This window comes from Primulina huaijiensis, chromosome 4, assembly GCF_012295235.1.
Source record: "Primulina huaijiensis isolate GDHJ02 chromosome 4, ASM1229523v2, whole genome shotgun sequence".
Lineage (NCBI taxonomy): Eukaryota > Viridiplantae > Streptophyta > Magnoliopsida > Lamiales > Gesneriaceae > Primulina > Primulina huaijiensis.
In genome coordinates, this window is record NC_133309.1 from 37,838 (window position 1) to 109,926 (window position 72,089).

The 72,089-nt window shown below is 36.6% G+C and overlaps 2 protein-coding genes across 2 annotated transcripts; both read left to right on the forward strand.

The window, feature by feature from the left end:
* Positions 1–14,680: 14,680 nt before the first annotated feature.
* On the forward strand, positions 14,681–24,401 carry LOC140975047 (uncharacterized). Its single transcript, XM_073438533.1, has 7 exons — positions 14,681–14,785; positions 15,475–15,726; positions 15,840–16,022; positions 16,104–16,185; positions 22,341–22,448; positions 23,600–23,658; positions 23,998–24,401. Exons 2-7 carry the CDS (start codon positions 15,475–15,477, stop codon positions 23,998–24,000), a joined length of 687 nt encoding a protein of 228 aa, XP_073294634.1. The 5' UTR covers positions 14,681–14,785; the 3' UTR covers positions 24,001–24,401.
* Positions 24,402–69,249: 44,848 nt separating this feature from the next.
* On the forward strand, positions 69,250–70,879 carry LOC140975048 (chlorophyll a-b binding protein CP26, chloroplastic). The gene is made up of 6 exons (XM_073438534.1): positions 69,250–69,507; positions 69,593–69,677; positions 69,765–69,815; positions 69,914–70,034; positions 70,224–70,358; positions 70,438–70,879. Exons 1-6 carry the CDS (start codon positions 69,300–69,302, stop codon positions 70,696–70,698), a joined length of 861 nt encoding a protein of 286 aa, XP_073294635.1. The 5' UTR covers positions 69,250–69,299; the 3' UTR covers positions 70,699–70,879.
* The last annotated feature ends 1,210 nt before the right edge of the window (positions 70,880–72,089 follow it).

Genomic DNA, 72,089 nt, shown 5'->3' on the forward strand with positions numbered 1-72,089 from the left:
ACAATAGTGATAGTAGCATGCATGATTTAATAAATAATCTTGAAACTTCTAACCTTGAAGCTAGCAGTGATGATGAGATAGATCTGAGAAGAACAGGTGAATTTATGCATGCTGCTTTTGTTTCCTAGCTAGAACCTAAGAAGATTGATGATGCTTTTCTCGACATAAATTGGATAGAAGCTATGCAAGAGGAACTCAATCAGTTTGAAAGAAATAAAGTTTGGCATTTAGTCCCTCGACCTTATAACACTTATGTGATTGGAACTAGATGGGTTTATAGAAACAAGATGAATGAAAACGGTTTAATCATTAGAAACAAGGCTCGACTAGTAGCTCAGGGTTATAGCCATGAGGAAGGAATAGACTTTGATGAATCATTGGCCCCTATTGCTAGGTTAGAAGCTATCAGAATATTTCTAGCCTTTGCAGCATATAAAGACTTCAAAGTATATCAAATGGATGTTAAATCAGCATTTTTAAATGGATTGTTAAATGAGTAAGTTCATGTAGAACAACCACCTGGTGTTGTTAATCACACTTTCCCTGATCATGTTTACAAACAGGATAAAGCTCTGTATGGCCTGAAGCAGGCCCTGAGAGCATGGTATGACACATTAACCAAATTCTTTCTTGAGCATGGTTTCTCTATTGGAACAGTCGACAAAACCTTGTTTAAATTCTCAAAAAATGATCACTCACTCTTTGTTCAAATATATGTGGGCGATATCATTTTCGGATCAACTAACCCTAAGCTATGTGAGAGATTCTCTAAGATGATGCAGGAACAATTTGAGATGAGCATGATGGGAGAATTAAATTACTTTCTGCGATTACAAGTCAAGCAGTCCGAAAATGGTATTTTTATCAATCAAGCCAAGTACACACGAGATACGCTAAAAAAATTCTGCATGGAAAATTTCTCTCAAGCCAGCACCCCAATGAGTTCATCAATCAAATTGGATAAAGATGAAGGGGAAATCTCTGTGGATGCAAAAATGTACAGAGGGTTAATTGGTTCTCTGCTATATTTGACCGCAAGTCGACCAGATATTATGTTTGCCGTATGTCTATGTGCACGGTTTCAAGCTAAACCTATGCAATCTCATTTTACTGCCTCTAAACGCATACTTAAATATTTGAAAGGTACTGCTAATGTGGGTCTTTGATATCCCAAAGATTTAAGTTTTAATCTTGTAGGATATTCAGACGCAGACTATGTTGGATGTAAAATCGACTAATAAAGCACAAGCGGTTCATGTCAATTTTTGGGTGATAGACTGATATCATGGGCCAGCAAGAAACTGACGTCAATTGCTACATCAACTGCTGAAGCTGAGTACTTAGCAGTTGGAAGCTGTTGTGCTCAAATGCTGTGGATACAACAACAGCTAAAAGACTTTGGAATCCAAGCTACTGAATCTCCTATATTATGTGATAACACCAGCGCAATAGTTATCACATACAACCCTGTTATGCACTCTCGGACAAAACATATCGATATCAGACACCACTTTATCCGAGAACACGTCATAAAGAAAGAGATACAGCATGAATATGTTCATACAGATCAACAAACGGCCGATATTTTCACAAAACCACTAACAGATGCTAAGTTTTCACATTTCCGAAATATGCTTGGATTAATTGATTTAACTTGATATGATTATTTCGTGTGAATATTCAGTTTTGTATTACAGGCAATAAACAGAAAGATACAGAGGCGGTCAGTAATACAAAATAAGAAATTTTATTAAAAGAGGCGGGGGAATACATTCATAATTTCTTTATCAACGTGCCTCCTCCAGGTTGCCAATCAGGCGGTCAGCCCTCCGGTGGAGGTACGTAAAAAGTCCTCTGAGATGGCAATCCTTCTCAGAGTACTCTGCTCTTTTAAGAGCATGAGGAGATAGACGTCATCATCAGAAAAGACGTCACCGTTATCAGCAACGCGAAGATGTTGCCGATATCTCCTCAGAGTTGCCACCCCTTTGGGGGTAGCAACTAGCCCGCCCTCAAGGACGGACTGGAGCTCCTGGAACTTAGTCCAAATGGCCAGCGTCTTCTCCACAACTTTGTCTTCCATAGCAGTCTTGCGGGTAGCTACCACCGCATCCATGAACTCCTTTGCCAAGTCTGGACTGACTTCTCTCTTCATTTTGCCTGTACCTGCTATGTATGTAAGTGATTGTTGCGTTAACACTTCTGCCTGTATTTATAGATAAGAGTCAAGTGAAGAATCTATGTAATCATGAATGCCGCAAGGGATGTGAAGCGTTCTATGTCACGCTACCGACGGTTCATTTCCCAAGAACTCAGTTATGCATCTATTTAGGGGGAACATTGGTTAAGTCAAAAATTTTCAAAATTCTCGAAAAACCCTCCACTAACAGTACTCCACGTGGACTGGCTAGTGTATCTTTGAACCGGACATACATACTTACATCATCATCCTCATTGTGCCATCTTTTTACGACATCTCGTCCAAGCTCATCCTGCAAGTGCAAAATTCAAACCTTCTCTAAGAATCAAGAAAATGGATGCCTCCATTGCTCAAAACACAGTTGCTGTTAATTTTGCGTCAATCTTTGCCATGCCCAACAAGTCTATGAAATCTATGTTCCGTACGATAGAACATTCTGGGCTTCGCACATTTCTGGGTTGCAGATACAGTTACTCTGATACACTATTAAAGGAATTCTTTGACTCTGCACAAATGCAGAATGGAGAAATTATTTGTTCTGTTCAAAACAAAAACTTCCACTTCACCCAGAAGATGTTTGCGGGCTTACCCACGGCTGAAATCACTGACTTCTCCACACTACCTGACGGGAATATCTACATTTGGCGAAGAGATTTCTCACTCACAGACTCTCCAATCTCTCATCCAACGTGTCAAAAGCGCGATTTGAAGATCGAATTCCGACTTTTGGCTGATATTGTGGCAAAAGGACTTCTTGCCAAGGCTGGTTCCTATGATAAGATAACTTTGGAAAAATTTCTTGTTATGGCCACCATCTCATCCAAACTGGGGATCAACTGGTCTGATGTTCTATTCAAGATATTGGTCACCATGATCAAAAAAGAAAACCAATCGCAAGGCTTCGCAGTTCAAATCTGCCATATGCTGATCAATGGAGGGGTTCAACCGGTTGACATGATTGAAGTTGGCAACACCAAGCTGTTTAACTGGGTATCGGTTGAAAAATTCATCAAGAAGAACAAACCGACCGATGAAGAGATAGTCTCCGTCAAAACTGAAACTGGAGTTGAGTTTGTAAAACAAAAGAAACAGACTGTCTCCACCCTTAAAGACACAAATAGGAAGCTGGTATTAAAATCCAGTTCTGATGAAGAATCCAAGGATGATATTCCTGTTTCTCAGGTCTTTAAGAAGAAACGAACTGAAACAACAAAAGCCGCAAAGATCAGACTGGTTAAACATCTCTCTACACCTCTCATTCCGGCTCCAATCCCTGCAATCTCTGTCACAAAGCTGAAAGGGATTAAAATTACTGAACCAGAGATTGAGTCTTCTTGCTCAGGATTTCCGATTATTCTTTCTACAGATAAAGGTAAACAAGCGATGATTGAAAATCCACCAAAAAGCAATTCGGTTCATACGGCGATTGTCCTCACCAGCGAACGTGTTAATGAGGCCGTACAAACGAAGATGGAGATGTTTGGTCAATGGGTTCAATATCAAACCGCAACAACATTTGATTCACTCATTCAAACCGAGAAAATAAAAGTAGCTGCAAATCTTGAACGGTCCATTTTGGAATGGAGAGAAACATCTGATATTCCAACCGCTCTACGACGTCGAGATTTCTTGGAACTTCAAATGAAAGAAAGTGCTCTTCGAGCCATCATTCAATTAAAAAGAAAAAATTTTGATCCTTTCTGCCTAACTGCCATAGATGATTCGGCTGTTATTTCTCAACTTGAGATGGATGCGTTATCACTTGCAACACATGTTGCTCTAAATGTGTCAGGATCTTCAACTTCCTGTGATTACAGAACAGAGTAAGCTCGACTCTATCATGGAAATTCATGAAGATCCATGTTCTGTACAACCCAAAGACACATCCACCATTAAAGATCATTTATCTGGTGCAAGTTCTAAGCCTTCATCACCTGAAGCTCCTACCGAAACCGATCACCTATCTATTGACAAGAACACTGAACCTCCCTCTGAAGAAATCCCGCCGGAGGACATTCTCAGTGCGGAACAACAGTGCCATCAGGATGCCTCAGCTCTCCTAGCTATTTCTCAACCAATATCTGACAATATTGCGTCTGCTCCACTGCCTCCGATTCACTCATCTGAAGACCCAACTCTCTCTGTTGTTGAGGCAGAGCAGTTTTTGTCTGACTTTGATGCATCTGTTGATTTAAACATTTGATTTAAATTTAAAAGTCTAATTTGTCAAATCTTAGCTCACTTCTTCTGGCACTTTCTGTCAGCCAACGTCTCACCAGATATAAAAGTCCAAGAATCACAACATAGACTATCCAAGAACCCACGACACAGCTTCCTACCTTGTATAGTAACAAGATACAAGAATCCACATCCTTGGAACTGCTCAAGATCATTTCAGTAACTGCTCAAGAAATTTGGCATGGAAACATGTTCAACTGCAAATAATCCCATGATATCATCAGTTAAACTAGACATTGATCAAGGGGGAATATCAGTTGAAACGACACTTTACAGAGGTTTAATAGGTTCATTATTGTACCTAACTGCTAGTCGTCCTGATATTGTATTTGTTGTCTGTATGTGTGCTAGATTTCAAGCAAATCCCAAACAATCACATTTTTCAGCTGCCAAACGTATTTTAAAATATCTTAAAGGCACGCAAAATGTTGGATTATGGTATTCAAAGAACTCATCTTTCAATTTAGTTGGATATTCAGATCCAGATTATGCAGGATGTAAGCTAAATCGTAAAAGTACAAGTGGATCATGTCAGTTTATAGGGGATAGACTGATTTCATGGTTCAGCAAGAAGCAAACATCCATAGCTACTTCCACAACTGAAACAGAATATCTTGCTGCTGGAAGCTGCTGTGCTCAACTGCTTTGGATCCAGCAACAACTGAAAGATTACGGAGTCATTGCAAAAGAATCGCCAATATTCTGTGATAATACAAGCACAATTACAATCACATACAATCCAGTTTTTCATTCAAGGACCAAGCATATCGATGTCAGGCATCACTTCATCAGAGATCACGCATTGAAGAAAGCAATCAGACTGGAATACATTTCAACTCAACAATAGGCTACTGATATTTTCACCAAACCGTTACCAGAAACTAAGTTTTCTCACTTTCGAAATATACTTGGTTTAATTGAATTATCTTGATTAATATCAATTACTTGATATTTTGTTAATTATTACTCACTTAATCCTTATTCATTATAAACTGGTCAGTTGAATTCTTTGCTGATTATTAACTGCTCAGTCAGTCTTTATCAGTTGCTGACAGTTCAGTCAGTTGTTTGTCAGTTTATATCTTTTAAGTTACTAATTATTCAGTTAGCATTTTACAACTGACATAAGATGCTTGCCATAATGAAAGAAAATCAAAGTAAACTGAATATCATGTTTTTTTATCTACTAAACACAATACAATAGCAAGTAAATTTTCGGTATAAAATAGGTTCACTGCGGCATAAATTAAAAAATTGGAGTATAATTTGTTTGCAATTTGTTACATAATGTGAGAATATAGGCATAAATTCCGAGGGAAATCGCCATCGTCTGGGCCCAAACTTATATGTCTTATCAACTAGTAAGATTTAAGAAAACTACTCCTTATCATGTTTTTTATCTACTAAAGACAAGACACTAGCAACTAAATCCTTGACGTAAAATATGTTAATTGCGGCACAAATTAAAACAATTGCAGTATAATTTTTTTGCAAATTTGTATATAACGTTTGAATATAAGCATAAATTTTGAGGGAAACCATTATCATAATTACCCAAAAACTCCAAGAAAAACCACCATCGTCTTGACCCAAACTTATATGTCTTTTCAATGAATAATGTTTAGGAAACTACTACTTAGTATGTTTTTTATCTACTAATTACCTCAAAACATTAGCACGTAAATTTTTGGCATAAAATATGTTAATTTCGACACAAATAAAAACAAGTGAAGTATATGTTGTTTGCAATTTGGTATATAACATACAAGATCAAAATTCACAATAACATACACAAGATCAAGATTCACAATAAACACAATTAGAATTAGGCACCAAAACATTTATACTAAAATATCCAAGTTATGTGTCAAATTTGGACATTATACTGAAGTTACGATATTTTATTCCTGAATTAGCATATTTTGTGTCAATAATAATATATGTAATGCTTTCTGTTTCATTGATAAAATTCATTGTACCATTCAAACACTACACTAAAGAGCAAAAAAAAAAGGACACTGTATTAGTCAACATTTTTGCAAATATCCAAATGTTGATAATAACAATTATTAGGGAAGAAAATTATCCAGAAAACACATTTATTGTTTATCAAGCTAAATATGAAACGGCTTAAACTAAAAAGCTAAATCGAATATGATCCAAAATTAGACGCGAAGATTTCATTTGGTTAAATCTAAATTTGTTGCCACCCCAACAACATCCAAATGAGATAAAATTTACTCAAAAAAGGATAAATTTAAATCTTCACAACCCCCTGTAGGAAAAACCATTATTGCTGACATAAGGTCGTAAAACAATACATGCTCTAATACTGTTCGTTTTGCAATCTTTCTCGTACATCAATGCTTTCATCATTGTCACAAGAACAGCACAAATATTACTCCTTATTGAACACTCTATTATGATCCTTGCCTGAAGCTTCTCCCCCTGTTTTGGTTCAAGTTTATTCATCACCTTTCTGAAGTAATTGGAAGAACATGATGACATTGCATCTTCGCTCCTTTGTCTATGAGACTCATACACATCAATATAATTTCTTTATAACGATTTCTGCATCAATACGTATAATATCATCATAACCAATTCAAATACAAAAATAAACTTCTAAGCTTTATCTAAACACCAGTAATCACCAAACTCGGTAACATAACAAACAATTTCCTTTTTCTATTTGTATAACAAAGATAAAGAAAACGTGGATGTATACTTAGATTCAATATTTACTGCTTACTATTTATTATTATAGGTTAGTTTTTCGCAAGATCTTTGGTTTTCTCTATTGACTGTACGTTTATGTTCATTAATGTATTATGAATAACTTAGTCAATGATCATCCCTCTTTCAATGAATTTCTATATTATCTTGTCAGGTGATTCATATTTTTTATGGGTAAGCCTGCTAGTAAGCTGATATGCATCCCGATTATTATGACATGCATCTGAATTTTTGGTGCTAGACTTTAAATTTTTTGGGGCTAACATGTGAAACCCCAACAAAACTACGGAAAATCAAGAAGAAAAAAGCCTACTTCAAATTGAAGAATGGAAAAGCAAAATTGAAGAAACTTAACTCTAAAAATCGTATATTGCTGAGGAGAGGAAAACTTACCATTTTTCCAAGGTGACTCAATTCATCATTTTTTTTGTTTCTTCTTCAGTAATTCACTAAAAATCGTGTCTCTGTCAATGGTTTCTAATGGTTAGTGGCTTCGGTGATTAGGGACTTGAGATTTGTTTCCCATTTAAGATGGAGAGATGGGCAGTAGGGCAAATGAGAGTGAAACCAAACGAGAGTAAATATGTGGACTGAAAAACCAAACCTTGCAAAGGAACAGCGTAAATTCATCGCTGATGGTTGTTCGTCACTCAAATTCATCTTCTCCGATATGTTGTTGAAACTTCTCTGCGATTTTTTGGATGAGTTTTTTTGTAAAGCCAAGACAAGTGGTGAAGAGAAGAAAAAGGAAGGAGAATGAAGGGAAAGATTGGGGAGGCGATAGTGTAGCAGCAGCGATTCAGTGCTTTGGGACTTTTCTATGGTGTTTTTGGTTAAGGTTGAGAAAATGGTGAAGAAGAAGAGAGAGGAAACATAATGAAGGTGGTTGAGGAAGGTGACGATAAAAAAGAATTTTTTTAAAAAAGATAATCTGTAAATAAATGATGTAAATCCTAGATCAGGGAGTGTAAAATAAAAATTTTGATGTGTCAAGGAGTTCAAATAAAAACACTCTGACCTAGGGACTGAATACCAATTTGAGTTTCTGAATGTGGATTTTTCTCCAATTGTCCTTTTATAAAATATAAAAATAAAATAATATTAAATATGTTGTGAAAAAGTAAAAATTTACGATAAAAAGTAAAAATCTCAAACTCTCAAAATTATCACACTACACAATTTATAATATTTTTCTCTCAACTCAATTGTGATTTTCTTCACAAATGAGAGATCTATTTATAGAAAATTTTTACAAATAATCCAAAAATAAAATACATCATTACCTACATCATCACACACTAATTTTCAATATTCAACACCTAATTTTACCTAATTTTCAACATTCAACATTCACATTTTCAACACAAATATTTAACACATTTTTAAATAATTTTTCAACACTCCCCCTTGTGATGATGATCATAATGATTGTATACATTACGTGTTTTTATACTGCCTCGTTAAAAACCTTACTAGGAAAAACCCATTGGGATAAAAACCATAGTAAGGGAAAAAGAGTGCAGTCACGTAAACTCCCCCTCATGTTGACACGAACAATTCTTCACAAATTTCGTAGATTGCGCATCCCAATATTATATATGTGCTTTCTGAATATTGTCGTAGGAAGTGCCTTTGTGAAGAGATCTGATGAGTTTTCACTTGATTGAATGTGACGAACATCAATACATTTATTCTTCTCAAGCTCCTTGGTGAATGCGAAGAACTTAGGAGGAATATGTTTAGTTCTGTCGCTTTTTATGTATCCTTCTTTCATTTGAGCAACACATGCAGCATTATCTTCATATAGTATCACAGGCTTCTCGTCGAATGATAATCCGCATGAGATTTGGATATGTTGAGTCATTGATTTTAACCACACACATTCACGGCTTGCTTCATGTAGTGCAATAATCTCGGCATGATTTGATGAAGTTGTTACAAGTGTTTGTTTCTGTGAACGCCAAGAAATTGCAGTGCCTCCACGAGTAAATACATATCCAGTTTGAGAACGTGCTTTGTGTGGATCAGATAAGTATCCAGCATCGGCATAACCAATTATACTTGGATTAGCATCTTTTGAATACAAAAGTCCCAAGTCTGTCGTTCCTCGTAGATAACGGAATATATGTTTAATTCCGTTCCAATGTCTCTTTGTTGGATATGTGCTAAATCTTGCCAATAAATTTACGGCAAAAGATATATCAGGCCTTGTACAATTTGTAAGATACATAAGGGCACCGATAGCACTTAGATATGGTACTTCTGGACCAAGAATATCTTCATCATCTTCACATGGACGGAATGGATCCTTTTCTATGTTTAATGATCTAACAACCATTGGAGTACTTAAAGGATTTGATTTGTCCATATTAAAACGTTTAAGGATCTTTTCTGTATAATTTGTCTGGTGAACAAATATTCCACATTCTTTTTGTTCAATTTGTAAACCCAGACAATACTTGGTTTTTCCAAGATCCTTCATTTCAAATTCTTCTTTCAAGTATGACACAACTTCTTGAATTTCCTTATTTGTTCCAATGATGTTTAAATCATCAACATATACAGCAATAATTACGCATCCGGATGTTGTTTTCTTAATGAAAACACAAGGGCATATTGAATTATTTACATATCCCTTTTTCATCAAGTGATCACTTAGCCTATTATACCACATTCTGCCGGATTGCTTCAACCCATATAATGATCTTAGTAATTTCACAGAATAACATTCTCTGGGTTTTGAACTTTGTGCTTCAGGCATCTTAAATCCTTCAGGGATTTTCATATATATATTACTATCAAGTGATCCATATAAGTAGGCTGTAACAACATCCATAAGACGCATTTCTAAATTTTCAGATACTGCCAAGCTAATCAAATACCGAAACGTAATTGCATCCATCACAGGAGAATACGTTTCTTCATAATCAATTCCAGGCCTTTGAGAAAAACCTTGTGCAACAAGTCGAGCTTTATATCTTACTATTTCATTTTTCTCATTTCGCTTTCGAATAAAAACCCATTTGTATCCAACAGGTTTTACACCTTCAGGTGTAAGGACTATAGGTCCAAAAACATTACGTTTATTTAGCGAATCCAATTCAACCTGGATGGCATCTTTCCATTTTATCCAATCCTGCCGATTTTTACATTCACCAAAAGATTTTGGTTCATGATCTTCATTATCATTTATGATGTCGATTGCCACATTATAAGAAAATATATCATCAATTTCTTCTATATCTTTTCGGTTCCATATTTTTCCAGTATTAATATAATTGATAGAGATTTCATGATTCTCGTCAGTTTGTGGTTCTGACAAAACATTTTCATCATCATGTGTTTCTTCAGGAACATCATTCTCTATTTTGTGATCATTATGTGTTTCTTCAGGAACATCATTCTCTATTTTGTGATCATTGTGTTTCTCTATGAATTTTCTTTTTCGAGGATTTTTATCCTTGGAACCAACTGGCCTTCCACGCTTCAGGCGTTTAATGACATCATGACTATCTTCAATTTGTTTCTTCGGAATTTCAATTCGAGCAGGGGCATTTGCAGCATGTATATATGATTTAGTTACCCCTTTTGTGTCTGCAAATGCATCTGGTATTTGATTTGCTATTCTTTGCAAGTGCACAATTTGCTGTACATCTTTTTCACATTGTTTTGTTCTTGGATCCAGATGTAACAATGATGATACATACCATGTAATTTCTTTTTCGGTATGTTTCTGTTCTCCCCCTAACATTGGGAAGATTTCCTCATTAAAATGACAATCAGCAAAACGTGCTGTGAACACGTCGCCTGTCTGTGGTTCAAGATATCGAATGATCGATGGACTATCATAACCAATATAAATTCCAATCTTTCTTTGAGGTCCCATTTTCTTTCGTTGAGGTGGTGCAATAGGCACATACACCATACATCCAAAAATTCTCAGATGAGAAATGTCTGGTTCTTTACCAAATGCAAGCTGCAATGGGGAGTATTTATGATATGCACTTGGTCTGATGCGAATTAATGAAGCAGCATGTAAAATTGCATGTCCCCATATAGAAATAGGGAGCTTTGTTTTCATAATCATTGGTCTAGCAATCATTTGCAGACGTTTAATCAATGATTCAGCCAATCCATTTTGAGTATGTACATGAGCAACAGGATGCTCAACAATGATTCCCATAGACATACAATAATCATTGAAAGTCTGGGAAGTAAATTCACCAGCATTATCAAGTCTAATTTTCTTGATTGTATAATCGGGAAATTGATTCCTCAATTTTATTATTTGAGCAAGTAATCTTGCAAATGCAACATTTCGAGTTGACAATAAACATACATGTGACCATCTGCTGGAGGCATCAATCAATACCATAAAGTATCTGAATGGTCCACATGGTGGATGGATTGGTCCACAAATATCACCCTGAATACGTTCAAGAAACATTGGTGATTCAGTTTGGATTTTGGCTGGTGATGGTCTTATAATAAGTTTTCCAAGAGAACATGCTTTACATTGAAACTTATTATTCTGAAAGATCTTCTGGTCTTTCAATGGATGACCATGTGTATTTTCTATAATTCTTCGCATCATTGTTGAACCAGGATGTCCTAATCGATCATGCCAATTGGTTAATATTGAAGAATTATCAATTACCATGTTTGATTCAATGGGACGTATATGTGTATAATGCAATCCAGTAGGGAGCATTGGTAGTTTTTCAATCACATATTTCTTTCCTGATTTATATGTGGTAAGACACATATATTTCTCATTCCCTTCATTCATTGTTTGAGTATCATACCCATGGGAATATATATCATTAAAACTCAACAAATTTCTTTTCGATTGTGGTGAATATAAAGCATCATTGATCAAAAATTTTGTACCATTAGGTAACAAAAATTGTGCTTTACCACATCCTTTAATCAAGTCTACAGGACCTGATATTGTATTCACCGTTGTTTTTGTTGGTTTTAGTTCCAAGAAATATCTTTTATCTCGGAGGATAGTGTGCGTTGTACCACTATCGGGTATGCAAACTTCAGCTTTGCTCATAGCATTTTCCATATTTGAACTTCAAAAAATATGCAATGAAAAAAAATTAATGACAATACATATGTAAATATAACACATATCATAATTGTACAATAAAACATTATCATATAAATACATGAAAAATAAATTATTGTACATTTATATTCTACCACTATATTGTTCATTTTCAGAGAAATCATTGAGAAAATCTGCAGCATCAATATTGTTCATTTCTATCCCACCAACATATTGATCATTTCCAGAGAAATCATTCATAAAATCAGCAGCATCAAAATGAGTTGAATCACTCAAACGGTCACTTCGCTCAGTGAAGTTGGTCTCTTTTTCTTTCCCCTTTATCGATTCTTTATAGAGCTTGCAAAGGTGCTCAGGGGCTCGACAAATACGAGACCAATGTCCTGGAGTGCCGCATCTGAAACAAGAACTTTCAAATCTTTTCGAGTGATTTTCATTAACACTCATGTTCTCATGATGCCTTTTCTGTGGGTGGTTCGTGACGCCCTTTTGAGATGAGTTATAAAAATAACTATCTCTATTGTTTTCAAAACCACGGCCTCGACCACGACCACGACCAATTCCACGTCCACGTCCACGACCACGACCTCGACCTCGACCTCGACCAAAACCTTGTCTTTGAATTTGATTTTGGTTTCCAGGTTTAAATTCATTTTTACTTACAGCATTTACTTCTGGAAATGCTGATGATCCAGTGGGTCGGGACTGATGATTTCTCATTAGTAGCTCGTTGTTTTTTTCCGCCACAAGAAGACAGGCGATGAGCTCAGAATATCTCGCAAATCCACGCACTCTATATTGTTGCTGTAAAGTTATATTTGATGCGTGAAACGTGGAAAATGTTTTTTCAAGCATTTCCGATTCTGTGACCTCATGTCCACAAAATTTTAGCTGCGAGATTATTCGATACATCGCTGAATTGTAATCACTGACTTTCTTAAAATCTTGGAATCTTAACATATTCCATTCATCACGGGCGGTCGGAAGTATAACTTCCCTTATATGTTCAAATCTTTCTTTCAATCCTTTCCACAGAGCCATGAGATCTTTTTCGATGAGATATTCACATTTTAAACCTTCATCGAGATGTCGACGCAAAAATATTATAGCTTTTGCTTTTTCTTGTGATGAAGATATACCATTTTCTTTAATGGTCTCGCTTAGACCCAATGACTCAAGATGCATTTCTACATCGAGAGTCCATGGCATATAATTTTTCCCCGTAATGTCGAGTGCAACAAATTCGAGCTTTGTCAAGTTTGACATGGTGGTACTAAAAAAAATTATGATGCATTTTATTAGTTAATGAATATTGCAATACAAAGTAATGGATAAACAACAAATACAAGCATTCGTAAAAATAAAGAAAACACATGAGGAGGATATTCTCCGATAAGTACAAGATTCGTGAGTATTATAACCAAAATAATTAAAAATAACTTTGTGAAAGCCATCTTCTTTTTTCTTCAAAAATTTGATGAAGAATAATTTTAGAGAAGAAGAGAAAGTTGGAGTGATTGAATGTGTTTGTGAGATCATATTTATAGGGCAAAAACTAGCCGTTTTGTTACCGTTTTATGACCGTTGGTGTACAAGAAAATAAATGTATGTATTTGTATAATTTTTTATGGTAATAATATGGTGTATATAATATTAGTAATGTTTTAAATAATTATGTATATCATATCACAATATTATAATGAGATGTCATAAGATATTTTGTTTAAAAACCTTATAGAATTTTATACTTGTCGTATCCCTTACCGGGAGTGTGGGATGTCGTCTTAACATCCTCCCAGGATTTATAACAAGTTTTTTTGAAAAATTTATTTTTATTATTTATAATAACATTATATTATATAGTAATTATCTAAACAATAAATAAATAAACAATAAAATAAATATTATTACTTTTGTTACTTTTTTCTTCTGTTTTGGAGGTTGGAAAAATATGGAGGACTTTTAGAGCTTCGTGCTTATAACGTGTTGTGAAAAAGTAAAAATTTATGGTAAAAAGTAAAAATCTCAAACTCTCAAAATTATCACACTACACACTTTATAATATTTTTCTGTCAACTCAATTGTGATTTTCTTCACAAATGAGAGATCTATTTATAGAAAATTTTTACAAATAATCCAAAAATAAAATACATCATTATCTACATCATCACACACTAATTTTCAACATTCAACACCTAATTTTACCTAATTTTCAACATTCAACATTCACATTTTCAACACAAATATTTTTTACATTTTTAAATAATTTTTCAACAAAATAAAGAATTGTTCATACAAAATATAAAGATGAGAGAGGGATAATAATTAAAAAAATTTTGTTATTGATATTTTTAAGTTTATTTAAATCCAAATCCTATTAAATATGATCAATTTTAAGAACATTTGTTTATATAAAATGAAATCCAGTCAAATTGCCGCACAAGAGTCCAGAGACATCTAACCTTGCGAAGAGAGCGCTCGTCCAGAGAAACCTTCTCAAACGCACACGGGTCTTCCACCAACTCTGGAGAAAGCAGGTAAAAGTTCTCTCCAAACCCAGGCCGATTATGACATTTCAGGATCAATTTTTCGGAATTTATTGTTATTCTTTCCTAACTGTCGGAATCTCATGTGTGGATTTTTTTAAATAAACATGCCCCTTGATTAAAGCGATTTATTTTGTGTTTTAGTTTATTGAAATTGGTAATTGGATCTTTGTGCCCTTTACCTGCTGTTGTTTATTCATGAAAGATATATATGTATGTCATAGTTGCCAAAGGCTCGCCTAGGAGGTCCTTGGCGCAGCCTTTTTGAGTTTTGAGGGCCGCAAGTTGCTCCTGAAGCGCGGTGCTTCTTAGGTAAAAATGGGGAAAATCCAATATTTTTACGATTTAATAAAATCCTAAGGTCCAGCGCATCATTTGTTTATGGTTAACTCCCTTCCCTAAACCTACAGGCCGCAATTAATATCCTACTCCTGTGTTTGGTTCCGTACACCCTACTATTTATATTACTTTACATATTTTTATGTAGTTGTATGTAGCAACATTATCAATTTTGTGACGTTTTGCCTTAGGCTGACCTCATCTTCTCGTAGTCTTATAAATTATCTCTTGTTTGGGATTGTAAGCAGTTGTATATCTTACTTCACTTAACCACAGAGTGAATTGGGAATGTCCTCATGTTTTGATATGTATCTAATAACTGCTGTGCTTTAACTCTGCAGATGCAGGTTGTGCATTTTGAAAGACCAGGTGCTCCAGATGTTTTACAAGTAAAAGAGGTTCCAAAACCCACTCTCGGCAGTGGGAAAATAATGATAAAAGTTGCAGCGACTGGACTAAATATTTATGACACTTGGCGCCGACAGGGTATCCCCTTTTATTTTTATGATCGTAGTCCATTTCTTGGATATGAATGTTCAGGGAAAGTTGTCGATGTTGGCTCAGCTGTATCTGATTTCAAAGAGGGTGATGAGGTCAGTATTAATTTATTACTGATTGAGTAGTTTATATGTTTTTTCCCCTCACGTTTAAATCATTACGTTTGTTATGTCCACGCATTTTCTTTTGCGTTTTTGGTTTATACAAGGTTTGTGCGATTCTTGATGGTGGGGGTGGGTATGCGGAGTTTGTAGTGGTTCCCCAAGCTCATGTTATGCGAATTCCTTCAAGAGTTTCCCTTACTTACGCTGCAGCTTTGCCACAAGCATCATGCTTAACTTTCTATACTCTTTCAATATTGACGAAGATCATCCCGGGCAAAATAATCATGGTATTGTCAATTTTTGAACTAATTTTGATGCTCTATAAAATATTGAAACTTTAAAAATGTTAATTTTGAGATCAATTGAAGATACATGGGGCTGGAGGGGATATTGGCATAATGGCTCTTCAATATGCTAAGCATGTTGGTTGCGAAGTATTTGCAGCAGCAGGTAGTACTGGTTATTAGTTCAATCTGATTTAATCTATCCTGTGCAAATATAGTTGCATCTTAACTATTCATGGACTTCTGGATTCATTTTCTCAACACGCTCAAATAGAGATATTTTATGTATTTGAGTTGTCTGCTGATAGAGAAAATAATATGTTGCATCATTTTAACTAGTTTAACTTCTTAAATGCCTATTCATAGAGTAATATCACGACATTGCCCTCTTCAAGGCCATACCACGTGTGACAGCCGAGTTAGCGAGTACAATTCTCTTGTCCAACTATAATGGAAATCTGGAATAGGAGTACTTTTTTTTTTTACATTCAGAACATTATCTTTTCTTTTCAGAAAGTTGGAGATCTTGAACCACTTTAATTGGATTGCATGTCTTTGTGTAGTGAGTCAAAATGGGAACTGATGTGTAATTTGTGATGTTTTGGATTGATTTTCTTTGACACATTTCATAGTCCAAATGTTTTGGCTTGACATGTAGTTAATGATCTTTAAATCCTTGTAGAGCTCTAATTGATTACCATACTGGCTACTTTGTTAAATTCCTGCAAATCGAAACAAAATTACTGATTTTGCATATAGCTTTTGCTAGTGTTGGTCGAAGAATTGATCTTCTCATATCAAACATGATCATCAAAATGCTTTTCCATCATTGCTCATTTCAGCATCTTGTGGCACTGGAACTGAGAATAGGGTTGAAAACATATTTTTTTTATTTGAAACAATCTAAAGCATGTTTTCAGCAACAAATATATTGGGAAGAACTGATGAAACACGTTTACTAGTTTGTTGACTGACTGATTCCAAGTGGGAGGATCTTATCCCAAGTATTATCATTATCCCTACTGCACTGAAAAAACATGTTCCTATGCTTAGGATCTACAAAAGTTGGAACTTTTACTGTTTACTTGCAACCTATCTGAGTATCAAAATATTATCTGAACTGAACCATCTTTAAGATCCGACGTGCAATGACGAATGAGGTCATTTTTAAAATTCATTTAAAATGAGTAAGATTTTTCCATGAAGCGTAAAATTTTAGTTTCTATGGCATATCATTGTTTCTCTAATTTGCCAAATCTTGGCTCATTGTTTACAACATGCTTCAATATTTTGGACAAAAATAACAAGCTGCCGCCCTTTCCAAATTTTATATGCATACGGATGTGTACGCACATCTAAATCTAGTTGTCTGTTTGTTTGTTTTTCTTTTTGTTTCTATAACTGTATGGCCAACATTAGTTCATTGTTTATTTATATGGCTGAATTGTCGTTCATTTTGCACTGATTTTTGGCTCGCTGATTAAATCTTTGTGATCTATCACTAATACTCTTCTTGAGGGTATCTACATTTTACCTCAAACTTTTGTTTCATTTAAGCAATCACTCAAATGTCTTTGAGTGAGACTCTCCATTGTTGTAGTAGAGTTTATTAAATAATGTGACTCTTCTTCAACAGCTCTATATAAAGTATGAGTAATAGGTTGAGATCAAAACACGCTTCAAAACCTTCTTGAACATTTAAAGCCAACCAAAGTTGGGCCTCAAGTTGTAAGGCATGCTCTTCTTTGAAGGGCCATGCTTTGTTTGTGTCAAGGTGCAAATGTTGAGCCTCACCAATACTTCAGTCTGAGTGCAAATTTTTATTTTAAATGACTTCGACATGTAATGTCATTTGGTCACAAATGTGAGAAGAATGTAAAATTCTGATATTTCTCAACAATTTGCATAGTTATTTATACACTTCACAATGAAGAATTTTAGAAAACACTATCACTATACTTTTGGGATTCCTAATCGTCTAATCCCTTAAACCATGCTAATCAAAGATACATGTTATCAATCTAAATACTTTGAAAACCAATCTATTATCTCAATATCTGATGCGACCCCTCAAGCTAGTAAAAATGGATCTTTCATTCCTAGCTTGGAAATAATGTCTTGAAAAGCTGCATGGTTGAGTCCCTTTGTGAATACATCTACCAATTGTCCGTTGCTAGGCACATATGGCGTACAAATGAGTCCACTATCAATCTTGTTTTTGATGAAATGTCTGTCTACCTCATGTTTTGTTTTATCATGTTGCACAATATTATGAGCTAGCATATTTATAGTCACACGACAAATTTATTGGTCCTCTCCATTTGATTTGAGATCGTATCTAGGATTGCTTTGATCCATAAAAGTTCACATATCGCCAAGGCCACTGCCATAATTTCTGCTCTGCACCACTACATTTTGTTTCTTACTCTATGTCACAAGATTTCCTCCTGTTCAATACCCTATTGTAAATCTTCTATCTACAGGTGATCGTGCATAGTCAGCATCAATATATCCTTCAAGACTCAATCCATTATTTCTTTTGCACAAAATTCCCTTGCCATGGCTTGACTTCAAATAATATACCACTCTATGGACTGCATGCAAATAGGGGTGGGCGTTCGAGTTCGGGTATCAGGTTCCCAAACTGACTCGATCGGGTCAAATAATTTTTAAAATTTCGGGTTCGGGTTTTTACTTGAACCTGATATTTTTAAATCGGGAGAATTGAGAGAGAATGTCCATTGGTGATTTGAATCCCAATAATCTGGAGGGCAAACGATTTATGGTATACCCAGCTGTGATAACTCCCTCCGCCAATAAATTTTAAGGAGATTCTGATGAAAGCGAAGAGCTCGAGTCATAGCTAGTAAGTGACCATTTTTTCGTTCAGGCACTCTATTTGTTGTGGAGTATTAATGCAGGAAGACTCATGGATGATCCCTTCTTTTCTATTGATATGGGGATAAGGTCTGGTTGAAATAATCCCTCGTATTATCCGACCTAAATTGTTTTACTTCACCCCAAACTGATTATGAATCATGTTGTGGAAATTTTGAAATACGCTAGTTATTTCTGTCTTGGATTTGAGAAGGAAGACCCATGAAATCCTAGCGCAATTATCAACAAACAAAACAAACCAGTGAGAACCAGACACATTTAGCATATTTGAAGGTTTCCAAATATCACTGTGAATTAAATAAATAGAAGTAGAACTTCTTTTATTGCTGATTGGAAGGGTACACACTCGTGTTTTGCAAACTCACACACATCACAATGAAGATGTTTGTTTTCTATCCCTTGAACAAAGATGGAAACGTAACTTCTAAAATCCCAAATGATGGATGGCCTAGCTTAAAATGTTGACGTCAGAGAATGTTCGATAATGAAGAGAGAGGACGAGGGAGTTTTATTATTACTGGTTTTTCCTCGAGAAGATAAAGCCCATTTGCCTCCTTAGCAAGTCCAATCTTCCTCCCCGAACCTTTCTGAAAAACGCACAATGAAGGATAAAAAAGAATATTACAGTTCATAACAGCCATGAGTTTTTGAATGAATATCAGGTTCGTGGATAACTTTAATAAATGGAGTACATTTTTTAAGGTAAGTAATTCAGTAATATGAATATCACGTATTCCAGCAACAGTAGTGAAGGATCCATAGTTCCAACTACTAGGACATGGTGTATAGGTTGTGAACTTAAGTGAGGAGTGTGCCATGTGGTCATTAGCTCCTGAGTCTATAACCCATAAATTTCTAATAGCTTTATCTGAGACATTTATCCCTAAAGAAATTGGATACTTACATGAAAGCGCTAAGGAGCAATCTCCAGATTTTTCTCCACCAGATTTCTCGGGAGACTTGTTCTTGGCTTTGAGCTTTTCAATCTCATCTTTAAGGTCGTTCTGTTTCGAATTATTTCCCAAGCTTGATTGACCGAGATGTGCATGTGCAGAATATCTCGGTTGTCCTCGTCTCTGGTTCCATTCATGTGGTCTGACATGGATTTTCCAACACTTTTCTTTTGTTTGTCCACTCTTCTTGCAATAGGAGCACCAAAGATCCTTCTTGCTGTCATGTGCCATAGCTTTTGGCTGCCCCTCCTTTCCATTTCGTTGAACTGAATGCGAAAGTTCTGAATTTGCAGTCACCATGGCTGATCCTTCCAGATTCTGATTTTCCAGCATCACACGCCTACTCTCCTCGGCTTTTATTAAGGAGGTTGTTTCCTCCAGTAGAGGGACTTCATCCTTTCCAAGGATTTGAACTCTGACTTGATCAAATTCAGAGTTTAATCTGGCTAAAAAAATCATATACCCTGTCTTTATCAATAAAATTTCCGAGAGTAGTTGCATCTTCTGGAATTTTCATCTCAATGACTCGGTAATGATCAAGTTCTTGCCTCAAGTTTTGCAACTGGTTTGCATACTCAGATACTGATTTGTTACCTTGTTTAATTGATCCTACCTCGACTTTTATTTCATAGACGTGAGCTGTGTCTCGAGCCTTTGAATAGGTTCTCCGGATTGAGTCCCGTATGGCTTTAGCAGAGTTAGGAACATGAAGGTGTCACTTATTCTCTGATCACACAGCCATGACATAACCATCGAATCAGCTTCATCCCATGCCTCAGAACCTTTTTTCACCAGGTTTTGGTCCTTTTCACAGAATGTGATTGATTCTCCCCTTTCCTTTCAAGTAGGTCTGCACAAACTGAGACCACTTTAAGTAGTTCTTCCCATCGAGCAGATAAGTCATCCGAATAATCTGTAAATCTCCAACCGACATGTTAGAGTTTACATCTTCAGATTGGGCTGATTTTTTAGAGTCTTCAGAGGTTGACATCAGTAATTTTGGAAATAGGAAGAACGAGCGGTGGTCGGAGAAGAGTGGAATCAACAACTCGCATAAAGCAGCAACAAAATGGGCTGGAAATTTGATCCCAGAGAGATCGCAGAGGGCCCAAATATCACCTAGGGTTTATGAGATGAATTGGGCAGAAAAAATGAATTAAACTCGCACAAGCAGCGATCGGAGAAGACTAGAATCGACAACCAGGGAAATTTATTGTTTCTGGCCGGCTATGGTACCATGTGAGAAGAAATAGTAAAATTCGGCTGTTATTTCCCAACAGTTTGCACAGCTATTTATACACTTTTACAAGAATTTTAGGAAACACTATCACTATAATTTTCGGATTCCTAATCATCTAATCCCCTAATCTATGCTAATCAAAGATACATGTTATCAATCTAAATATTTAGAAAATCATTCTAATTATCTCAATCTCCGACAATAAATATGAATATCTTATCACTAAAAACCCACATATGTGTTGCATACATAGCATTGCTTCCTATCTTTGTCACACCTCACTATATCACTAAGACTTTTGTGAAATGTCTCAGTGCAAGAGGCAAACAATATTGTGAAGATAATTCTGTAAATGTTGTTTGTTCGAATGTTGTCATCTTATGGAACTAGTAATTGAAGACTGTAAATGCCATCTTGAAAAAAGCTAAACTTGGAAGTTGCCAATAACTCAAATGGCTTGAAAAATTGACCACTGCCTTAATCTATTATTTCAATGGTCTCCCTTTAGCTGAGCATGTGGTACACTTTCATGAAGCTTATCTTTTTAAAAGTCTTCCCACCCTTCCTCAAGCTTATCTTTTTAATAGTATTTCCACCATTCAAGGAGGTTATCTAAATGGAATTTAGCCAAATGATTATATTCATCTATTAATGCGGCATCAACAAAAATGATTCTGAATTGTTTTGACATCCCATTCGCACTATTTCTGTGTGTGACTCAAGTCAAAACTTTCACTTAATTCATGTGTTGTCTCTGTTTTTTTTTTGTTATGCTATGTGCTGTAACTATAACTAGATTCTAGAAACTGCAGCGGCCACAATTAATCTTTGACTCTTCAAATTTTATATCAGACTTTGTTTTTCATGTTATTCCTTTGAATTTGGTGAAAATAGCATAAGGTTGGTGCTAGTTGCACTATCATGTTTTCTTAGTATGGTGTTAAAGACGAACCAAAAACTTTTGCCCATGTTATGCTTTGGTGATCTGAAATAAGCCAATTAAGTGGTTTTAAATGTTGAAATATATGTGAGACATGGGATGTAAGTGAATGATCTGAATTTGGTAACAGTATGACCAAAAAAATTGTTCTTGCCGAGTGTAATTTAAATTTAAATTTAAATTTTTTTTATAGTTTTGGTGACTATCTCAGCACCACGCCATATATCCCCACCATATTTTGTGACATAGTCATCATAAAATAATATTCAACTAAATGGACCTTTTTTTAGAGACGGACGAAAGACTGCAACTTTGCAAAACGCTAGGAGCAGAAGTCTGCATCAACTACAAAAAAGAGGACTTCTGCAAGCGCGTAAAGGCTGAAACAGGAGAAAAAGGTGTGTGCAGAATTATCGTCCTTTTTTGCTTTTTAGATTTGTTTGTAATTAGACAGCGATTATTTAAATAAAATTTTGTTACAAAGACAATGTCACTTTTTATGAATATCACAGATTCTTTGACTTGTGAAAGAGTGTTAAACTATTATTTTACCTCGTATGCATACAAAAATTTAAATACGGAAATTTGTTCTTGGGAAAATAAAATCAAGCTCTTGAGGTTTTAGGTCATGTACATTACATTGTCATATGCTGTATCAAATGTCGATATTGATTTTAAAAGTGCTATATATTGTGTGTTTGGTGGGGGGGGGGGGGGGGGGGGAACTTTAAGTGATTAAATGTGGGTGCTGATGAATAAAATTTATCGATAAGGACAGCCAGATTGAACTGAAAATCTTTAGGTGGAGCGATCTGTAAATAGTTATCTTGCCTTTGTGGTTGTCATGTCAATTTAGAAGTTCAAGAGTAAAGGCATTACCATAGTTATTATGTATGAACCTACAATGCGATAGATGATTGACAAAAATTTCTAGGTTGCTGGTGGACCTGTGGAAATGATGCACAGACTATATTTATCTAATATTGTGTCGATTGGAGCATATCTATGCGGTCACATCACAATTCATGATATGATAATATGCAGATATGAGCAGCAGGTTTTCCCTATGAGAAATAAAAAGTAATGGGAAGAAATATGCGTACATTTTTAGTTTGTAAAGAGAAGTGTGAATCCCTAGAACATGTACCTTTTGAGTATGATGTTATAACTTGCAGTATTATTGCATGTGCACTTTTGAGCTTCAGCCTATCGCTCCTGTTTTGGGGGCGGACGGTGCCCGAATGCTTGTTTCTTTGCATGAGGTTTTAGCGCTGTTCGTTTCTGTATTTAATTTCTTGTGTGTTGTTCATGATTTCTTGTGTTTAATTCGTTGATTTTGCATATAACCGGATGGAGTTGTCTTGAAGTAGAAATAATTGAAAAGTGAGCCGTTCTTCTACATCATAGCATATGAATCTTGCTTTAGTTTTAAGTATATATTGAATGTGATTCTTTATTTGCAAGTATGCATTTCTAGTCATACACGAATGAATTTTTGAACTCAAATCTTGGTGATTAGATTAACTGAGATATTTTCTTATTTGTCCAGGGTCATTTGAGTGGTGGATTTGCTATCTTGGAACCCCCAATTCCACGGCCATTTTGCAAGTATGCATTTTAACAAAATTTCATGATTTCAAGTGTCCATTTTTAAAATTCAACTTCTCATTTTCACATTTTAAATTCAAAGTTTAATGTTTTATATATTCATTGTATTTATACTTTTTAAATTTTTATTAATTTTTGAAACAAACTTATGTAAAATATAACTTTGATTTTAAATTTTTTCTTTTATTAAAGAAAGCTGGCTGCAATTTTTGGGTACCCGACTAAAACTACCCCACCGTACCCGAAAAAGTCGTATAATGGATTCTTTTCTCTTGCCAAGATTAAACAAATGGTTTAAATTCCTCTATTTTTATATTAAAAAATTTTCTACGTATACAGTGAAATGGACGAAGAGACCCTTTGGAAAATTCGATTGGCTTGTGGCCTGGGTTCATTTCTATGCCTTTCCGTGGTATCCGTGGTCTCCGGACTTTATCATTGTGAGAATGGCTTGGATGTGGATTCTTGTATCTTGTTACTATACAAGGTAGGAAGCTGTGTCGTGGGTTCTTGGATAGTCTATGTTGTGATTCTTGGACTTTTATATGTGGTGAGACGTTGGCTGATGGAAAGTGCCAGAAGAAGTGAACCAAGATTTGACAAATTAGACTTTTAAATTTAAATCAAATATTTTGGTAATCATTTTAGTTTCTATGGCATATCATTGTTTAACAAAGTAGCCAGTATGGTAATCAATTAGAGCTCTACAAGGATTTAAAGGTCATTAACTACATGTCAAGCCAAAACATTTGATTTAAATTTAAAAGTCTAATTTGCCAAATCTTGGATCACTTCTTTTGGCACTTTCTGTCAGCCAACGTCTCACCAGATATAAAAGTCCAAGAATCACAACTTAGACTATCCAAGAACCCACGACACAGCTTCTTATCTTGTATAGTAACAAGATACAAGAATCCACATCCAAGTCATTCTCACAATGATAAAGTCCGGAAACCACGGATGCCACGGAAAGGCATAGAAATGAACCCAGGCCACAAGCCAATCGAATTTTCCAAAGGGTCTCTTCGTCCATTTCACTGTATACGTAGAAAATTTTTTAATATAAAAATAGAGGAATTTAAACCATTTGTTTAATCTTGGCAAGAGAAAGGAATCCATTAATACGATTTTTTCGGGTACGGTGGGGTAGTTTTAGTCGGGTACCCAAAAATTGCAGCCTGCTTTCTTTAATAAAATAAAAAATTTAAAATCAAAGTTATATTTTTCATGAGTTTGTTTCAAAAATTTAAAAAGTATAAATACAATGAATATATAAAACATTAAACTTTGAATTTAAAATGTGAAAATGAGAAGTTGAATTTTAAAAATGGACACTTGAAATCATGAAATTTTGTTAAAATGCATACTTGCAAAATGGCCGTGGAATTGGGGGTTCCAAGATAGCAAATCCACCACTCAAATGACCCTGGACAAATAAGAAAAGAGCTCAGTTAATCTAATCATGAAGATTTGAGTTCAAAAATTCATTCGTGTATGACTAGAAATGCATACTTGCAAATAAAGAATCACATTCAATATATACTTAAAACTAAAGCAAGATTCATATGTTATGATGTAGTAGAATTGCTCACTTTTCAATTATTTCTGCTACAAGACAACTCCCGATTATATGCAAAATCAACGAATTAAACACAAGAAATCATGAACACACAAGAAATTAAATACAGAAACGAACAGCGCTAAAACATCATGCAAAGAAATAAGCATTCGGGCACCGTCCGCCCCCAAAACAGGAGCGATAGGCTGAAGCTCAACTCCGATTTGTTGGGCGACAAATGTGTAAAAACGAAGCTTATGAAATGGCCAAACAAACTACTTGCTCAATTTCGAAACCTGGTCGCGGACGGCGGCAGTTCGCTGGAGGGTGATTTTGGGAGAGGAATTAGGTTTCTGCGTGAGAAGATGTCAAAAACCAATTATATTTTTATTTATGTGCTATATTTCTTAAAAACTCTTATTTGATATAGCTTTGTATTGTTTAAAAATCCTAAACGCCTTTTTTTTAATACCATTTTCAGATCCCAATTAATTAATATTAATTTTTAAAATAATTGAAAAAAAACCTATTTCATAATGTAAAAAATTGTTGAAATATATTTTTCATAATTTTCGGTTTATGTGGATTTACACTATTTTCGTAATTTTTTTATTAATTTTTTAATTAAATATTACTATCTTTAAAAAATATAAAGGAAAATAAAGTTCGACTCCACACTTCTAAATTCCAGATTTGGTTATAAACTTATACCTTTGAAATTTAATGTGCTTTTGTCTTCACGTATAAATTATTTTTAAAAAAAGTTTAAAGTAACATTTCAAAAAACAAATCGGCGGATGTCCCGTTTCATTCCTGGCCACCAATACAATATCTGCAAATCTTTGTATATCTTGGTACATCCTGGCTGGATGGAATACGGAGATGTATGTGTCTCTGTCAAAATATCCTCTCTGATCATCAACACTAGGCACCCGCATCCTTCCTCTGTATCTCACAATACCATCGGACACTGTGTAGAGTACACTGTCCTTGGCTTCATCCTTCAGTCTCCATTTCTGTAACTGCTCATCTGAAGACTGTCCTCTACGGATTCGGTCTAACAACGAAGATTGAACTGTGAGATTAGACAGCTTAGGAGCTCTGCCTTTAGGATAAACCTCTAACCCAAATCTCTGAATCTCTGACTGAAGAGGTCTCCGTACTGACAACTGTGCTACGGCTGCAACTTTTCTGCTCAAAGCGTCTGCGACAAAATTAGCTTTTCCCGGATGCTAGCTAATTTCGCAGTCGTAATCTTTTACCAACTCCAACTACCGTCTTTGTCTCATATTCAACTCTTTCTACGTGAAGAAATACTTGAGACTCTTGTGATCAGTAAATATCTGGAATTTATCGCCGTACAAATAGTGTCTCCATATCTTTAAAGCAAAGATAACGGCAGCTAACTCAAGATCATAAGTCGGGTAATTCTTCTCATCCACCTTCAACTGTCTGGAGGCATAAGCTATGACCCGACCATGTTGCATCAAAACTGCGCCTAAACCGAGCTTAGAGGCATCGGTGTATAGCACAAAATTGCCTGGCCCTGCTGGCATGGCTAACACTGGCGCTGTGATAAGAGCTTGCTTCAAAGTATCAAAGCTCTTCTGGCATTTTTCACTCCACACAAATTCGGCATTCTTCTTGGTCAATGAAGTGAGTGGCACTGCAATCGAAGAAAATCCCTGAATGAACTTTCTATAGTAGCCTGCCAAGCTTAGAAAACTGTGGATCTCTGATACATTTTTCGGCTCAATCCATTCCTTAACTGCTGCCACCTTGGCTGGATCCACCTCGATACCACTGCTAGATACTATATGACCCAAAAATGCTACTTTCTCCAACAAAAATTCACACTTACAGAATTTTGCAAACAACTTATGTCTCTGCAAAACTTGCAACACTGTACCCAAATGCTGATTGTGCTCCTCATGGCTCTTCGAGTAGATTAAATGTCATCGATGAACACTATGACGAACTGATCTAGGTAGGGCTGAAATACTCGATTCATGAGGTCCATAAAAATTGCCAGAGCATTCGTTAGTCCAAACGGCATCACCAAGAACTCGTAATGCCCATATCTGGTTCTGAAGGCCATCTTTTGAATATCTGCATCTTTCACCTTCAGCTGATGATACCCTGATCGAAGATTTATCTTAGAGAACACTGTCGCTCCCTACAACTGATCAAACAAGTCCTCGATCCTTGGAAGTGAGTATTTATTCTTGATCGTTACCTTGTTCAGTTCTCCGTAATCGATACACAGCCTCATTCTCCCATCTTTCTTCTTTACAAAGAGCACTATTGCGTCCCATGGTGAGAAACTAGGGCAGATGAATTCCTTGTCTAGAAGCTCCTGAATATGCTGTTTGAGCTCTAACATCTCAGTTGGAGCTAGACGGTACGATGCCTTAGAGATTGGCACGGTGCCTGGCATAAGGTCAATAGCAAACTCCACCTCTCTCTCTGGTGGAAGGCTTGTGACATTGTCAGAAAAGACGTTAAAAAAATCTCTGACAACTGCTATGTCAGATATCGACGGAGTGGGTACGTCAGGTGCAGAAATAATGCTAGCAAGGTAAGCCCGACACCCCTTATGAATAAGTCTTCGTACTTGCATGCAAGAGATCATACGAGGGAAACTTCTCCATCTATCTGGCTGAAAGAGTAACTGCTCCATGCCCAACGGTCTTACCAACACCGATCTTTTCTAAAAGTCAATAAGGACTCTATTCTTCGTCAGCCAGTCCATTCCCAAAATGATATCAAATTCTGGCATGTGCAAAACAATTAGATCGGCATACACTAGGTGGCCCTATAGTTCAAGATCAATGTCCCTGACCACGCTAGTAGCTGATAACTCTTCCCCTGGTGGGACTGTCACTGAATAACTCATGTCGAGTCCAATAGACTTGACGTCCAGATGATTAGCGAATGTCTCGAAATAAAAGAGTGTGTGGCTCCGGAATCTATCAAGGCCTTTGTGGTGACTCTTTTAATGAAAATATTTCCTGAGAGGCGCTAGCACAACACACAAAACTTATATCCCCAAAATTCTAACCTTAACCTCATGCATAGTAGAAAGACACCAAAAACATCAACTAGCAAACTAATAATCCCAAGTAAAGTTCGAAACATGCATAACAAAAATCTAATACGGTGTTGTATTAAATAGGTTACCAGTCAACAAAGTCGTGTCTGGGTTCGCCTCCTCTGCATGCATGGCGAACATTCTCCCTTGGGTCGGCTGCCTCCACTGTGGGCAGTCTCTCAGCATATGATCGCTGGCTCCACACTTGTAGCATTTGCCAGAACCCCATAAACACTGGCCCACATGTTGACGGTTGCACTTCAGGCACACTGGGTACTCCGGCCTCTGAGGAGCCTTCGGTTGGGGGATAGGACCCTTGCCTTTCGGCGGTCCTGGAAATGGCCTCTTTCCCTGCTGACCCTAGAAGGTCCTCTTAAACTGATGTCGCTGCTGTTGCTGCAGCTGCGGTGCCTAATAGGGCCTCTTGCCCTACCCGTCGTTCTCAATATCTCTTTGGTCCTGCTCGGCTGCCAAGGCTCTAGATACGGCAACGGCATAGGTAGTCGGACCAGCAACCCTCATATCACGATGCAAAATCGGTCGTAACCCATCAATAAAATGCCTCAGCTTCGCCTGGACATCATTTGCAATTAGGGGCACGAAGTGACACCCCCTCTCGAACTTCCTCACGAATTCATCTACGATTCTGTCTCCCTGACGCAACATCATAAACTCCCTAGTCAGTCTGGATCGTACTTCCTCAGTGAAGTACTTGGAGTAGAAAACCTCTTTTAACCCATCCAAAGAAAGCGTCTGCAAATTCACCGACACAGACGCGCTCTCCCACCACAATCTGGTGTCTCCTGTTAGTAAGAACGTCGCGCATCTAACTCTGTCTGCATCCTGCAACTCCATGAAATCAAAAATCACTTCGATGGACTTGATCCATCCCTCGGCTATCATCGGGTCGGTAGTCCCCGAGAACTCCTTCGGATCCATCCTCCTAAACCTCTCCTAAACCGCTTCTGGTCTGGGCCTCGCCCCTACATCGACTCCAGCATTATTCCCCACAAACTGTGCGAAGAACTGGGTCATCCCTGCAAGCATCTGAGCCTGAAAGTCTTGTGGTGGACGATGAGGATTGACCCTCTCCTCATCTCGAGCCTCTCTGTCCTCATCCCTAGCTCCACGGTTAACCATACGTCTAGGAGGCATACTGTTCCAAAATTTTCCCAACACGTAAACCCGATATGCGTAGACATAATATCAATATCAAGATGCACGTAATTTTGAACTTAAAACATGTACATGCTGAAATCATGGCTTGATGCGTACTACATGAAATAATTTAAAACTTTACAACTTATAGACTTGAGGTGTGGCTTCGTGAGCTTCTCGCGACTGGCAGTAGGCATAACCCTTTACAAGAACACCGCTCTGATACCAACTGTAACGTACCGTACTTTCATACTATTTAGAATTTGCAAAAAAATAAAAAAATAAAAATTTTTCTTATATAAGGAATAATCATTCAAATTTCGATAACAGTTTACTTTCATACTATTTAGAATTTGCGGAAATATAAAAAAATAAAAAATTTTCTTATACAAGGAATAATCTTTCAAATTTCGATAACAATAAACTATTCAACCAAATTATTTGCAATAAAAAGATCACAAATAACATTTGCTAAAAATACTAGTCTAAACATCGTGAATCAATCTAGAGAAAATCAGAGTATTCGAAAATAACAAGCATAAAAATAATCCTAAAAACATGGCGGTCCTCGGGTTTAGCCTCCTGCGCTGTCCAAGCCGGCTTATTAGTCCCCACCCCTCGTCTCCTCAACATCATCCTCACCTACCACACACATTAGATCCCCGACCATGCTTTACTAGATGGATTGGTCCCTGATCATGCTTTACCGCTTTCCAATCCTGATTTAAACCTGGTCATGCTTTACCGTGGTGGAGAGGTCATCGGCCACGTTCACCGACTTCCAAACCCGTTCATAATTGGTCACAAGACATTTAGCATACCTCAAAAACATAAAATATTTTCTTTTGCACGTCGAGCAATCATAAAAATGTCGAGGACTTCGTTAGAATGCACTGGACATGCTGCCCTAACCACAACATCAAAGATTCAGAAGATCCCAACGAAGCCTGCAACCAAACTTGAGAAAACGTGAAGAACATGCACAAATTTTCACAGCTTGAGCGATGTCACGGTAAAAAACATATCTCCTTCATTGCTTATTAGAAAAATACGAGTTTACAGTCAAATCGAAGATAACACGATGTACTACAATTCATATGTTGGAAAAATTTCCAAAAAATTATCAAAAAAGTCTCAGCACTCGAATTGACAGCAAACAATTGTTCTGCGTTCTTAAAAAAAAACTTTCCTTGAGCAGCCACACGAAAAAGGCCATATCTCGCTCCTTTCTTGTCCAAAAATTATAAATTTTCTTTCAAATGGAAGATAACACAACTTACTATATTATATATGTTGAAAATATTTTCAGAAAACCAATCGAAATTACACACTACTCGAAATGACAGCAAAAACGATTTTTGAGATCTAAAATTTGTTCGAAATCGTTTCAAAACGTATGTGCTCAAACTTTGCACGTAATAACCGAATTTTCATGCATAACATACATCAAAATATCTACTATGACAAGATCGATGCAATGAATAAAAGATTATATGTAAGGGCCTCGAATCGTATTATTGTAAATCTTACTTTGATTAGCGATAATTCATGTAATTTTCATTTGATTACGTATATGATGTATATCATGACAATGGAAGTGAGAAATTATGTTGTGATAATGAAATATTTGAATAGTAGTTGATTTTGTATTGAATGATGTGCTGAACCGCAATGGAAAACTGACATATTTTACGGTTTTCAGCTTAAATATATGAGTATTAGTCCAAATGAAATGAGGCCAAGTGCATTAGAAAGCTACAATATAGTACTAAAACTTTCATGTTTTGAGTTTTGTCCAAATCCAATTGGAAATAGGGGCAAAACCATCCCAATGTGTATCGTGTGCGTTGCAGTTCCTGCACTGACATATTTTGGGAGAATGAGCATAATGTTTTCATACAATATCCAAATTTAGTAAGGTTGGTGGCAAATGAAAGCTAGTACATAGATCTACAACTTTTATATTGACCACTTTTGCAAATTCGAAAGTTAAAATAGCGTTTCAGACAGAGCAAGGCGCGCACCCGCGCAGGACCAGGCACGCGGCGCATCAGCTGACAATATTTGAGATCGACATGGATGGTTTTGGAGATAAATATCCTTCCCTTTCCTCTTGAAGTTTCGAGAGAAACACAAGCACACATTGTTCTATCGTCCGAATCTACGTCGAAACGTTATCCAAACGCAAAACAAATTATATATTCGGAATCCTCGCATAGAGAGCTTCCTTTTGAGGTAAGATTCTTCTAGTTTCAGCAGCTCTAATTATTAAAGTGCTGGAATAGCATGTATTTGAAGTCGAGATTCGGTATGCGGAAGAATAATCGACAAGAAATTAAGTTTTGAAGTCGGAATTGAATTATGTTATGATTTCTATTTGATATGAATTTTTGAAGTTTCAAAAGATATTTGAAACTTATATTATTGATTTTGAATGATTTATTGATTTAAATGAATGTATTATTGATGTAGATAGCATTTCTATACCGAAATCTTAAAGCTACATCGATTGAAAACGAAGAATTAAGGTATGTTGCGACCGGATAACATACGACAGGTATCTGTTATATGATATATGTTTGATTGATTGGATTGAGAATACGTGTCTATATGCCTTATTTTATGAGTTATGTGTCATAAATGACATGCACGTTGTGCTATGATCCTTGTATTATCTGATATGATTTGATTTGATTCTGAGTTTGTGAACACGATGCTATGTTTGATATTATGTGACCCTTAAAAAATAGTCATATGTGGTACCGATGATTGATTGAGATTTGGGATTTAATGGCGCTTTGTCGACGCTATCATACGAGTATCCCTGATTGAGGCCGGTTAACCAGCTCGAGCATTGATTTGATTGGTTTGGATATATGTCCAGTGGATGGGCATTCGACCTGATATCTCCACGACATACATGCATTGCATACATATATCATTGTTTAGATACTTGCGGTATATATTGTGGTAGCTTCAGACTGAGCTTTGCTCACACCAGAGGGGGCTGTTGTTGTCTTTGTATGTAGACAATGACAGGTACTCCAGGATATCAGGAGACCGGAGAGGGTGCTTATGGAGGGAGTCATACTTTGTGCCTTTGCTTAATTTACGCACGAAAACACGTTGGCGATGCAAAGAACTTTGATGTAGGAAACCCTAGGATGATTCCTTCCCCAAAAACCGTGCTTTCTCCTTCAACCTTCATATGTTGAGTGTGTGTTGGTGCTGCTAGGGTTTTGTGTGTGTGGAGTGTTTGTGAGGCGTGAGTTTGTGTGTGTTTGGGGTAGGGTTTTAGCTTATTTATTGTTAATTAATCCATATGTGCAAGCTTATGCCCATTGGTATGGTATAATTGACCCATTAAGCCGATTAGTGTATATTTAAAATATTTTGTTCATGAAAGTTCGTGAAAATATTAGCCGGATTTTCAAAAATTTCATATTTTCGTCGAAAATCGAATACTGGTTGAAATATGACTCAGCGAGTAAAAACACCTAAAAATCCTGATTTTTGAAAATATCTATTTACATTAAGCCATATATTAAATAATTAAAAATAATTATTTAATAGAAATATTTTCCTTTTTGTGGTCCCCGATCTTCGTTCCTCGATCGCTTCTCGTATAACCTTAAAAACACTGTTTCCATGCATTTATGTAGAAAGTGCATATTAAACATGCAACTATAAACAACATATGCAATTTATGCAATTAAAATCATTTAATTAGCTATTTTCTATTTCTCCTAGAATTGCATGCAGTTGGTTTACCTCATCTTGATTTTGGACCTTAAAATTCCTCCCTCCCTTAAAAGAAATTTCGTCTTCGAAATTAAAATTCATCGAATAAATCCGGGTAGCGACTCCTCATGTCCCTCTCAGTTTCCCAAGTAGCTTTTTTCTCCCAAGTAGCTTCTTTCTCCGAGTGATTTAGCCACTTGATTTTGATTGTTGGGATAACCTTGTTTCGAAGCTTCCTTTCTTGTCTTATCAAGATTTGTGTAGGCCTTTCCTCATATGACATAATTGGGGTTAATTGTAGAGGCTCATAACTTAGTACATGTGAAGGGTTTGACATGTACTTTCGCAGTATCGAGATGTGGAACACATTATGTACTTCAGCTAGCATCGGTGGCAATGCCACTTTATAGGCTAGTGTTCCAACTTTCTCTAAGATTTCAAATGGTCCAATGAACCTCGGACTGAGCTTTACCTTTTTGTCAAATCTCATAACACCTTTCATAGGTGCTATTTTTACAAGTATGTGGTCGCCTACTGCAAATTCTAGCTCCATTCTTCGCTTGTCGGCGTAACTCTTTTGTCAGCTTTGTGCAGTCTTCATTCTATCGCATATCTTGACCACTAGCTCCGCCGTTTGCTTGATCAAGTCCGGACCAAATTATCCTCTCGACAACCTCATCCCAATGTATGGGTGATCTACACTTCCTTCCATATAGTGCCTCATAGGGAGCCATTCCTATTGATGATTGGTAGCTATTGTTATAAATAAACTCCACTAGAGGTAACTTCGATTCCCAACTTCCTCGAAAATCGATCACACAAGCTCGGAGTAAATCTTCCAATATTTGGATCACACTTTCAAACTGACCATCGGTTTGAGGATGGAATTCTATACTGAATAGTAACTTAGTCCACATCGCTGCATGTAGACTCTTCCAAAAAGATGATGTGAACCTCAGATCTCTTTCAGAAAGAATAGCTACAGGAATCTCATGCAGCATACTGAGTCATGGTGAAATACACGATTTATGAGATCCATGAAGATCGATAGCATGTTGGTCAACTCAAATGGCATGACCATAAACTCATAATGCCCATATCGAGTCTTAAATGTTGTCTTGTAAACGTCTGACTCCTTCTTTTTCAATTGATGGTATCCAGAACGAAGATCTATTTTCGAGAAAATCGATGCTCCTTGCAACATATCAAATAAGTCTTCAACTCTAGACAAAGTATACTTATTCTTGATAGTGACCCTATTCAGCTCTCGATAGTCGATACAAAGTCGCATATTGCCATCCTTTTCCATTACAAATAATACTGGTGCGTCCCATGGAGAATAACTAGGGTGAATAAAACCCTTGTCCAACAATTCTTGAATTTGATCTTTCAACTCTTTCATTTCTGCGGGTGCTAGATGGTAGGGTGCCTTAGATATTGGCACAGTGTCGGGCATCAACTCGATGGAAAACTCTACCTCTCGGCCCAGTGGGATGCCAGAAGCATCTTCAGGAAAGACGCTTGGAAAGTCTCTGACAACATCAACATCTTCTATTTTTTGACTGTCAAGAATAGGTGATGATAGAACACATGCTAGAAAAGCTTGACATCCTCACTTAATAAGTTTCTTTGCACACATGCAGGAAATTATGTGCGGCATTTTCTTGTTCCTTGCTGCCTCAAAGACAAATGATTTTCCGCTAGGTGGTCGAATAGATACTGACCTCGGCCGAAAATATATCGAAGCTCCATTTAATGATAGCCAATCCATGCGAAGTATAATATCGAATTCGGGCATCAGAAGTACGATGAGATCTGCCCGAACCACATCTTTATGTAAACGAAGCTCCAAATTCTTTACGATGCTCATAGTGACCATTTGATCACCGAAAAAAATAGAAACTTTGAAGCCCAATCCCATATCCTTGGGTATGATATTTAGTCGCTTGACGAATGTCTCAGATATGAATGAGTGTGTAGCTCCCGAATCCAGCAATGCGTAGGTAGTTACACCTTGAATGAATATCCTTCCTGCGACGAATTTACGGTCAAATCTATTCGTGTTGAAGCTTATGGAATTTATTTCATTAATTTTTCCCAAAATTTTTGAAATTACTCGATTGTACCCTATTATTTCTAGGAAGAATTGCAATTTGGCACCTTAATTTTTGAAATTATTGTATTTTCATCCCTAAATTTTTGAAAATTGAATTTGGCCCCTTGAAATTTCGAATTTTATCATATTAAGCCCTAGAATTTTGGGAATTACTAATATGACCCATAGGATTTCTAAGATTGCAACAACAGACCCTAAATGTCAAGATTTGTGAACCTTGAACTCTTCAAGAATTTCAAATTAGCTCTTAAATTTTTAGATTTTTAGATTGCACCCTCTTGTTTTCGATTTTAAGCTTTAAAATTTCTTATTTGGGTTTACATATCTCTTTTGTATTATTAAGGCTTATGTCCCATGCTTTATTCTATAATCTCTAGTGTCATCCGTTAAATTCTTCTATTGTATAGCATGCAACCTAATTTTTTTCTAGGTTCTTCTTGATCCCAAATCAATTCTTATAAACAATTTAATATTTCATGCAAAAAGCAATATAAAAACGTCAAATACCTAGGTTACCACTGATTAGGGTCGTGTCTAGCTCCCCTTCTACTTCTTCAGTCCGCATCACATAAGCTCGTCCTGTAGTAGGTGCCTTCTTCTTTGGGCAATCAGCAGCCTTATGCCCTTCTTCTTTGCATATGAAACACTTGTAATTCCCCCACATGCGCTTGCCATAATGTAGAGGATTGCATTCCTTGCATAGTCGCCTTTCCTCCGATTTAGGTGCTGCTGGCTGTGGTGTTTTTGGTTGTCCCGGCTTCTTTCCTTGCCCTTGGGGCTTTGATAGTCCTTGTGCTCTAGGAGGCCCCGTGAATGGCCTCTTGTTTGGCTGAGATCCCTGTTGATTTTGCTGCCTTATGCACTGCATCTAAAAATTAATATCTTTATGGGCCTGATCAGACTGGTATGCATATGTGGCAGCAGTGGCATAGTCTGTGGTCCGCATCATCATCACATCGCGGCATATTATAGGTCGTAGGCCATCCGTGAAGTGCCTCAATTTTTCAGCAGCGTCCTTATAAATAAGGGGTACAAAGTGACAACCCCTATAAAATCTCTTCACAAATTCAGCAACAATCGCGTCTCCCTTGCGGAGACTCATGAATTCTCTTTTCAAGCGCCTCAGACATCAGTAGTGAAATTTTTTTCGTAGAATATATTTTTGAATTGCTCCCAAGTGAGTGTGGCAAGATCAACTCCTTGCTCAGCTCCTTCCAATGTTCAGATAGCGAAAGTGCACCTCAAGTGAGCGAATCCAACCCTCAATAGCAAATGGGTCGGTGGTGCTAGAGAACTCCTTCGGACCCAGACTCCAGAATTGATCATAAATATCCAGTTGTTGCCTCGGAGCCTGTTGAGCTTGTTGGGCTTGAGCTTGTTGCTCAAAGTAACGTGCTATGCCCTCCAAAGCACGTGTAGCAGCATCCCCATTAGGAGGTGGGGGTGCATTTCCTTGCCTTGCTTCGTTGGTGCCGGACTGTCTATCGTTACTAGGTGCGTGTTTTAGAGGCATTATATCTGAATGTTTTCCGAATTCTAACATAACCATCATGCATTTAAATCTAAGTTCCTAAGCATACAACATGTTCAAATCGTTTTTCTATCAACCTTAGCATTCATTTAAAGTTATCCTCAAAGGTTCGTGAACATACATCTTAATCATATGAGTCATGTAACATGTAGGTATCATCATAAAAATCATACAAAGTAATTAAACTTACAAACTTGAGGCTTGACGGTAGAGCTTTCTGGAACTGTCGTTGGTGCACAACCCTTAGCAGAAATGTCGGCTCTGATACCAACTGAAACGTCTATTACTCGTTTTTCTTTAAAATGTACTAGAAATTTTTTTTTCATACTATGTTCGGCCGATTTATCTATTCATGTATAAAATATTTTATACGTCATTTTCAAAATAAAACTTACCATCTAAATATTTGAAAATCCAATGTAAATATTCGTAGCATAATATCGTAAATCGTTTCCCATCTAACTTAGCATTTAGCAAAATTAACTCGTAACCTACTAAAATTTCTCAAAACCTAGCATATCATGCAAAATTAACTCGTAAATCGTTTCCCAGCTAGTTCGTGCCATCAAGACCTCCATCATATTCATCCTCACCTGCGTCGATCACACCTAGTGAGTCTAATGACTCAGCATGCCATAATCTTTAGTAAAAAATACTACATATACATCCACATGCAACAGTGAAAATAATTTTACGTAAAATAGCTTTTCGTAGACATCAACTTTAACTTTTAATCATATATGTGTTCCATATCATCATATACTTTATCGGATTATCATATACGTATTCGTATTCTTTTTTTCGTTGAATTCAGATCCTTAATTGTGACTTTCGTATCAGCTGAAGGTCGATGGATCCATCCTTATTAACCATGGTACCAGGAAGGGGGGACATCAGCGACACTCTCTCCAGTCAACTGAGTCTTGGCCAAACATATCATCATATGAAGGATCGTGTGCTGGGCACAAGTTAAGGTGATTCGGTTTTCTAAATGGACTCCGGAGTTTAAGTATGAGGAGGATTCTTCCATTGCCCCGGTCTGGGTTTGGTTCCCTGATTTGCCTCTTCATCTTTATGATAAAAAGAGTTTGTATCCGATTGCAAAGATTTTAGGTAATCCAGTCAAGGTTGATGAGATTACTGTTGATGGTTCCCGAGGCTCTTTTGCTAGAGTTTGTATTGAGATTGATGTAATTAAGCCTCGTCAGGAGAAGATTTGGGTAGGGTGGGTGATCATTGTCAGGTTGTTGAGGTTATTTATGAGAGAGTTCCCCATTTTTGCTCTCACTGTAAGATGTTGGGCAATTCATTTGATTTTTGTTCTAGGAATGCTACGACTTTTAGGGCGAGCCGGCGTGGGTCTCAGTGTCAGGCTGCTCATCATACCCCTCAGACATTTGATCAGCAGCACCGGAGTCCACGTCCTCATGGTAAGGGTGTTGTATCGGATTCCCCACTTCAGACTCCTAGTCAGCCGTCTCAGGGTGTTACGTCTGATCAGCCACCATCAAGTGATACTGATTTTATAGGGCATGTTTCTAAGCGTCCACGGCGTCGGCCTTTTCTAAGGAAAGATCCGATTAGACATATTTTGACGAAGAATTATTATGAGATTTTCACGCATAACATACATAAAAATATCTACTATGACATGATCGATGCATTGAATAAAAGATTATATGTATGGGCCTCGAATCGTATTATCGTAAATCATACTTTGATTAGCGATAATTCATGTAATTTTCGTTTGATTACGTATATGATGTATATCATGACAATGGAAGTGAGAAATTATGTTGATTACGCAGGAACTTGCGCAGCTGCGCGCGCAGCATGCTGCCGGGCAGCACCAGGCACGTGGCGCATCAGCTGACAATATTTGAGATCGACATGGATGGTTTTGGAGATAAATATCCTTCCCTTTCCTCTTGAAGTTTCGAGAGAAACACAAGCACACAATGTTCTATCGTCCGAATCTACGTCGAAACGTTATCCAAACGCAAAACAAATTATATATTCGGAATCCTCGCATAGAGAGCTTCCTTTTGAGGTAAGATTCTTCTAGTTTGAGCAGCTCTAATTATTAAAGTGCTAGAATAGCATGTATTTGAAGTCGAGATTCGGTATGCGGAAGAATAATAGACAAGAAATTAAGTTTTGAAGTCGGAATTGAATTATGTTATGATTCCGATTTGATATGAATTTTTGAAGTTTCAAAAGATATTTGAAACTTATATTATTGATTTTGAATGATTTATTGATTGAAATGAATGTATTATTGATGTAGATAGCATTTCTATACCGAAATCTTAAAGCTACATCGATTGAAAACGAAGAATTAAGGTATGTTGCGATCGAGTAACATACGACAGGTATCTGTTATATGATATATGTTTGATTGATTGGATTGAGAATACGTGTCTATATGCCTTATTTTATGAGTTATGTGTCATAAATGACACGCACGTTGTGCTATGATCCTTGTATTACCTGATATGATTTGATTTGATTCTGAGTTTGTGAACACGATGCTATGTTTGGTATTATGTGACCCTTAAAACATAGTCATATGTGGCACCGATGATTGATTGAGATTTGGGATTTGATGGCGCTTTGTCGACGCTATCATACGAGTATCCCTGATTGAGGTCGGTGTGCCAGCTCGAGCATTGATTTGATAGTGATTTGATTGGTTCGGATGTATGTCAAGTGGATGGGCATTTGACCTGATATCTCCACGACATACATGCATTGCATACATATATCATTGTTTAGATACCTGTGGTATATATTGTGGTAGCTTCAGACTGAGCTTTGCTCACACCAGAGGGGGCTGTTGTTGTCTTTGTATGTAGACAATGACAGGTACTCCAGGATATCAGGAGACCGGAGAGGGTGCTTCTGGAGGGAGTCACACTTTGAGGTGAGGTTTTATGTTTATCCCAATATATATATGTATCTATATACCGGGGCATGTCCCAAGGATATGAGTTGTATGTGTTTGATTTTGATTATGTGTGGACGTATTTTACGATGAAACATGATATACTATTTTGAGTATTACTATTATAAATGACGTGTTTTGGGTTCAATGTAAAGAAAATTTAAACTCGTTTTCCTCTATAATTAATTAACCTTAATCAAATTGCATTGTAATCACGATTAGGAGTTAAGGGCCCCACAGTGTATGGTATTAGAGCATCGCTGGGAATGCTCGATTGAGTCTTGTGTACACGTTATAGGCACAAAAGAATTGTGCGTATGTGTTTGATTTAGTTGTATTACTTGTTCTTGTTTGATATAGTTTGAGTAAGTTCTTGATGAGATGAATGATTTGATATGATGATGATGTATAATTGATACTGATTTGTGATTGTAAAGATCGGTTGATTGGATCATCAACACAATAATTCAATGAGCTGCAATAGCTCGTGTTCTAAGAGCGAATACACCGATGAATTAGATCGAGTTAGGTTAGAAACCAAGCGGAAAACACTTGAAGTAATCCTTCGTTAAGAAAAACTGATCGGTTTTATTTCCTATGCAACTGAAGAACTGAATTATGAGAAATCAGTTAGAGTTTCTATCAGTTCAGTTATGGATGCAACTGAACTGATATCAGCTGAACCGATCAAAACAGTTAAGAACAAAACGAGAAGTTATACAGAAATAATACAAGATATGTTTATGGATGTTCGGAGACTCAACTGTTCCTATGTCACCCTTTCTACCTCCACGGGTAGGATCCAGTAGAAGCCTTTGATCTATACAACAACTGATTGTACAAACCCACCCAGCTTAGGATTTGCTTACTGCCTAACTGAACTCCTAGTCTAGACTGAAGGCATCACCTTCCAGCCAACACTTCTTTAACGTCTCTGTGAGAAAGACTACATACACAAGTTTAATGTCTTTGTACAAGACTGTATTTGGGTGGTAGTGTGTGCGTGTGTGTGAGAACTGATCTCTGAAATCAACCCGAAAGGTGTTCTTACACACTGAGGGAAATAAGCTTCTAATCTAAGCTGACACAACTTTGAAGTGTTCCCTCACAACTGGGCGAATGCTTCTTCAAAGCTGATATGCAATATGCGTGCCCTTCTTCTTTCTGATGAACACACTGTGTGTATGTATATCGTGTATATTATTTGTGTGTCATCATCCTCTCTTATATCTTTTCTGCTCGCTTTTGGCCACACTATGTGTGTGTCGTTCTCTCTCTCTTTTTCACTGTTCTTCATCTTCTATTTATAGGCGAGTGGTTGATCGTACAGTGAGACTGAATGATATGTCCGTTGCATTTTGAATTTGTTCCCTCAAATAGATATCAGGAACATTTGGCTTTAAGCGCTGCTGCAACGTCTCTTATTGTACTCAGATCGTACAATGCTTTTGTACCTTTGTGCTGAGCTGGAATCCACTAAGATCAGCTGTCGAATGCCGCAACTGGTCTGCACCTAACTGAAGTTCTGAACTGGTCAGTTGAACTGGTCTTGTTGCGGTGAGTTAAAATCAGTTGGCTCTTCAGCTTAACTGATTCCACTGATTCAGTTGAGCTGGTCAGCTGGACTCTTTATCAGTTGAACTGCTCTTACAATTCATCAGTTTAGCTAGTCAGTTCGTGCGATCAGTTAGCGATTTCAGTTAGCATCTCGATCACTTCAGTTTCGACTATTTCAGCTGCTGCGCACTTAAGGTAGATTATTAGAAACAAAATAACAAGTTTTGTTAACATCAAAATTAAGCAAAGATTGCGAACTTGAAAAGTTCCAACAGTGATATTCATCTTCTGATTTATAGATGGATCCCACAAATGAAGAAAATAGTAGTACTAAGAGGCTGGTTGGACAATTCGAAGGAATTTCCATGGATTTAGTGATGGCTCGATTTCAGGATTTGAAACCACCGAGGTTCTTTGGCACTGAGAGTGCAGAAAGAGCAGAGGCCTGATTGAAGGACATAGAGCATTTGTTTAATATTGTTGAATATTCTAAGCCTCGGCGAATGAAATTGGCTCTCTATCAATTGAAAGACCGAGCAAAATCTTGGTGGGAAGCCGCTGAGATTGGACTGAAAGAGGCGGGGATTGAAGTCACATGGGATGTCTTCAAGGCACAGTTTTTGGAGCAGTATTCTCCTCCTTCTTATTATACTGCTCAAGAGAATGAATTTAATAGCCTGCAGCAGGGAACGATGACTGTTGCAGAATATGCCTCCAAGTTTTCTACGTTGTTGAAATATGCACCTCACCTAGCGGCAAATGCAAAAGCGAAATATAACAGGTTTGTGAATGGATTACATCCTGCTATTTATACTTTTGTCATTTCTAGTTTGCCTACGAGCTACGCAGAAGCAGTTGAACGGGCAAAGGCAGCCGAAGCTGAACTACGGCGAGGAGGTCCTTAGTACACTCCTCCACCTCCAGTGACAGCTCAGCAGCCTATTTTGCAGCCAAGAGGTAGGAAGTTTAAGAAGACATGTTCTATTGCTTCTTCTTCTTCTTCAAGTTCCAGTGGATCCCAAAGAGGGAGTCCTGTTATTGCTCCGTATTGTAGTTATTGTGGAGGAAAACATACTATTGAGCAGTGTCGAAGTATGTTTGGTACTTGCTATAATTGTGGACAGGAAGGCCATTACTCTCGTGTATGTTCAAATAGGGGTATGACTTCTTCTCAACCCCAGCCAGGATTCAGAGGTGGCCCCAGTATGATGAGACCTGCTGTTCCTGTTCCATCCTTTCAGCAATTGAATGTTCCACGATATCGAGGACATTGGAGTCAGACTGTCCAAGGCCCTCCTCAAGTTCGAGTGTATGCTATGGCAGAGGATCAAGCTAAGGAAGCTCCTGGTGGTGTGATTGCAAGTATTTGCATTCTTTGCGACTATCCTGCACGTGTTTTATTTGATACAGGAGCATCCCACTCATTCATATCTCATGCATTTGTTACATCTCATGATATCATGTGCACCCCTTTGTATGATACGTTATCGATAGCCACGCCAGCAGGGAAGATTATTTTGTCTGAATTGATCTTCGTTCTAGTTATCATCAAGTACGAGTTTGAGAAGAAGATGTACCTAAGACTGCTTTTTGTACCATGTATGGCCACTATGAGTTCTTGGTTATGCCGTTTGGTCTCACTAATGCTCCTGCTGTATTTATGGATTCAATGAATCGTGTCTTTCGAGATTTTCTGGACCGATTCGTTATTGTATTATCGATGATATTCTTGTATATTCGAAAGCGAAAAAGGAGCATACTGAACATTTGAGACTGGTACTTCAAACTCTTCGCAATAGCCATTTATATGCTAAATTGTCTAAATGCGAATTCTGGATGGACAGTGTTGTATTTTTGGGCCACGTCATTTCGAGACATGGCATATCTGTTGACCTGCTAAGGTTGAAGCTGTATTGAATTAGCCGAGACCTACGAATGTTCCTGAGATCCGTAGCTTCATGGGTTTAGCTGGTTATTATCGTCATTTTATTGAAAAATTTTCGAAAATAGCTAAACCTATTACTCAACTGACACAGTCAGATGAATGTGAAGCTAGTTTTCTTGAATTGAAGACGAGATTGACCACAACACCTGTGCTTACTATTCTCTCACGTATCGGAGGATTTGTAGTGTGTACAGATACATCTGGTAAGGGTTTAGGCTGTGTTCTGATGCAACATTGCAAGGTGGTTGCTTATGTTTCTCGTCAATTGAAATCTCATGAAACTCGTTATTCTATTCATGATCTGGAATTGGCTGCCATTGTGTTTGCTTTGAAGATTTGGCGCCATTATCTGTACGGAGAGAAGTTTGTTATCTATTCGGACCATAAGATTATGAAATATCTATTTTCTCAATCTGATTTGAATATGAGGCAACGCAGGTGAATGGATCTCTTGAAGGACTTTGATTGTGAGATTCAATATCACCCTGGATCGGTGAATGTTACTGTGGATGCCTTGAGTCGTAAGGTTCATGATTCTGTTCTAGCCTCTGTTAATGTCGCCAAAGTACACGAGGATATATGTACTTCTGGCTGGACTTTTCACTCGAATTGGAATTCTGTCACCGTCTCAGCATTGAAAATTGAGCCGAATTTGATATCTAAAATACGAAAGGCCCAACGAAGTGATGCTCAGATTCAAAAGTCTAAAGAACTTGTATCTGCAGGACATCATTCTGGCTTTCAGATTTCTTCTGATGGTTCTTTACGACTTAATGGTCGGCTATTAGTTCCTGATGATTCTGATTTGAAATCTACCCTTCTTCGTGAAGCACATTGTAGCAAATACAGTATTCACCCTGGAGGCCGAAAGATGTATTTGACATTGAGACCTCAATTCTAGTGGAGACATATGAAGAAGGACATTGCTGAATTTATTTCGAAATGTCTTGTCTGCCAGCAAGTGAAAGCCGAGAGAATGAAACCTGGAGGATTACTCCATAGTCTTGAAATCCCGAAATGGAATTGATAACACATTGCTATGGACTTTGTGACTCATTTACCTCGTTCACCCAAGGGCTGTGATTCTATTTGGGTTATTATTGATTGGCTTTCGAAATCTGCACATTTTATTCCGTATGAGCGGACTTAACCTTATAAGAAAATGGCCCGTTTATACATCGAGAATGTTGTGAGACTGCACGGTGTGCCAGTCTCAATTGTATCAGATTGTCATCCCAGGTTTGCATCTAAATTCTGGGGTAGTTTCCAAGAAGCGATGGGTACGCGTTTGGCTATGAGTACTGCTTATCATCCTCAAACTGATGGCCAGACTGAGCGTACGATTCAGACGTTAAAAGATATGTTACGTGCGATTGTGATGGATTTCAGAATGGGATGGCAAGATGCATTACCATTTGTAGAATTTTCTTATAATAATAGCTTACAAACAAGTATTGGTATGGCACCATTTGAAGCCTTGTACGGGAGACGATGTAGATCATCGTTATTCTGTGATGAAATTGGTAAAAGACAATTGACTGGACCTGAAATGATACAGGAAATGAATGATAAGGTTCAATTGATTCGACAGCGAATGACAGCTGCTCAGGATCGTCAAACGAGTTATGCGAATAAACGAAGACGACCCTTAGAATTCCAGAAAAGTGATAGAGTGTTTTCGAAAATTTCTCCCTTCAGAGGCACTGTTCGATTTGGCATGCGGGGGAAATTATCTCCTCGATATGGTTGTCCATACGAGATCCTTAATCGAGTTGGGGATCTTGCTTATCAATTGGCATTGCCACAAGCTTTATTTGTCATTCACGATGTATTTCATGTTTCTATGTTGAGAAAGTATGACCCAGATCCATCACATGTGCTTCAACCTGATGAGGTTGAACTTGATCCTTCTTTTTCCTATGTTGAACAACCTGTTTGCATTATGGATCGGAAGGAAGAGATATTGCGTAATAAAGCAATTCCACTAGTTCAAGTACAATAAACACGACAAGGGGTGGAAGAGTCGACGTGGGAGTTGGAAAGCAAAATATGCAAATCATATCCGCATGTGTTTGATTCGATTCCACCTGTTCCGTCGTATTCATTGTATAATGATCCATTTACTGATTTTAGTTTTGATATGTATTATAACTGGTGATAATATATGTTTACCAATGTTATGTATATATGGACACTTGAGATTTCGAGAACGAAATCTTTTAAGTGGGGGAGAAATGTAAGGGCCTCGAATATTATAATCTTAAATCTTACTTTGATTAGCGATAATTCATGTAATTTTCATTTGATCACGTATATGATGTATATCATGATAATGGAAGTGAGAAATTATGTTGTGATAATGAAATATTTGAATAGTAGTTGATTTTGTATTGAATGATGTGCTGAACCTGAATAGAAAAATGACACATTTTACGGTTTTCAGCTTAAATATCTGAGTATTACTCAAAATAAAATGAGGCTAAGTGCATTAGAAAGCTAAGATATAGTAATAAAACTTTCATGTTTTGAGTTTTGTCCAAATCCAATTGGAAATAGGGGCAAAACCATCCCGAAGTGTATCGTGTGCGTTGTAGTTCCTACACTGACACATTTTGGGAGAATGAGCATAACGTTTGCATACAATATCCAAATTGAGTGATGTTGGTGACAAATGAAAGCTAGGACGTAGAGCTACAACTTTCATGTTGACCACTTTTGCAAATTCGAAAGTTAAAATAGCACTTCAGATAGAGCAAGTCGCGTACCCGCGCACGAACCTGCGCAGCCGCGCGTGTTCAAGCGCCACCGCGCGCGGCGCATCAGCTGATAGTATTTGAGATCGGCATGGATGGTTTTGGAGATAAATATCCTTCCCTTTCCTCTGAAGTTTCGAGAGAAACACAAGCACACATTGTTCTATCGTCCGAATCTACGTAGAAACGTTATCCAAACGCGAAACAAATTATATATTCGGAATCCTCGCATAGAGAGCTTCCTTTTGAGGTAAGATTCTTCTAGTTTCAGTAGCTCTAATTATTAAAGTGCTGGAATAGCATGTATTTGAAGTCGAGATTCGGTATGCGGAAGAATAACCGACAATAAACTAAGTTTTGAAGTCGGAATTGAATTATGTTATGATTTCGATTTGATATGAATTTTTGAAGTTTCAAAGGATATTTGAAACTTATATTATTGAATTTGAATGATTTATTGATTGAAATGAATGTATTATTGATGTAGATAGCATTTCTATAACGAAATCTTAAAGCTACGTCGATTGAAAACGAAGAAATAAGGTATGTTGCGACCGGGTAACATACGACAGGTATCTGTATTATATGATATATGTTTGATTGATTGGAATGAGAATACATGTCTATATGCCTTATTTGTTGAGTTATGTGGCATACATGACATGCACGTTGAGCTATGATCCTTGTATACCCTGATATTATATGATTTGATTCTAGGGTTTGTGAACACGATGCTATGTTTTGTATTATGTGACCATTAAAACAGTCATATGTGGCCCCGATGATTGATTGAGATTTGGGATTTGATGGCGCTTTGTCGACGCTATCATACGAGTATCACTGATTGAGGCCGATGTGCCAGCTCGAGCATTGATTTGATAGCGATTCGATTGGTTCGGATATATGTCCAGTGGATGGGCATTCGACCTGATGTCTCCACGACATACATGCATTGCATACATATATCATTGTTTAGATACTTGTGGTATATATTGTGGTAGCTTCAGACTGAGCTTTGCTCACACCAGAGGGGGCTGTTGTTGTCTTTGTATGTAGACAATGACAGGTACTCCACGATATCAGGAGACCGGAGAGGGTGCTTCTGGAGGGAGTCACAATTTGAGCTGAGGTTTNCTCATTGTAAAGAAAATTTAAACTCGTTACGTGTTTTGGGCTCATTGTAAAGAAAATTTAAACTCGTTTTCCGCTGTAATTAATTAACCCTCATCAAATTGCATTGTAATCACGATTAAGAGTTAAGGGCCCCACATTATACTTGTCTTTTGATATTTAAAATTACCGAACCGACGATACCGAAGCAGAACGAGTCCGAGGGTTGATCCGGAACGATATGTGGCTAGTTTTTCTTGAAGAAACCAACGTAAATTCACAGAATTTTGACAAAGGAAGGGTGGCTGCTGGTTTTCTCTAAAAAACCTTGCTCTCCTCACACAAAAACTGAGATGGGAAAGAAATGAAAGTGTGTGTGCGTGTGTTAATGTGTGTGTGCGTGTGTTATAGAGTAAATTAGGGGTAATTAGGGGCTAATCATACTTAGGTAAATAATTAGTAATAAAAATAATACTAATAAATTAAATTAGGCTTTTAGAATGCTAAAAGCTAAATAAATTATCTAAAATGCCACAATCCTAACTTAAAATAAATACCATATTTAAAATTACCGAAAATCGTCGCAGGTCCCATTTCCTCGATCCCGCATCGAATAATCACCTGAAACATGAAACTCAAGAATACATTTTAACGTGCATCACATAAACATAAATAATTGAAAATAATGCATTTAAATAAGTCATGCATCGCTAAAATCATTTTAAACTTAGTTAAATAATTTAACAATTAAATAAATACATTGGTTTTACGTGAACTGATTTTGGGCTCTACATTATTTAATCTACCTATTTATTTAGTAACAGTTGGCAATATTTTCTAAAAGGAAACACATTGTGTTGGGATCGATTTGATGGGTCAAAGTGTTTAGAAGGGGGTTGAATAAATACTTTAGAGTTTTTGGCTCTTTTTCGAATGTGGGTCAGTTTAGTGATAAACTGAACTCCGGAATCTTGTTGTCGATATCAATCGGTTAGCTGTTTGAAGTGCGGAAATAAACCAACTGATAGATTGAATAATGAAATAATAAGTGTGATAATAAACACAATGATTTTTATGGATGTTCGGAGACTTCAAATAGTCTTATGTCACCCCTTCTATCACGAAGCTAGAATTTCACTAAAAAACTTTGATTGATTACAGCAAGTGTAATAACCAACTTCAATTTGGACTTAAACACTGTCAAACTAAAACTCTTATTATCTTGCTAATTTCAGTAATGTAGCACAACCGATCTCAAAAGATTGAATCTCTCAATGTAATGTGCTAGTATATTCGCTCAAATGATAGGCTTAATGCTATGAATATATCTGTGATGTGTTAGCTTTTTGTCTGTGTAAATATCGTAACAGATCTTTGAATAACTGAATCTTTCAAATGTTCTCGGGTAGTTGTTAAAAAAGAAACAGTTGTTTTTCTCACTGAACTCCTCAGCTATTTATAGGCTTCCATACCAACGGTAACATTGAATGCATTAATTAATACATATCCGTTAATTCGTCATTTCTGAGTATGTTAACATCCCTCTGTTGATAGTACGATGTTTCAGTCTGTTGTGTTCTAAATTTTCAGCTTTTGTGCCTTCTGTCGATTTCTAGAGAAGCTTAACTAATTACGTGTCAAACTATTTCGACTGATCAGTTGAACTGATATAAGTCGTCCCGATCAGTTCCAACTGATAACTCATTCAGTTGACCTTAATAAATCAGTTAATCTTTGTTCAGTTCCAATGCATCCGATTTTTTATCTTGTTAATCTTCAGTTCGGATGAATTCAGTTAACCCATTTTATACGATCAGTTATATTTCCAGTTTAGCTGATCAGTTTTGCTTAATGATGATTCTTTTTTTTTCAAACTCCGAAATCTTTATATCTAACAATTTCCCCCTTTTAGGTGTTTGAAAAAACTTAGATTTCGGGAAATGATGTAACTGATAGTAGATAAAATAATCTTCAATTTGAAATGTACAGATTTGTACATAAAAAGAATTGATAAATGCACAGATTCGTACATAATAAGAATTGATAAATGTACAAATTCTTACATAATAAGATCAATTGAACTACACAGTTCTTGTCTTGACTGATAATGGACTGAACATCACTTTCTGGCTTTCTTATCAGCTGGATCTGTATCAGTTGGATGTTCAGTTCTTTTCTTTGATGAACTACCTTGTCCTGGCTGTTGTTTCTCTTCCCCCTTTTTGTTAACACTCGCTATCTGTGAGAAAAGATGGAATGCTGAACTGACTTGAGAAACTACATCATCCATCTATTCTTGTTAGAACGTCTACTACTCGTTTTTCTTTAAAATGTACTAGAAATTTTTTTTCTACTATTTTCGGCAGATTTATCTATTCATATTTTAGACGTCATTTTTAAAATAAAAATTACCATCTAAATATTTGAAAATTCAACGTACAAATTCGAAGCATAATATCGTAAATCGTTTCCCATCTAACTTAGCATTTAGCAAAATTAACTCGTAACCTACTAAAACTTCTCAAAACCTAGAATATCACGAAAAAGTAGTAAAATCCCTTAAGGTAGCTTAAACCATTAACGTAAGTGTGGAAAATCTATAGTCGGTCCTCGGGTTTAATGTGCACCTCCCAGTCCAGCTAGTTCGCGCCATCAAGACCTCCATCATATTCATCCTCACCTGCATCGATCACACCTAGTGAGTCTAATGACTCAGCATACCATAATCTTTAGTAACAAATACTATATATACATCCACATGCACCAGTGAAAATACTTTTACGTAAAATAGTTTTTTGTAGACATAAACTTTAACTTTTAATCATATACGTGTCCCATATCATCATATAATTTATCGTATTATCATATACAAATACATATTCCCTTTTTTCGTTGAATTCAGATCCTTCATTGTAACTTTCGTATCAGCTGAAGGTCGATGGATCCATCTACGTATTAACAATGGTACCAAGCGACGGGGACATCAGCGACAATCCCACCAATCAACTGAGCCTTGGCCAAACATATCATCATATCATCGTATCATCGTATTAGTCATAATCAATTCACCTCCTCCAACTTTCGTATTATCATCACTTATAAAAATTTAAGCATATACGTATCTCGTTTTCATTTTTAAAACCAAGCATGCAACATGTGCTTTAACCTTAATGTTTTATCATAAAATATCATAAATTTAAACCAAGCATGCAACATATTTTACAGCATTCAGGACACTGCCATGATGTCTATGTATTTTTGGTGTAAATTGACTGTTTTACCCCTAGACTTAGGATTTCTCGATTTTGACTTTTTCTTTCTTTTTGATGACCCTAGACCATCCCAAATAATTATTTAAGCTTAAAAAAATTTCTAATATTTTTATTTAGCTTAATTTTGAGGCTTATGATTTAATTCATAATTATTAATTCGTAGAGCGTTTAATTCTCGAATTAATTCCAACTTTATTATTAAATTCCAAAATTTTAATCATAGGCTTTTATTACCTAATTTACCTTTGTGAACCATGATTCGACCCCCGTGGACCATGGTTTGAACCCTTAGCCCTTAAAACACTAAGGAGCGAACCCTAACCTATTTCCCTTGAGCCAACTCTCGGTTTTGTCGAGCCATGCCCGAGCCACCTTGAGCCAACCTCTTCCACGACCACATATGGACCCTGCTGACCAGCCATGACCCCTTGAACTATCCCCTAGCCGGTGCAACCTCCTGCCTGAAGAACAAGGGCTGCGGCCGAGAACCCCCTATACCCTAGGACTCTCCGCTCGAGCCAACTCCATCCCGAACCCTTTAGACTAACCCTGGACCTCACCGAGACCTAGCCTGGACACCTTGCTTGTGCCTGGACCCTCCATGCAGCTGCCTCTCATGGCCGTTCTCCTTTTTGCGTGGGGAGTCCATGCGATCATGGACTCTTCCCTAGCACCCAGCTGCGGTTCCTAGCCCTGCTAGGAACATTCCAGCCCCTCTACCATGACCTTCTTTGAGCCCCAGCCCAGCCCTAGCCAAGCCCTCGGTGCCCAGCCCCTTGGTCGAACACTAGTGCACAAACAAGCCCCATCCGATCGTGCCTTCTCCCTAGGCGTGTGCAGCCATTAGCCGTGATTCGTGTGGCCTTAAAACTCGTGTACAAACATCCCTCCGTAATCTCCTAACATTGAATCGCCTTCATACAATAATAACAAGAGTTTTGGATCCTTAAAACACAAGTTATGAACATGCTTTGGCACAAAAACGAAAATAAATCATAGGTAAACATGTTTATCATGCAAACATAATTGTAACACATAATATGGCGTGATGGATGATAAAATAAAGATTTATGGCGTGCCTTTACTTAATTTACGCACGAAAACACGTTGGTGATGCAAAGAACTTTGACGTAGGAGACCCTAGGATGATTCCTTCCCCAAAAACCGTGCTTTATCATTCAACCTTCACGTGTTGAGTGTGTGTTGGTGCTGCTAGGGTTTTGTGTGTGTGGAGTGTTTGTGAGGCGTGAGTTTGTGTGTGTTTGGGGTAGGGTTTTAGCTTATTTATTGTTAATTAATCCATATGTGCAAGCTTATGCCCATTAGTATGGTATAATAGGCCTATTAGTGCATATTTAAAATATTTCGTTTATAAAAGTTCGTGAAAATATTAGCCGGATTTTCAAATAGTTCATATTTCCATCGAAAATCGAATCCTGGTTGAAAATACGACTCGACGATTAAAAACACCTAAAAACATTAATTTTCGAAAATATCTATATAAATTAAGCCATAATTATTAATAATTATTTATAGAAATATTTTCTTTTTATGGTCACCGGTCTTCGTTCCTCGATCGCTTCTCGTATAACCTTAAAAATTTAAATCAATTACAAAGATTTCTTAATAGTCTTAATTACGTAGGAGATTTTTATAAAGATTTCTCTTTCGAGATTTTAAATTATTATTTCAAAGATTGAAGAAAAATCCTCAACCATGGGCTAATAGTCATACTCTAGCAATAAAAAAATAAAAGAAAGAGTTAGAGAACTTCCTCGTCTAGCTATTGCTAATCCTGAAGCATTTAAAATTGTTGAAACAGACGCCTCTGAAATTAGATATGGAGTAATTTTAAAACAAAAAATAAATAATGAATCTAAATAAATTCTTGTAAGATATACATCAGGCATATGGAATAATATTCAAAAGAATTCCACTATTAAAAAAGAAATTCTTTCCATTGTGAAATGTATCACTAAATTTGATAGTGATCTTTTAAATAAAAATTTTCTATTACGAGGTGATTGCAAATCAGAAAAATATATTCTTTTAAAAGATGTAAAAATTATAGCATCTAAAAATTTTTTTTCTAGATGGCAAGCTATATTAGCATGCTTTGATCTAGACATTATACATATTTTGTGAAAATATAATTATTTGCTAGATTTTCTGATCTGAGAATTTTTACAGGGATCCAACTTGGAAAACAGTTTTGAAAAAACCATTAATAAGGAAAAGGCCCTTAACAAACCCATGACTAATAAAAGAGTCAACACAGAAAAGGATAAAATTCCTTTAACAGAGGATAAATTTGATCTCGTTACTGAATTCGCAGATGATGACACTGCATATGATATTCAATATTATCATAATGCAATATTTGCATTAAAAGGTTCTAAAGAAGAATTTAAATATCCATATATACTTTCGGGATGCATAAATTGTTGTCCTATTGATAAAGACCTAAAAGGTCTATCTCCAATTCATATATCTGAAAGCTTTTTAAATAAAGATTTACTTACAATTTATGGAAGAAAAACACAAGATTATTTTGAAACAATTCTAGTTGAAACAGGATTTGTTGAAATTCAACACATGGATCGAGCTAGAGATTATGCATTCTCTAAAATGATTATTAAAAAGGTAATATCAGCTGCAAATTGGGGTTTGCCGTTAGGGCAAGCTTGGCAGTTAAACACTTTTCAAGCTATGCCTAATATGTATAACTATCATGATTATATTAAGGCATGGGATAATATCCTTATATATGAAAATTCTCAAAGGAAACATTCATGGTGGATTAAAATCCAACTAAATGATAATAATCAGTTTTTACCAACCTGGTTTAAAACGTTTTTTCTTTTTATGGGGCTTAGTGCCAACCATATTACCTCGTAATGTTAAAAATATTTGGAGAAAATTCCAACAAGCTAATGCTCAGTTTGAAGCACTTTATGGTATTTTACAATTTGCCATTAATTATAATGTCCCTTGGATCATTAAATGGGAATATGGTCTACAAGACCAAGTACGAGAAAAATACGAATTAAAATTCACCCCTACAATTCTTGTTCGTAAAATCCTAATCAAATGGTGGGGAAAAAAGACTTATTCGCAGAAGGAAAAATTTATGACCGACATGGAATAATTGCCATCGGACCGGAAAAAGAAGTGCTGAAGAGTTTAAATGCAGAAACTCCTACACGTGCTTCTCTTCTCAAAGAATTATTCCAATACATGGATAAAAGAACTATTTCTGATATGTGGACAGAAGTCTTTGGAGACATATCCCAAATCATTGAAGGCACTGACACTCATATGGATGATCAAACTCAAGATGCCCAAGATCCTTATAAAGACGAAGATCTATTTGCTTTAATAAATTCTTGACCAAGTTTTGCTTATCAGCATAGTTTCTCTATTACCATGACCTAATATGGGGTGGTCATAGTATAGTAGTGGTGTAAAATATCGTAATAAGTGGAAACCCACTACGTTGTGTTGTTTTTTTGATAGTAGAATATATATGTCCACTCATGTGAGCGCAAAGAAGAACTTCTACTTACAATCAGTTGCTTATAGTTTAATCTTAAGCTTAGAGTACGGATTGAACTCTTGTCTCTTTTTCTTAATCTGTAAAAACATCATATAATCCATTAATCATTTCATCTATAAACATAAATCAACCTTTAGGCATAAACCATAAAATTCACTATATCACCTATTTGAGTTCCAACTTAAAACTCTAGTAAAATAGCTTAATAAGCTTACCTTGATCCTTAGTCTTGAAAATTGAATGATTTTCCTTCGCTTAGCATGTAAACTTATGGTATCAAAGAAGAAGAAAGAACCCTAGCTCTCTAATGTTGATGAAAACTGAGATACTTATCGGGAGCTCGAATCTTGGTCCTGGGAGCTCGGGTCGGATCTCCGAATATGCTAGGATCACAAACAAGAACGTTAGAAGAGGGCCGGAAGGTGATTCTGGCATAGCTTCTCCGACGCTCAAGTCAGAGAATGGAAAATATAGAGAGAAAAATGTGTGTGCTTTGAATGAGTGAATATGTGAATGAAAAAAATAAACAAACCTGGTATTATAGGAGAAAATTTTCCATATTGATAGAGTCCTTCCATAACTAAAATTCTAGATTTGGTAGGATTCCATATCTGCTAGAGTCCTTTCCTTATTGGACTCTAGATTCTGATAATCTTATATAAGAATAGATTCGAGCTCCTCGAGCTATATTGCATACTGGTGTGTTCGAGCGGCAGCTCCTATGAAGCGTGACTTCATAGCTCAGACGGTGTCTTCTAGACGAAATCAGCCTGGAAGCTGGTTAGTTAGCGTAGAACTGTGTCCGATTTCTTAACCACATGCTGGGGGAGCTGGATGAGACCCACTATGTCTTTCTTCCTCTGGAGATTCTGGCATAGTTGTCTCCCGCTTGATGAGGTCCTACAGCGACATAGGGTTGCTTTAGCATCTAAGTGCCAGTGCTGTTATCAGTCAGAGACCTTCACGCACATCTTTCTTGACAGCCTCGTTTCTCTCCATGTCTGGAACTATTTCGGTGCCGTCTTCCGTACTTAGATTCCATAGACTGGAGATCTCAAGATGTTCCTCTATTCCTGTAAGAAGAATCTAGATTGGACTCCAGGGCCACGTGAAGGAATTTTTGCCCTACATCGTTCTTTGGTTCCTCTAGACTGCTCGTAACGATGCTAAGCACCATCACTTACCCATCTCTAGGGAGACGGTGAAGCATCAGGTATTATCCTACCTTGGCCTCGGCCACGTGGCCTCCATTGTTAAGCCCAAGCACTAGCTGGGCTCTTTTTAGGTGGTGAGAGAGATAGATATCTCTGTTAGTCTTCGGCGTCTTCAGAATATGACCATGGTTAGATGGCTAAGACCCTCGACTGGGGTCTTCAAGATTAATGTTGATGGGAGTTCAAAAGGTAACCCCGGGGAGTACACCGTTGGAGGGTTGCTCGTGATGCCTCTGGCCATGTGATTTTCTCGTTCAGCGAATTCATCGAAGTCGGGACAATATCAGGGCGGAGATGTGGGCAGTTTGGAGAGGACTTCTTCTTTGTTCTGACCTTAGCCTTTTTCCCCTTTGAATTGATATCGATTCTCAGATTTCTATTCAGATCCCCCGTTTTCGTCGGTGTCAGTTGACTCTTGATCATATTATTTATAGGATTCAATGTCTTATGAAGGGGCGTGCCATCCATATTTCTCATATTTAGCGGGAGGGTAATTCTATGGCAGATGCATTAACGACGAAGGCCCATGCTCTTAGGCGACATACTTTTAAGCTAGGTCCAGCTTACCCCAGATATATCTCGATCTATAACGTCCCGAAAAATTTGAAGATCCACGTGAACCACATGTATGCAAGTTATTAAATTTCTTTAGTATTTTATTTAATTGTTTCAAAACATTAAATGCATGTTTATTTCATTAATTTGTATTTAATTATTTTTATGCATTTTATGCATAATTCATGCATGTTAGGATTTAATGCATGAGATATTAAAAGTTCATGCATTAGAGTTTCTAGATGTATTTTACGCTCGAACGAGGAACGGAGACCAGATAATTTTAAGGAAAATTATTTTTATTACATAATTAATTTTTATTAATTAATATAAGGTGTTTTAAAGTGTATTTTTCTAAAATATGATTTTATTAGGTATTTTTTCATGCAAAATTTTTTTTAACGATACGCAAATTTTATCGGATCGAGAGACTTTTTGAGGGTTCGGCTAATATTTTCAAAATCTTTCCAACACGAAATATTTTTTGGGAGTGTGTTTAGATTTAATGGGCCTACCTTTAAGCTTGTTGGGCTTAAAATCCTTTTAAATCCTTTAATTATTAAATTAGGACCCATTAATTTGATTGTTAACCATTTAAATGATATGTAATTAACCCTTAACCTAAACATTCCTCCCCCACCAACCGACACACCTTCTTTTCAAATTGGCTCTCTCGGTTCCAGCAAGAATTTTCTCAAGAAAGCTTCGGCCACTTCATTTCTTGCAAAGATTATTTCTCCCGGCACTCGTTCTTCGATCTCCTCGCGTGTATACATCATCAAGGCACGCATTTGTATCCTTCTTTATGCATCATACACGATATATACATGCTGTAATATGGTTGTTTGTTTGTGAAACTCCCGATCCAAACGTGAGAATTATGGGTTTCCGACTTCTCATGTGTTTCTTGCATTCTCTTGTTTGTCACTAACGTTCTTCCTTCATATTGTGCAAGGGGTCTGCCATATGGTGTGCTTTGGGGTCTGTTATCACCATGAAGGAGAAGGTTTGTAGTCTGGAAGGGAGACCATGCAGCGTGAGTAAGGGTAGGCTACGGTACTTGTTGGCTTCGGCTCGTGGGTAGGGGCTTCGACTGATTTGCTTTAACCAGTGGCACAGAGGGCCGAACCAAGCCATGGACAGGCCCTGATGGGTCTGAGACACGGCTTAGGGAGACCCGAGCGCTGCTGGAACAAACTCCTTAGACGATCGAACATGGTTAGGGAGATCGGTGGCGCCTAGTTCGTGCGAGTAAGCTTCGAGCATACGAGCTGCGTTTCGTTCGTCGAGTTGTAGCCGTGGTTGCCCTGGGTCCAGAGGAGTCCTAGGGTGGTCTAGAATAGGCTGAGTCGGGGTTGGTCCATTTTGGTTTGGGCTGGAGACGTAGATAGCGGAGAGGGAGCACTTTGAGTTCGAGTGGGATCTTGGAGAAAATGTCCAGTAATTTTCCAGCAGCTGTAAGAGTTTGGTCTCGTGAGTTTAGGGGCTGGAATTGTTAGGTTTTAGGACTTTTAATTGTTTATAAGTTATGGGTAAAAGTTGCGAAGAATTTGGTTAAGTTTCGATTCGATTCGGGTTAAACCGGGACCCCGGTCCAAGTTTTAAAACGAATTGGTTAAGTTCTGAAATGGACTCAAGTTTATGTCTAAGAATGTTTCTAAATATGTTTTGGGATTTTTTTAAGAGTTTGGTAAGTTTGGGATCAAAATAATGAGTTTTGGATTTATCCGGGATTTAATAGTCGCACGAAATGTTAATTAAAGAATTAGTTGAAACGCCTAGATTTAAACTTAATAAAATTATGAAAAATTTTATTTAAGCTCAAATAATTATTAGAAGTCTAAGTTTTTAATTTGGGAATTTTATGCTGAGGTTTGGTTTAATTCGGAATTAAAATGCATTAATATGTTATATTTAAAGTTTAATTTAAAATTCATCGATTTAAGCCAAATAAAAATATGGGAAAATTTTTGTAGGCTTAAATAATTATTTGGGACATGTTAGAGTCAATGGAATTAAGAATATGTCAAAACGTGGAATTTTACGTCTAGGGGCAAAACATTAATTTTCGATTCTAGGGGCAAAATAATCATTTTGCACCTAGGGTCAGATTTTGGTCATGCCAGCGCCCTTAGCACAAATTTGTGATATTTCAAAAGTTTATGCACCATATTCATGATTTTTACGGAATTACTATTAATATGCTGCATGCTTGGTTTAAAGGAAAATTTGCATTTTTGCATGTTTTTACTAAGTGGTGGAAATGATTGAAAATTTTGAAGGATGGGAATTGGTTGTGACTGACGAAGTATATGTATACGTTGATATGAGATGATGAGCTGAGGTCAAGGCTCAGTGGACGGGTAATGCTGTCACTGATGTCCCCGCCGCCGGGTACCACGGTTTTATAGATGGATCCATTAATAGAGCTGATACGAAATACACAACTAATGTACTGAATTCAATTAAAACATATGTTAAGTTTATGATGACACGATGAGCTGTTTTGACATGTTTATGATGATACGACATGACAAGATTTGACACGACATGATTTTACACAACACGTTTATGTACACTTTTAAGTTCATGAAGGTTATGTTGAGTATGATATTTTTCACTGCTGTGTGCCTGTATATGTACTTGTTATTTCTGTTACAGGTGTGTTGAGTCTATAGACTCACTAGGCATGTGTGATGCAGGTGAGCTAGATTCTGAGGAGACGGAAGGTGGTGGACTCTGAGTTGGCAGCACTGGTGCGGTGACATGGCCCGATGACCGCATGATTTTTCCGCATAGTTATTTATGAGATTTGAGGGGGGTTAAACGTTTTATATACGTTGAGGGTATTTCGATTTTGACACGTTTACGTTTACGATGATTTTGGATGTTGGTTAGTTTAAATTTTGCTATTTTTATTGCCAAATAAATACGATGATTTCAAATGTTATTTGGTAATTGCGAACTTTTATAAAAAATAATAATTTACGCACTTTTAAAACGAGTCGACGTCTCAGTTGGTATCAGAGCAAGGGTCCTGTATAGGGTTGTGCCACCGCCAGCTTCTGCATCTCAGTCTGTAAGTTTAAAGATTTTAAATGTTTTAGAAGTTTTATGATATCACCTGCATGTTTACATGATATAAGTTTTACGAGACATTTTTATCTGTCGTTATGTTTTGAGATTTGATGCTTTAAAATTTTTGTACATGTTGCGACATGAAATGAGAAATTTTATGATTTTCATGCATACTGGCTTTGTGGTGGAATTGGACATGAATAAGAATTTTGCTTTTGGGCATTGGGAAAAGTTGGAAATGATTTGTCTATATTGATTTTTGGTTAGTAGTACTGATGTTCACTTTTTGGATCATAAGTTAATCTTGAAGATTATGAATGTTTTTGGGGCATGTAGGTTTTATAAGAAAAATATTGATGGTTCATGGTTACTAGTTGAATTAATTTTTGAAGATTTCATGTAAGGAATAACGATTCGAAGACTACGACGATTTTTGGAAGTATAAAAACGTAGAATTTATTTAGGATGCATGCTCTACCTAGTGGGATTTAATGATTGAATTGCATGAATTGAGAATTTTTAGGACCTAATTGTAATAACTAATAATTGAGGAATTAAGTGCAAAAATAAAGTTCTAAGGGACTATTTTCGAATTTATTGACTTTTGGGGTTAAATTCTAAGTTTCGAGAATTTTAAGGTTTAATGAGGTTAAAATCGAAAATTTTTAGGTGGAGGGACAAAGATGCAAATTTCGAAGAGTGGTAGGGCCAAAAAATGTAATTTTGAGGACTTTAAGGGCCAAATTGCAAATTCCGAATATTTTGAGGATTAAATTCCAACTTTGAGGAACACTTGGGTTAAATCAATAATTTTTCGAGGCTATGAGAATTGATATTGGGTTTAATAAACTTAAAATTTCTGAAATTTATGTTAGGAGAAACTATAAAGTGGAATTAGGAACGCCAAGAATTTATGGGTAATTGTTGGATTCTCGAGATTAAGGACAAATTGGATAATATTCGAGGAAAGTAATAATCAATTTTGCAATTTTTAAGAAATTTGATGACTTGTTTAGCAGTAAGTGGGAAGCGAATGATTTAAAAGGCATTGCAGGATGAATCAAAATTGGGCTTAAAAAATTTAAGCGTTAGTGAATTAATAATGTGGCAAATTAAAAATTTGGGGTGATAACAATTTAAGATAAAGTTTATCAATTAGTCAAGTTATAAGATTAGACAGAAAGATAATTTTTGGGAGCTTAAAGTTTGATGTAGCATAAGTTTTAATCATGATCTTAATAATTAAAATTATATTTTTTTGGGGTTAAATTTTCTAGAAAGTTTGGGATGATAAATGGATAGATTACTTGATAGACGTGTGTAAGAATTGAGGTAGGCACCTTGTCTGGAGGGAATTTTTTAAGTCATTAAGAAACTTTAAAATAAGTGAATATGTGTGTTGGAATTATGTTATCTAATACTATTTGGGTTGCGTAAGCTTGAATTTTAAGTTTATGAAATACGTTTTCCTACGGAAAATTTCGTGTGAAATAAAAAACGAAAGGGAATTAGTTGTGTTCAGCATAGGTTACCAAGGAACGAATATTGAGATTTTTACCGAGTAAGAAATCTAAAATCTTGACTTGGGAATTCTAGAACTCTATGGGGTTATAAGAGAAGTTGAATTATTAGAGTTAGTCTCAAGCTATCATGGGATAACTTATTCAGTTTTATACGCTAGAATTAATTAAGCATTGAGGATACGTAAGTATGCGACATTCGTTCCAATGAGGAAAGTCCAGGGGTCTTAGGCCTCAACTTTATTGTAATTGGGAATATAATAGTTTAAGCATGTAATTGAGGCTAGAAGGGTTTTATTATTTAGGTAGGAAATCGATATGGTATATTTCGAGTTGTTTGGATTATCATTACTCGCGGTTTTTGCAACGATTTAGTATTTGGGATATACTTGTAAATAGTAAAGTTACGTAAGATTAATGTCATAAGATAAAGATTCGATTAGTATTTTGGGATATATTTGTAAATAGTAAAGTTACGTAAGATTAATGTCGTATGATAAAGATTCGATTCAAGGATATTAGACTGATATTATTATGGGATTGAGATAAGGTTTAACTGCAAAGTGTATTATCGGGGATAGAAATCGATCAGTAAATTTTGGGTGCTAAAGTTTCTTAAGTCGAACTGCATAAATGATAATATAATAGGTTGATGATCATTATGGGTATTGTATAAGAAAAATAAGGTGCAATAAGTTTGGACATCCATTTCTAGTATGATGAATTACGAGAAAGTCAGAAATTTGAGGAAATTGAAAAATAGAACTAAGTCATCATTAGTCATTTTAAGTTTCGATTCGCAGACGAGGATTTTGGTAAAAAAATTTAATTAGGATTGAGGAGACGTAAGGACAACCTATTTCTTATTTTACCAGAGTAGCGCAGCGGAAGCGTGGTTATTGGGATACTAGAATTAAGAGTCTAAACTTTTTCCTCATCGAGGATAAGCGAATTTCGGGGACGAAATTCAATTTAAGGGGGTTAGATTGTAACGTCCCGAAAAATTTGAAAGTCCACGTGAACCACATGCATGCAAGTTATTAAATTTCTTTGGTATTTTATTTAATTGTTTTAAAACATTAAATGCATGTTTATTTCATTAATTTGTGTTTAATTATTTTTATAAATTTTATACATAATTCATACATGTTAGGATTTAATGCATGAGATTTTAAAAGTTCATGCATTAAGATTTCTAGATTCATTTCACGCTCGAACGAGAAATGAAGACCGGAGAATTTTCAGAAATATTATTTTTATTACATGATTAATTTTTATTAACTAATAAAAGGTGTTTTTAAGTGTATTTTTCTAAAATTGGATTTTATTGGGTATTTTTACCCGCATGATTTTATTTTTAACGATACACAAATTTTATCGAATCGGGAGACTTTTTGAGGGTTCGGCTAATATTTTCAAAATCTTTCCAAAACGAAATATTTTTCGGGAGTGTGTTTAGATTTAATGGGCCTACTTTTAAGCTTGTTGGGCTTAAAATCCTTTTTAAACCTTTAATTATTAAATTAGGACCCATTAATTTAATTGTTAACCATTTAAATGATACGTAATTAACCCTTAACCTAAACATTCCTCCCCCACCAGCCAACACACCTTCTTTTCAAATTGGCTCTCTCGGTTCCAGCAAGAATTTTCTCAAGAAAGCTTCGGCCACTTCATTTCTTGCAAAGATTATTTCCTCCGGCGGTCGTTCTTCGATCTCCTCGCGTGTATACATCATCAAGGCATGCATTTGTATCCTTCTTTATGCATCATGCACGATATATACATGCTGTAATATGGTTGTTTTGTTTGTGAAACTCCCGATCCAAACGTGAGAATTATGGGTTTCCGACTTCTCATGTGTTTCTTGCATTCTCTTGTTTGTCACTAACGTTCTTCCTTCATATTGTGCAAGGGGTCTGCCATATGGTGTGCTTTGGGGTCTGTTATCACCATGAAGGAGAGGGTTTGTAATCTGGAAGGGAGACCATGCAGCGTGAGTAAGAGTAGGCTACGGTACTTGTTGGCTTCGGCTCGTGGGTAGGGGCTTCGACTGATTTGCTTTAACCAGTGGCACAGAGGGCCGAACCAAGCCATGGACAGGCCCTGATGGGTCTGAGACACGGCTTAGGGAGACCCGAGCGCTGCTGGAACAAACTCATTAGACGATCGAACATGGGAATTTTATGCTAAAATTTGGTTTAATTCGGGATTAAAACACATTAATATGTTATATTTAATGATTAATTTAAAATTCATCGATTTAAGCAAAATAAAAATATTGAAAAATTCTTGTAGGCTTAAATAATTATTTGGGACATGTTAGAGTCAATGGAATTAAGAAAATGTCAAAAACGTGGAATTTTACGTCTAGGGGCACGACATTAATATTGGATTCCAGGGGAAAAATGATCATTTTGCACCCAGGGTGAGATTTTGGTCATGGTAGCACCCTTAGCGCAAATTTATGATATTTTAAAATTTTACGCACCATATTCATGATTTTTATGGAATTACGATTAATACGCTGCATGCTTGGTTTAAAGGAAAATTTGCATTTTTGCATGTTTTTACTAAGGGGTGAAAATGATTGAAAATTTTGAAGGATGAGAAATGGTTGTGACTGACGAAGTATATGTATACGATGATATGAGATGATGAGCTGAGGCCAAGGCTTAGTGGACGGGTAATGCAGTTGCTGATGTCCCCCGCCGCCGAGTACCACGTTTTATAGATGGATCCATCGATAGAGCTGATACGATAGTGTTGATACGAAAGTCACAATTAATGAACTGAATCCAATTAAAAATAAAATTTTAAGTTTATGATGACACGATGAGCTGTTTTGATATGTATATGATGATACGAGATGACATGATTTGACACGACATGATTTTACACGACATGTTTATGTACGCTTTTAAGTTCATGAAGGTTATGTTGAGTATGATATTTTTCACTGTTGTGTGCCTGTGTATGTACTTGTTATTTTTGGTACAGGTGTGTTGAGCCTATAGACTCACTAGGCGTGTGTGATGCAGGTGAGATAGATTCTGAGGAGGCGGGAGGTGCTGGACTCTGATTTGGTAGCACTGGTGCGGTGACACGGCTCGAGGACCGCATGATTTTTCCGCATAGTTATTTATCAGATTTGAGAGGGGTTAAACATTTTATATACGTTGAGGGTATTCCGATGATTTTGGATGTTGGTTAGTTTAAACTGCGCTAATTTTATTGCCAAATAAATACGATGATTTCAAATGTTATTTGGCCATTGCGAGCTTTTAAAAAAAAAATTACGCACTTTTAAAACGAGTAGACGTCTCACGATCCTTGCCTGTTCAGAACTTTCCGGGCTCCCATACCTTTGCATCGAGAATTCTTGAAAAAAAATTAATAATAATAATAATTTGGCCAAAAAAATGGCCAAAAAAAATTTAGTCATTTTCTTTCGTCTGAGGCTGTGTTAGTAAGTGTTGTGGTGTGTGTGAGTTTTTGTGATTGTGGATCTGGGCGTTTGTGTGTGTGTTTAGGGGAGCTTGGGTCCCTATATGGGTGTGTGTGGGTGTGCGTTTGTGGGTTTGTGTGCCTTTGAGTGTGTGAGTGTGAGCATGTGTGTTTGTCTTCTCGGTGTCATGATTATTCTCCTATGTGATTCCTCCTTGGGCAGAATTTGACGTTTGCCATCTCGGTTTATGTTTCTCAGTCGCTGCCTTTGGGTGGAATTTAGATGCCTGAGACACTCTTCCGCTACTTATATTGTGTGTCTCATTCTGGCGAGCCTCAGACGCCTGACGCATCCTGTGAGGAAACTAGATATGCCACCTATGCGGAATCAGATGTCCAAGATCACATCTTTGGGGTATAGGTGAGTCAGTTACTTGTACTCATGAGTATTGGAGCCTCGGGCGCTGGCTATCGGTCCTTTTGCCTAGCCACTTTCACCATCAATTTTTCAGGGAGCCCTGGCAAGCACAGACGTCCTCCTTGTATTAATCTACTTTGACTTTGAACACTTCTTCCTCCAAGACTCTGGGTAGTCCAATGCTTTCACTGGCTTCTGAAGATGCTCACAGTATGGTCATATGCTCCGTTCCGCTATGAGGGCCTTGGTGTTATTTGCATGGAGAGATCCTATTATTATCTATTTACTTTGATTTCTTTATATTTGCATTCATTTATATTTAGCCTTATGAGGAGTCTTGGTCTAGTCCGCTCCTCACTTAGGTTTATTTTCATTGTATGGTTGACACTTGTTTTTGCTTTATTTATTTAAAGGTAGAGGTCCGCCAAACCCCCCGCCACACTGGCAGTGTTTCTTCAAAAAAAACTAAACTAAACTCTAAACCAAAGACCGGATACCCTAAAACCCTCAACCCAAAACCCAAAAAAAAACCTAAACCCTAAACTATTAGCTTTCAATATTTTACATGTTTTCGATCTACAAAATACTTGAGAATCTGGGCTTACCATTTTCAAATTTTGATATCCCATTAAATCTAATAATTACATTAAATTTTCATGACACATTGAAATACAAATTTAAGAGGGGATTACGGGCTATAGATAGACCCACTTTAATAATTATCATAAAATTAAAAATACAACGATGTAAAATATCATAACATACACCAAGAAAATTGATCGTGGCTCTCGATCATTTTTTTCCATATATATCTTGTGTCATATTAAAAACACAATGTCATATCTTATCAATAAATTATGTATCTTGTAAAGTTATCACTAACCGTCATAATTAGAAATAAATTAACAAATTAAATAAACAGCTTTACTTTACTTCATTTTATTCATTAACAATTAAATTTTTTGTAAACATTTTTTTACCATAATAATTAAAATCTAATTATTTATTATCTATTTTATTTTTAAAAAACCAATTATTTTATCAAAAATTTATTATAAGGATAAATTTGACAATTATTTCATGAAATATCAATTTAGCCAAAAACATTGAAAAAATTCAAAAATCGCCCCGAGCCCAATTCAACTCGAGCCTATAAGGAACAGCTACCTAATCATTCGAGCAATTGTTGGCAGGAAGCTGCCCTGATCATTCGAGAAACTATTGGCAGGGAAATATGTTGTCCTGCGTAGAAAAAATTATTTTAAAAACTTATGGGCGGTCGCCGTTATCTTGATGTGCATTGGGCAGCCGCTGTACACGTGCGTTGGAACTATTCCAAACAGCATGCATAAATTTTTAGTTTCAGGCAGCTAGCAAAATTTTTTTTTGAAATTTCAATTTCTTGGTGCGGCGATTTTCTGAAATATTTTCTGATGCAGTTAGAAAAACATTACTAAACATAATTGAAACAACAAACAATATAAATCATATGATTGAGAAACTTATCTTTGATATCGCCGTTAAAGTATCGTTTTTTCTCATCCAAGATGTAGCGAAAGTTTAAAATTTCTGTTTTGATGTTCAAAATATTTTTGGGTGTCGTATATTTTAATTTATCCATATGATGTTTAGATTTGATTTACCAATTTGTATTTATCGCTAGTCACCAAGCTAGTTTAGGATTAACGGAGTTAGACATTCTTGTAAATCCCTAAAAACGGATCCACTGGTCTTTCTTCCTTCTTAAATTTTTGAATCAGGTCCACGATCAAAGAATTTGTTTCGCTCCTAGATTGCACTAGAAAACTAGGAGAAATTTAGCTTTGAGATTCAATCGTCGAAATCTTGAAATTTCAGCATCGGAGCGGCGGCCGCGGTGGTGGGCCAACGACGACGAACGGTGGAGCTGTGGAGGTGGTTGACAGCATGCTTCTTTCTCGAATGAAGTGGCCTAGTGATTTGTGAGGGAGAGAAGGGATAGAAAATATCTAGAATAGATTTTTGTGTTGTGTAATTGTTATGTCAAATTGTGTATTATCAAAACTTTGGTAATATGTATTTAACAAACATAATATTCCAATCTCACCAGAATTCTTCTTGAGTCAAGATTATAAATTTTGACATTATTTAAAAACTCGTATTGGTATTTTTCACTCTTGAAAATACTATGCATAATCCAGTCATTATCAATTTTTGATAATATATATGTATATACATAATTAAATAACAATTATTTAATTGTTTAATTGATTATTTTTCAATTAATTAAGTTTATACTGTTCTAGAATATTACATGAGAATCTTATATTTAGTAGTTACTACTACTAATTTATTATTTGATTAGTATATTCCAAATGCAGTAAATAATAACTGTGAACTCATTATACAGAATTTGATACATGTGTGACCTTCAATGGTTCCGAGAGAACTAGTCGTTGGTTCACAACTTTATGTGATTCAAAACAACATTTGTTCTTATTCGGACTTACCCAAATTATCCTAATTCTTTTCATCAACTCCTTGATCAAGAACGTCAGAACTCAAGTTTGATTGCAGCCATCAGATCATGGTAATACAGTCTAGTAGCATCGTCTCATGATCTCATAAGTATCACTGATACTGCCTACAAGAATTTTAAGTTATGGTAAACGTATAGTACGATCTCTTCATCTCATATATCGAATCTGTAACGATTGTTACATCAAGAGTCGCAAATGAATTTGATAACGAGATTATGTATCTTTGACTAATAACAGTGACATGATACATACAACTAATGAAACATCTTTTCATGATACACATGTCTGACTTTGACCAGAGATTTCTTGCATGATTAGCTCATCAAATCACATAGGATATCTTCGCTCTTAGGCTAGCTGTGAATCCCCGACGACAATGCATTGGCTCATACGTCTTTCGAAACTATATCCGACCTCATCACCCAATGACCTTCAGTGGAATCGGTAAAAGAGTCAAAGTGCAAGCTAGTACGCAGAGCCTCCATGTTGTCTCGAGTCTATGGACTAACGGTGTACAACCAAAACCATGGACATTTTCACTTGATAAGTTATAACCACTTGGAACGTCCGAATGATGGTTTTTCAGTGCCTCATCAAATGATCATCAATCTGTATGAATGGACATCTCCATGTCATTATCAGTGAAACATGGCGTTTACATCACATATGATAGTCTCAAGCTCGAGCGACCTTTATATTTATTTTAGTTAGTTGAATCGACTAGAAACCAATTTAGAATATACGATATACTTGTTAACGAGTTTCATTATCTTTCGTTGAGACATAGACTTCAGAGTAACTTTTTGTATATTCAAAGGCTTTAGATATGCGGCTTGCATTGATATAGATAAAGTAAATATTATATTCGGATAAAATCATAAAATATTATTAAAATAAAGAACGTTTTACATAAAAGTCGATAAAGTTCAAGTCACACTTGTTGGACACTTACTTTAACATGCCAAACCTAGTAATGTTCAGTGTTTTTTCCCCTTCCATTGATGCATGGTTGTTCTCAAAATTATTTTCAAAGATCTAGATCTGAAGATTTGAATAAAATGTATAGCATGTGCCATTTTATTCTCTAACACAGGTTATAAAAATCTTACTTACCGAGCCAGGGGGTAGCAGGCAGCCCCATGGAAAAAACTTTGTATTAGTATGAAAATCTTTCTGAAAAAATGTAGTTTATGCTTCTTGGAGTGACCAATTTTATGTACAAAATAATAATGATTTTGTTTATAACGTTGAGTATGTACAACAAATAACCGAGGACAAACATTATCACTCGTTCCAAACATGTTTTTGTAAGTGGGCCGTATGTCCATTGATATACTTGTTTGTCTACAATTTTTGTTGAGCTTGATCAAACTGTTTAGTTCAAGCTACGCATTGTTTTTTTCAGTCTAAGTCAACCAATTAATGCTACAAACGAATCCGTCCTAAAGGTTGCTTTGATCATGGCAAGGCCGCTGGTGTTATAAAACCGCATAATCGGTTTGCCTGAAAGTTGGTGATGCATCTGTAGTTGAGATAATCGAACTAGAGAATTATATTCAGCTCCAAGACAATTTAGATATTTGATATATTTTGTAGCACAATGTTAACTCTACTGGCAATTTGTTCTCAATGGATATGTTTTTTAAATCCTGAAGTGTCAAAGACTAGATATTTAGAGTTATTTATCGTTAATAAGATATATTTTGTTCAGATTTTATTTCGAAGTTTCAAGTGTTGACCATAAAATTCATGACAAAAAAAATAGAAATATGAAATTAATAATAATTACATATGAATTGATAAACAATTTTGGGGCATAATTAAGTTATAGATTTTTAGCTATAAGTTTGGTTTACTGTTTATTAATAAGCTAAGTACTTCATGTGCTAGCTTTTCGTTTAATCTAAAATTATTTTGCAAAGGCTAGCTTTATAACGATTAATTTGGACGTGTATGTGGTTACTATATATTTTTCTACTAGTATTGTATTATTTTCTAATGCAGATTGATCTCTTGATATTTATATATTTGCCTTGTGTCTGTTGTGTTTTACTCTTGAACGGAAATTATCTCTTGAAGATCAAATACTGTAACTATACGTGTAAGCAAGGAAAAATGGGATTATGGGACTTGAACTTCCAAGTCTAATTACATCGTGTATGTTTGGTTCAGATTAAAAAAAAAAAAAAAAAAAAAAAAAAAATNTTTGGAGAAAACTTGGAATTTTAACATTAATTTATGAATATGATTAGCGCTTACATACCAAATTATGATGAAACTATCAATCACATAATTAATTACCATGATGGATCCGTAAAAAGAAAATAGAATGTTCCATTTTTACTACTAAAAAATATTCGGGGATAGGTAATGTTATCCATATCAGAGGGAGTGAGAGTAGACCTATGCATGATCCAAATCCCAGCCTATCAAAAGGCCTCGTCAGATTACAATCAGATTACAAGAAATGGTGTCCTATGTGTCACATCCACGTCCACCAGTGCTAGCTTTTTAGTTGCCACCATCTTCATATTGTTTCCAAGTTCCAACAACATCAAATGGCTTCTCTTGCTGCATCGTCCGCGGTTGCGTCCCTTGGAAAGTCCGAGATTCTAGGCAATCCCCTTAATTTCACCTTTAGATCTGCTCCAGCTCCTTCCTACCACGCCACATTCAAAACCGTAGCACTTTTCTCCAAGAAGAAAGCCGCTGCCAAGGCTAAGGCGCCCCCCCCTGCAGCTGACGATGAACTGGCCAAGTGGTACGGTGAGTAATTGCATGCCCAAGTCATTGATTTCGTTCAGCTTTAGTGTAGTCTATTTGTCTCTAGATTATTTTTTTCCAATTTCAGGGCCTGACAGGAGAATCTTCTTGCCTGAGGGGCTCTTGGACAGATCAGAAGTCCCCGAATACCTGACAGGCGAAGTCCCCGGAGAGTAAGTACTTGTGTACTCTATATTTGCAGTTAGCTGAATTTGCCTTGCAGATCTATTTACATACGTTATGCTTCTCTGAATATGCAGCTATGGGTATGATCCCTTTGGCCTCAGCAAGAAACCGGCCGACTTTGCCAAGTAAGGGATATTTCTCGGAATTTCAACTGATGCTCGCTTTATGATCAATTTCATTTGAGTCACAAGAGGATTGAAATATTTGGCATTTTCATATTCAGATATCAAGCGTACGAACTTATTCACGCAAGATGGGCCATGCTTGGCGCTGCTGGCTTTGTAATCCCTGAGGCCTTTAACAAATACGGAGCTTACTGCGGACCAGAAGCTGTTTGGTTCAAGGTATTATGGCTATCTACTTTCTTGTTTTCTTTGTCCATCTTACCTTTGATATATAAACTTGATTTTCTGTGTTGTTGTGAAGCTTCCTGGAATCAGAAATTTTTTAACAGTTCAGGAAATGTAATTTGTCGATCTTAACTGCATTTTGATGTTTCTCATCTTTCAACCTTTGCATCCTCATTTCTGTAGACCGGTGCTCTGCTACTTGATGGGAACACGTTGTATTACTTCGGAAAAAACATCCCCATTAACCTTGTTCTGGCTGTGATTGCTGAGGTTGCGCTTGTTGGTGGTGCCGAATATTACAGAATCATCAATGGATTGGTATGTCCATGCGTGTTAATATTTGGATTCTCTCATATGGTGATCAACAAGAATAACAATTAGTCCAAAATTTGTGCAGAATCTAGAAGACAAGCTTCATCCTGGTGGTCCTTTTGACCCATTGGGGCTTGCAAATGACCCGGACCAGGCAGCAATTTTGAAGGTGAAGGAGATCAAAAACGGTAGACTAGCCATGTTCTCCATGCTTGGCTTCTTCATCCAGGCATATGTGACTGGGAAGGGACCTGTCGAAAACCTTGCGGCACACTTGAGTGATCCCTTTGGCAACAACTTACTCACAGTAATTGCGGGATCAGCTGAACGAGCTCCTACCCTGTAATTCTTTGTCTCCCATGGATTCAAATTGTTGAGATTACGACAGTTAATCAAATATGATTGTCTTAAGACAACTCAAACTGTTGTTTTCCATCATGATTCAGGTTCTTAAAATTCTGAAGAATATAGTGTGACTTATATAATTGATAAGTATGGATTTAATATGATATTGGTCATATTTTTCATTTATCGTAAATTTTTTGGGAGAACAAAAAAGTCTACGATAGTATGTTATATATTTATAAAACAATGAGTGCGTTTTCTAAAATATATGTGTGCGTTAACTTTATGCCGGCCATAAGCTCGGGAACATCCTAACACCCTGACTGAACTTAGATCAAGCATATATACTACCAAAACGCAAAGCGATGGGCAGCAATCTCGAAGCTAATTTATGCATTGAATACAACTATACAAGAGATGGTGACTGCTTCTTACGTCCAAATTTGCTCCATATAGAAAAGTCGATAGTATGCCATGCGTGCTTTTTGAACCCCTCAGACTTGGATTTTCAAATCAAATCACGAAAGCAATAAAACACGATGTTTGTAGCTCAAACTTACCAATAAAAAACTCACTTTAGACTTAAACTTTCAGCTCAAAAAGTTCGGGGAGTTAAACTCAAAAGAAATCGATGCGAAGCAATACCGTAAGGATCGATTGTTGTCACTCGAAAAAGATAACCCCTAGCTCATGAACTCGAAACTTTATGTAGTGACCCGTTTCAAAATCACTTACTAATCAATAACTAAGCATGCAGTTAACCTAAATAATAATAATCAAAGATAACTGCGAAAACGATTAATAAACAATAGTTATACAACCCAATCGAAGTCCAGAATAACTCAAACCAAAATATACGGTACAACCATATCGAATCAAAACAGTACTAATAAACTAAATCAAACGACTACTCAACGTCCTCCTCCTCCTCCCGAGACATCCAACCTGAGGCCTGTCCCGTGAGAATGGGGTGTCCAAAATAAACAAAACTGAGGACGTGAGCGATAAGAACGCCTAATACAAAAGCATCAGTATACAAACTTATATGGCATGCACATGCTATGATATGATACCAGGGTTGTCAAGAAATAGGAATCACAAAAGATTTCAACATGCTCAGTCTAGAGGCGCCAAGTGGATAGTGTCGCGTGGTACTCCTCGGGGTCACTACATCCACTACAAGATCAGACGTGGACCTGAAATGTCCCGGATCACCGAAGCCCTCCCGACTCATCGGCCATTGTGTACTCCCGGTGTCCATGCGTCCACAAGACAGGGCTAAGCGGCCCCAGAAGATATAGCTTATCTCGAAAGAGATACAGTTCAACAATAAAGGCTATCTCGAAGGAGATACGGCTCAACATGAAATGCAACATGCATCATAAAGCGTGA

Coding starts and splice junctions, on each gene's coding strand:
- LOC140975047 (XM_073438533.1), top strand. CDS start 15,475: ATGCAGGTTGTGCATTTTGAAAGACCAGGTGCTCCAGATGTTTTACAA. Junction 16,023..16,103: donor TCCCGGGCAAAATAATCATG/GTATTGTCAATT, acceptor GATCAATTGAAG/ATACATGGGGCTGGAGGGGA. Junction 16,186..22,340: donor CGAAGTATTTGCAGCAGCAG/GTAGTACTGGTT, acceptor ACCTTTTTTTAG/AGACGGACGAAAGACTGCAA.
- LOC140975048 (XM_073438534.1), top strand. CDS start 69,300: ATGGCTTCTCTTGCTGCATCGTCCGCGGTTGCGTCCCTTGGAAAGTCC. Junction 69,678..69,764: donor ACAGGCGAAGTCCCCGGAGA/GTAAGTACTTGT, acceptor CTGAATATGCAG/CTATGGGTATGATCCCTTTG. Junction 69,816..69,913: donor AAACCGGCCGACTTTGCCAA/GTAAGGGATATT, acceptor TTTCATATTCAG/ATATCAAGCGTACGAACTTA.